This window comes from Nesoenas mayeri (genome assembly GCF_963082525.1).
Source record: "Nesoenas mayeri genome assembly, chromosome: 11".
Taxonomy (NCBI): domain Eukaryota; kingdom Metazoa; phylum Chordata; class Aves; order Columbiformes; family Columbidae; genus Nesoenas; species Nesoenas mayeri.
Genome location: NC_137563.1, coordinates 17,632,679 through 17,701,294, shown reverse-complemented (window position 1 = coordinate 17,701,294; position 68,616 = coordinate 17,632,679). Strand labels below are relative to the sequence as shown.

Genomic DNA, 68,616 nt, shown 5'->3' with positions numbered 1-68,616 from the left:
ACAGACACAGCCATCCTAAGCCACCCCAATGGGGACAGTGCAGAGACCCCCGGCAGCATCCCTCCTGCAGCCCCAGAGTGACACAGCTCGGGGCTGCAGCTGATGGGCAGGTTTAATTGAATGTTTCTCCCTTTACATTTCTCTTTCCAGCAAATAAAACCAGAGTAAGATAAAAATATATGATGCTTAAAGGGGACACTGCCAAGGAATTTTTATTGGTTTTAATCTGCGTTTTACTCTTCATTTGTTTGCAGCACTGTCTCTCTGTGACTGCAAAATAGCACTTTTTGTCCGTTCACCCCCCCGGCTCCAGAGTTTTGCCATGTTTCCAGCTGGCAACTCTTGATCAGATCCCCTTATACCACTGCTGTCCCCTGTGCAAAGAACCGAAGACAGCTCAGCTGCTCCTATGCACACAGATAACTCTGCAAATTGCAACAGGGTGACATGGCTTGTCCCACCCCTGTGATTATCATGGCAAGGCCAAAGGCTTAATATATGTCCCAGTTCTCAGAATTAACAACTAGGAGGAGAATACTAACTTTTGGTTAAAAGTCCCAGTGCTTGGGGGGTCCCAGCTACTTTGCCCCATAAGTTTTTACAGAATGTATTGCTCTCAGCCCCATTGGGACCTCAAAGGTAGAAATCCCAGGCACTGGTTTACCCCTCAGGATAAACTAATGCCAATCTAGAAACATTCTGTAAGTCTCTATAACCTCAGCCTACACCACCAGGACAAGCCCCATTTCCATCCTTCTTGCCCAGCCCCTGCTAATTTCCCCAGCTGCCATGACAAATGACCATGCTGGCAAAGGGACATCTTTCTAATCTGCTCCAAGACAGATGAGTCCTGTTGCAGACACAGAAATCCCCCACTGGGAACAAGGGTGACGAGACAGGGGGGGGTCATTGCATCTTCCTCTGCTTATTTATTCCCACCCACCCTAATAAAGCTTTGGGAGCTTCAAGGTTTGTGTGAAGGAAGAAGAAGAAAAGGGAGTGCAAGGAATTAGGTCCCTGGTCAAGTGTCATCTCCACCATGAGCCTGACTGGAGACCAAGGTGTCACCCATGGGACACTACCCAACAGAAGGATTTGGGGTGCTCTCTCTCTCCCACATCTCTCATTTTAACTGGTCTCCCCCGGGGGAAGCTGCCAGCAATGCCCACAAGGTGGAAGAGCCAGGAGGGCACCTGTGTCAAGAGCAGAGACAGGATGGACCCTAAGGCTGCTTGTCACCCACCCCTGGGAGACAGAGGACAGCTCAGCCCTCACCAGGAGGCTGTCCAAGCTGGAGTGATGTTCTCCATCACCAAGCCACCTGTCCCCTTTTCCCTACAGTGCAGCCCCACATCCCAATGTAAACACACTCATCCCACCCCCCCAGCCACATGTCCCACCTCTAGCCACCACCAGTAGCCAGAAAATACTAGAAGACCAGCCCAGTCAGACCTTCAGACCTAAGCCACCATCTGATTTCCTAGCAAGCTCAAGCAGAGCTGGGCTGGAGCCCCCCTGCTTGCTCAGGAGATGGAGAGCACGGGAGGTACCAGGAGCCCCGGGCTCACAAGGACCCTCCCGGGAGCAGGCTGGGTCTGACAGATCTGTTCCCAAACCCCCTCCCCGTTTCCCAGGGCAGCAGCCAGGCAGCACCGGGGAGCTCCAGGCCCTTCATTCACAAGGAAGACTCCCTCCCAAATCAGCACGGGTGCCAGCGCAGGAGCGGGGGAATCAGCCCCTAGGTTCCCGTTTCTGCTCAGCCCCAGGAGGGAGCACGCCTGGGGCTGGCAGCGGAGCCCTGCCCGTCCCAAAGCCCCTGGAGCGGGACTCCTCCCCGGCGCGGGGTGAGCATCCCCGGCCCGCCGCTGGGGGCTCGCACCCGGCAGCCCCCGATTCCCCCGGCCGGGGCGGCGATCGCGGTGCGCTGGTGCCACCTCCTGGGCAGCCGCCGCTGGCAGCGGCTCCCGGGCCCTGCCCGCGCCCCTTCCCGCACCCCTTCCCGCTACGGAGCGGGGCAGCCCCTGCGGGAGTGGGACAGCACGAATACGGTGCTTGACGTGCTACCCAGTCTAGCCGGGATGCCCCAGCCCTCCTCCCGCACTGGCACCTTCCTCACCTCCCATCCTGCCCTGGAGCTTAGCCTGCTCCCAGCACCAACCAATCCAAACTAGCCCAGGCCAGAGCCTGCCATGCTTTTGGGCTGGTTTGGGGGGGGGCTTTAGGTCTAGTTGGTGTTTTGTGAGAAAAAGCATTTCTTCAAGCTCCCTGAGACCAAGCCTAGGGCCGCCATAGCCCAGTTAGATCCTGAGACCTTGCCGAACACCTAAAGTCAGGCTGAGTAGCCAGCACAGCTCACCACCGCTCCCCTGGATGATCAAAGGCTTGCTGAAGCCCTCCCGGTGCCTGCAGAGGGTTTTCCACTCACACAGCAGGGAACTCACTCCTTGAAAATACAACAGTCAATATTTATCTAGTGTTAAAAGCCAGTTCCTCTATCTGACAAGCCCTGGAGAAGCCGGTGAGCCTGCTGGCTCCAATCACAGCTCAGTTCCTCTTCCAAAACACCCTAAATCCAGGCTAAAAATAAATGGGCTTTATTGATTTCCTTTTTTAAACAAACACTGGGGAGTTATGTGTTCAGTGCTCAAGGAAGAGCAAAGGGTATTAGTCACAGGCAAGTAGAGTCACCGAGCTCTGAACCCCCCAGGGGTGCCAATAAAGGCCACCCCACACCAGCCCCTTCCACAAGACCTGGGGAAAGCAGAAGGAGAGCTGTGGGTCTGGTTATCCTGTGGTCCAGCTCAGCTGAAAGGGCCCAGCACAGAGGTAGCCCCCCAGCACTGCCCAGGGTCACCCCAACAGCTTCCTTTTCAGGGACTTAAAAACCCATCCCTACACAGAGACTGAGCATGATGTGCCCAGGTGAGAACACCCTGAAGTAGCATCAAGTCAACAGAGATGAGATGTTTGCTCACCATGCCGGGGACAGAGCGTGACCCCCATTCTTGTCTTCAGAGGGCAAGTCACTGCAGGCCAGGGGACCCCCGTGTCCTGGGCAACACAGGCAGCTGGGGATGCAGCCCCTCTGCCCATGGGCTGGCAGCTCTGCCAGGGCTGGCAGCTCTGCCAGGGCCGGCAGCAGCAGGCAGCAGCAGCCCAGCACTACAGCCCATCCCTGGTAAAGGAGGGCAAGTGCTGGAGGCACCTGAGTTTAAATGCAGCCCGGGTGGGGAGCAGAGGGTGTAAGTGAGAGCCCAGATGGGACTTGTCAGGGCAATTAGCACTCAGGGCCCTGAAACTGCAAAGAACTGTCTGTCTCCTTAAATTTACAGCACCACAGTTCGCTGCCAGACTAAGACTGTTTAGCTGGTGTTGCAAAGAGACAAAACAGAGACAAAACAAAGACAGAATAAAGGCTCAGGGTGATATGGGGCCATGCTTTTCCCACCTAATGCAGCTGACAGCACCCCCAACTCCCTGCAGCATCCTCTTCCTCCTCAAGCTTGTTCCCTCACCCCAAGACAAGGCAAGCCAGACCTACCAAATAAACCCTTCTCTCTCTACTCCCCTGGGTGAGCCCAGCCACAGAGATATTGCACATCTGCCCAGCTGTTCCAAGCCACAGTCACAAGTTTCACGTCATTTTCTCCCTGAGCAAGTAGAGGTGACCTCTGTCTGCACAGCCCAGCTGAAACAGTACCCAGCTGATGTCCCACTGGGCGCATGGCCAAGGCTGGGGACACGCCACCCCAGGCCAGATCCGCCCGGCACCTCCAGCCAGGGCATTGCTTTGGTCAGGTTGGATCCAAAGCCTTTGCTTTGTTTCCTATTCAAGTCCCTCCAGCACTCAGGAAGGCAGATGCTGAGAAGATAAATCCCAGCAGCATTCATGAATGTGCTCTCTCCTGCCAGCACCGGATGGGATATTCCTTCCAGGCGCTCACGGCGCGCTCCAAGCACGCTTGCTGCTCCCCTCCCTCCATTGGACTTGCTCCCCCGGCTGCAGCCCCCCACAGCCATCGGGAACCCCCATCCTCGCTCCATGGGTGGCTGACCTCCTCTTCTGCCAGCACTGGGTGACAGGATGGAAGCGTGGGGCTGGTGCAAAGCCCAGTCGGGGTACAGGACATTGTGTTGGGGGCGAAAGTCCAGCACAGGAACTGAGCTCTGCTCATTAAAGGGTGCCTGGGGTGTCTCTTCCCCGCAGGTGAATGCCAGTGTCCTGCTGCTCTGAGTCACTCGAGTCTCAAACAGAGCAGGTAGTAGGGTTGGAAGGGCTCTCTGGAGATTTGGCTCATCCTGGGTTATTCACACAGAGGCTGCAGGACACAGCAGACAGCAAAAGGCAGCCCATGAAATAGATGCCACGGACAGCTTTGCCTGTGCCAAGGAGTGCATTGCTGTCCAGGGAAAGAGCTCTCCAGGGAAAGCCCTGCAGGCTCCCGGCTCCACCAGCCCACGCAGGGCTCAGATGCAGCTCAACACTGGGCTCCCACCAGAGACTGGGTGGCCAAGAGGTGCAGGGATGGCAGGGCTCTGGGTCGGGGGCCGTGGCTGTGGCTGTGGAGCCCCTTGGCAGCAGCCCTCCACACCTCCCTCTGCACCGGCTGCCCTGGAAACACATCCTAAATAAAAGCTGGGCTTGGATAAATAAACGCCTCCGGAGGCCAGCGGGCCGGCCAGCACAGAGCGGAGGCGGGGGAGCAGCCCTGCGGCCGGAGGGACGGAGACCGCAGCCACCTCAAACACCAGCCCCTGCGCTGCAGGCGAAGGAAGGAGTTTAAGTTTCCTTGTTTTTCCCCCAAGCCTCCTCAAAGCACCCCCTGGCAGCGCCCCATGGCCACAGCCCCTTGCCCGCTGCATTTCCCTGGGTGGGGACTCACCAAAGGGCAAGAGCAGCTCCCACTGCCTGCAAATGGAGATGGGGCACCCAGGGACTGGCTCCCTGCACTGGCAGTGGGCAAACCCTACCTGAAGCTGCCTTTGCAGGGGACAAGCGAGGGTCCCTCCTCAGCAGTGCCAGCACCTGAGAGGGTTTTGGTGCAGAACCAGGCTGCTAACCCTGTCCGAGCGCCTGGAGAGCAAAGGCACCGCTCCACGCCGGCTCTGCCCCTCCGCAACCCAGCCAGATGTTGGCTGGGAAAGGGAAAAACAAATCCCCGGCTGGCGCCAGGGCCTGGCTGGGGGACAGCAAATGTGCTGGCCAGGCGCAGGGCATGGGGCTGAGCTTGGGGGCTCCGCCAGGGGGTGGCTAGAGCTGGGGACAGGTGTCTGGATAGCATGAGGGGTTTCAACCAGAGGCTGTGGTTTCTTTATTGAAGTGGGAAATAATAATAATAGTAAAACAGTAGTAAAGGTTTTACTCTGTTCTCTCTGTGGCCAGGTTTGTCTCTGATATTTTCCCACCAGCTCCTTCCCAGTCAGTGCCGAGTGACACTGAAGCCAGCGTGGCCAGCAAGTGGTAATCCCCGCTGCCATGGGCGGGTATCCTGCTGCTCGAGTGGGGAAAACCCCATCTGCAGAGGCGGGAGCAGGCTAGCCAGCATCCCTGCTTTGGAGGATGCTCAGGGTGCTTAGAACCATCTTATCCTTGCTCAAGCTGTACTTGCTGCCCTTGCCCGAGGCCGATGCTTCCCTGGCAAACGGTGGCTCATCCCCAGTGACACAGGGGGCAAAGCAAGTGGGGCCAGGAAGCTGGCAGCAAACCCAGAGATGTTTGCTGGTGGTTAGAGGTGGTCCTGGTGCACCCTTCCAGAGACTGGAGTGGGATCCTCCATGCCAAGAGAGGGCTGGACACATTCAGCCTGCCTGTTATCCATGAATAATGACAGAGACAGTGGAGATCAAACATTCCCCAAAGGACCAAGCCCTAATCGCCTCTATCCCTCAATCAGCCCTTAACAAGGCAGAGAGAGGGGGACCAGACAGAAAGCGAAGCAACACAGAGGTCCTCAGTAGACCCTGAGATAAAGAGCAGGAAAGGGAATATTTGGCAAAATTGCATCTGTACAAATCAGCAAGTCTGGATAATATGTAACCCCCAGACTAAATAGAATTAGCTAATGAACTTACTAAGCCCCTGACAATTACTCATAAAAAGTTACTGAGAAAACAGCACATCCCAGGTTTATTTAATGTCTTTATTAATGATCTGAAAGCAAGAGTAAACAACAAATTAATTATGTTTGCAGATGACTGTAAGCTGGAAGGTGTTGTGAATGCTGCCAAAGACAGCAAAGTCACACCAAGGCCCTGAAGAGGTTAGATATAAACCAGCAGGAAATAAGCTGCATGTAATCCATCAGCGAAACACGGCGCAGGGAAAAAAAGAACTTGAAATGTAGACATCCAAGAGGAAAGAGGGGTGTGCTGCACAAAGTCCAAGGGGGAGGCTGGGAGCAGATTTGGAAGGGGATGGAGAGATGGGAGGTGAGCTGCACCCTGAGCAAGGAGAGCCCCGAAACCTGCTGGAGCTGTGTGGGACAAGGAGTGGGGACTGGGCTGGGAAGGATGCTGTGGCTCTGAAAGTTTGGGACCTTGTTCTGAACACGAGTGGCACTGGCTTTGCACCAGGGAAGAAGCTGGGAAGCCCTTTCCCATTACCATGCTAGCACGGTTGGTCCATTATGAATCCCAAGGGCTGAGGATGATCCCAATTGCCTGTAGTCTTGCTGAGAGAGGTGTGAGGTTTGGAGACCCACCTCAGCAGGCAGCAGAGAAGGTGGCAGGGTAGCCAGCAGGCCAGCTCGCTGGAGGAGAAATTTGGGGATGGGTAACATGGCTTTGGGATCAAGACACTTACCTGGGTCTGCTCAGACACCAGGAGCTGGTTGTGCTCCCCAAAAAGTGCCCCATGCTGGGGAGAGCCATGGATGCCCCGCTTTGCACGGAGCAGATGGTGCCTCCGGAGCTGCCCGTTGCACCCGATGTCAGGCTCCTTTCCTTCCCGTCTCCATCGTCGGGCACTCCTCCCTCCCCTCGCCCGGCGGGAACAAGGGCGCTTTGAGCGGCGGGTGGGTGCGGGCAGGCGGGGGCCTCTAGCCCTTTAAGAGAGAAAATTGACTTTGTAATCTGAGCGAATTCCTCCTTTCTGACAGGCGGGATAAGTTACAGGTCCCTCCCTCGTTCCCTTTTATTAAATATAGTAGTAGCAGCAGCCTTGCCTGGAAGCAGGCGCTGGTGGAGGCTGTGTCGTGCCCGGAGCCCGAGCCGCTGCGCCAGCCCGGGGACGCCATGGGTGCTCAAGGTGGCATTGCCACCCTGCTGCTGCTGCTGCTGGCCTGTCAGCCCCAGCCCCTCCGTGCAGGACCCCTGGCTGGAGGTAAGCCCTGTCCCGCCAGCCCACCCCAGGGATGGAGCGGCGAGGAACTCGAGGAGAACGGCTCGGCTTTGGGTGCGGGATGGGCTGGGAGGGATGCGACCCAGCAGGCAGCGCTGCTGGCACCCATGGGTGCAGGCTGTCCGTCCCCAAGCTGGCAGGAGCACGGAGAGGCAGCTGCAGTTTCGGGCAGGGTGTTTGGGCCAGACTGCCCAGCAGGGAAAGCCAAGGGACTGCTCACCCTCTGTGGCTCTTGGGGTGCTGTGTGCCTCGGGTTTGGTTGATGCTTTCCATGGGGGCACATGCAAACCTGATGCTGGCTGGGATGGAGCTCATGTCATGGGCAGCACATGGGAGAAAGGCACCCTCCATGCTCGGATGAAGCCCTGAGCCCTGGGGACGGAGAACAGGCATGTCCCACAGCCCCAATGGGGACAGCCAGCCCTCCCTGCCCATGCTTGGCATTGCCACAGCAGCTGTCTGCTAGGGCAGCCCCTCTCATCCAAGGAGCGGGATTTCAGATGGTACCGGTGGGGAGGAAGGAGCTGAGCAGCGTTTGACAGAGTGTGTGTCACGTCCCAGCTCTGCTCCGTCCGTCTGTCCTGTGCGCAGTGGCTGGATGCGTGGGGCCAGGGGCTCACCTCTCCTGCCAGCACAGCCCCAGAGGTGTGCAAGGTCACCCCGAGGGTGCTGGGACACCAGAGCCTGTCCAGGGCTGAGGGTGTCCCCCAGGATAAGGAGCCACGGTGCCGCAGAAGGGGCTGGCCCCAGGCAGCGGGAGGGACAGGGACACTGGCTGCTGCAGAGGGATGAGCTGGGCAGAGGGGTTATTGCAGGGCATGGGCTGGGCAGGGTGAATTATATCCACTTTTCCCCGGGAAGTGGCCGGGCTTGACCACACAGCTCTTGGCACGCTGTGTCCTGCCTCAGCATCCCCATGGCTGTCCCGCAGTCCTGTCCCACCCTGCACCTCCTTCCTACGCCTTCTGCCTCCTGCTCCCTCCCCTGCTCCAGGTTGCTGGTACCCACATGGTCTGAGCTTTGGCAGGCTCCACAGGGTCTGGATGTGGGTCTCCTGCTCAGACAGGTCTGCACCTTAGCCCAACTCTTCAAGCTGTGCTCGGGGTCTAAACCACCATTTGCACTGAGTCAATGGCACCTGCAGCTCCAGAAGCGGAGGGGATTTTAAAAAGCACTTATTTTTTTCTATAATTCACACCCAAAATAATATAATATCCCACTGAGCAGTTTCTCTTCCCCAAATCTCCTCCCGGGCACTGGGGCTCTGACTGGTGATGGGGCAAGAGCTTGTCTTGTCCAAGCAGTTTGCAGAGGAACTCCTGACTACCTTTGGTCTTTTGCTCTTCAACCATCTTCTGCATCTGAGCCTGCATTGGTGTGAGGAGCAGGACAAGGATGATCCCAGAGCCCATGCCTGTGGCCCTCAGCACCCGCAGGGTCACTGTGGGTCCCTTGTTGTCCCCATCCCCTCCCCAGTGAGCAGTGGCCTCCAGGGACTTGCTCCTCTCCTTCCCTCTGGCCTCCTTCTTTCTTTTTTTTCCATGCACCAAAACATGTGGATGCCTGGCAAAAAGTCCTTTTTGTTAATGAACAAAGTGGTCTTCTTCCTTCCAGCCCCAATCTTTCCATCCTGGGCAGGGATTTTACCACGTGAAGCCATTGCCCATTTGAGCATTCAGGGTGGTACCCAGGGCTGCCCTGGCACTCTTGAGCTCTATCATTGTGAAAGGGCTGGAGCAATCCCAAAAAACAGCACGTGGCTTTCGCCGGCACTTGTCAGCCCCCCAGACTGCCCCCAGGTGACACCACCCGCGGCCAGGACACAGCTCCAGGGATCAATGGGCATCTGCCTGGTGCGGACCCACAGGGCTGGGAAAGGAAAGGGCTTTTACACCATTTTCTGCACCTGGCTGAAACAGACGTGCCAGCAGTGACTCCAGATCTAGGCACTGTCCTCCCACAACCCCCATCCCCTTGGGAGCCCCATCGTCCCAGGAGCATCCGTCCCTTCTGATAGCACCAGTGCCGGTGCCAGGCATTCCCACGGGCTGCTGGCACTGGGACATCCCTCTGTCCCCATCAGGGAGAGCCACACCAGCCACCAGCAGTGTGCTGAGGGACAGACTCATTTTTAGGGGCAAAGCCTGTGCTTTGTGTTGTCTTCCAGCCCAGGTTCAGGGGCCTGGGCATTCTGCCCAGCCTCAAATGGAAAGAGTCACCATGTACATCAACAAATACAAGATCATATCAAAAAGAAAAAACACTCATAAACTTGTCCTCTTGACATCTGAGTGTGAAGCTTTAGTAAACTGTTTTCAGACAGCCCGGCTCCCCTCTGCTTCCCAGGGAGGTCACCCCCACAGGCTGAGCTCCACCATCCCCAAAAACCTCTTGCTGGGGGTTTGTGATGAGGATGGATGGGGTGGAAGAAAGAACTGGATGCATGGGGTCCCTGTAAGCAGTGTTTACTCTGAGCTTCCAGCAAAGGGGTGCCAAAAATGTGACCCCTAAATCTTGGGAGACCTCAAGCAGTGGTGATGGGGCTCTGGGGAGGTGAGTGTCACTGCAGCTTGTCCATGGCTGCCCACAGTCATGGGCAGGGGACAGTGTCTGCTCCAGGGTACCCGATGGGACCCCTCCTGCCTTCTATGGGGTTATTAGGTCCAGGGAGCCACCTCAGCTATTCCTCTCCTCCACTTTTGGAAATCTGACTGATTTATTCAAACTTTCTTTTTTGTGAATGCGCCACATGTTTTGAGGTCATAGCTCCAAGCATCTGGAGAAGTTTCCAGTTGATGGGAAAGTACAGGAAAAAAACTGAAAAGTGGGGAGAATGCAAACTGGTATCGTGGGAATCAGGGAAGGATATTCTCGTCTCACTCTTATATTTAGCATCAGAAGGCTGCGGGCAAATATATAATAAGTGCATTCCTCAAAGATCGCAGGACAGGGTTAAGCTCACCCGGAGGAGCTAACGTCAGGTTGAAGGCTGGACAGTAACAGGACTGGGGAGGCAGTAGCCTAACGCTGCTGCGTGCCTAAATAAAGCTCAAAGCACAGACTGTTCGCAACAGGCGTTGGCTCAGCCCAGGCTCAGCTCCCAGGGGCTGCTCCAGTCCTTTCCAGGTGCCTGGAGGAGCCAGGCTCTGGCTTGTCTCCTTTTTGGGAAGCCAATGTTAGCATCACCCCCCGCCTTCAGCTGGGAAAGCCCTAGAAACTCCCCGGTTCGTGTTTGCAGGCTTGCTGGGTCCTGCCTGGGCATCCCAGGCCATTTCCACATGCCCAGGTCCAAGGTAGGTCCAAGGCAGGTCTGAGACCCCTCAGTCCCAAACCAGGCCTGCCCTGAGCCTGGCACCGGCCTTGCACATTGCCTTGCTGCATGTGGCTGGGATGCCCTGCAGAGATTTTCTGGGGGAAATGTAACAGAAAAACTGCTGTAAGGAGAAATGTGTTATGATCTTTCTCCCTGAGCTGCAGGAGACATGCTTGCATGATGCTCATTTTACTTGTGAAGTTTGCAAACAGACTTGAGAGTTTTTATTCATGTGCCACAAACAGAGAACCAAGCTTTATGCCATTGCAAAGCCATGGGCTGCTTTGCAAAGCAAAGCCCAGAGTCAGGACAATCTTGGATTCTGCAAAGCTGGGCTTAAAACCTGAGAAGCGGGGCTGCTGCAGCTCTTCCCAGTGCTGGCTGGGGTCATGCGGCTTTGCCACCCAGTTTGTCACTCCTTAACGGTCACTCATCCTCAGGACAGACCAAATAGGGCTTCCGAGCATCCTCCTGCCAGCCGCGGTGAGGTGGGGCAGACGATGTTTATGTCCTGTGTCCTGGATCCAAGCGGGTGATAAATTCCCATTTTCCACCCTTCCACGCCGGGTGTGTCGCCTGTGCCAGTTGTGCATCACTCTGTGCAATCCCGGCGGGAGCTGCCCTGCGCCCAACGGCTGCTCTTGGCTGCCTGACAGCCGGACAGACAGACAGTAGCAGCCAGAAAGCATCCCAGGGAAAGGGAGGGTGCTGCTAAAAATTGACAGGAGCAGAGAAAGTCACGGGGCGAACAGCCCGCTTTGGAGGTGGCCGATCCCATCACGTGCCTCCAAGCCAAGGAGAGAGAAAAGTAACGTTCATCCATCACTGTGACTCACTGGCTGTGACTCAGCTCGGGATGGCCCTGTGAATCCCTGCGGCTTCTTTTACCCAAATCTTGGCTTTCTGGTGGTTGTTTTTCCTCCCTGCTATGGACAGGCAGGAGGAAGGTGAGCGAGGGAGGGAGTTTTGGGGCCAGAGCCTCCGGCTGCTTGTGGTGCTGTGCTCAGGGTGTCAATGGATGCTCCCCATCTGTGACCATGCTATGAGCCCCCCCACTGCTCCCCAGTGCGCATGCAGTGAGTGAGGGGGGTCAGGAGGCATTTCCCATTCCCTTTCCCAGCCTCCAGTTGGGCCTCAGCCGGACTTCGAGGTTTCGAGCATCCCATCCCACAGAAATTTCTGGCCCTACTGGGGTCATTTCCTCTGGGAGCCGGGGAGGAGAGAGGGAAGTTTTAGCCCGAGGTAGATGTGGCTGAGAAAAGGCTCCTGTCCTGCCCCACAGCCCTGGGAGGGGATGTATGCGCCGGCTTCCACACCCCCACAGCCCCCCGTGGCCAGCTATACCTTCCCCCGCACTAGAAATAGAGCAGGCATTTATTTTCTCTATAAACATCACCCGCCGCTTGTTTCTCATAGATGGAAAAGCCAAGGGGATGACAGGGGTGGGGAGGGGAACCTCTGAAAACGTGGGAAGGGAGGGAAGTGAAGACAAGAAGCAGCAGCAGAGATTTCAGCTCTAGAGTGGAAACTAAAAATGCTCATTTTCTTCACAGTTCCAACTGCAAGATAGAGAATTTAACATGTTGTCCCCAGATGAGCAAAAAATATCCTCTCTTTCCCCTTCTATGCTGCAAACACCCCTCCCTGCCCATGGTGACACTTTTCTGTGCCCCTCAAGGTTCCCAGCATTGCTGAAAGCCCATCAAGCCATGGCTCCTGTAGTCCCATGGGGTGCAGGGTGCTTGCCCTGCTGCTGTGGCTATGGCCAGATCACCCTGAACTTCACAGGTTAAAAGCTCCTTCCCTGCCACTGGCTGCTGAAATTAAAGCTGGCAGGTAGCTGGGACTGGAGACTTGCTTGGGAACAGGCACCAGCTCTGTCGGGTGGGCAGGGATGGGATTTGGGGATGTGCAGGCGGGATGTGCCGCAGGCTGATCCCCCTGCTCCCGCAGTGCTGGGCGGGCCAGGATTGTCCCCTGGTGTGCCACCACATGCCCTCCTGCAGCTCTGTAAGGCTTTCCCGGGCAGAGTGGGAAGCCGCCGCCGTGGAGCGGGGTAGTGAGAGCTGTGAGAGCGGGGCCGGGATGTGCAGGGTGGAGCTGGAAAACCTACCAGAGAGGGGGAGACGGCCTGGGAGAAAGAAAAAGAAAGAAAGAGAAGGGGAAAAAATAGAACAAAACCCGACTTGGGATGGTTTGGAAACCACGTCCTCTGGGGCTGATATAATATTTCCAGGCCAGCTTCTCCTGGCAGCGGGAGCCTGAGCAAGCCTGAGTCACACTGCAGGGAACAGCACAAAAGCCCCATTGAGCCTCCCGCTTCCCCAAATCCTCCCACATGCTCCCCCCGCTTCTCTTCCCAAGGCAACAACTCCAACCACTGCTTCCAGCTCAGGCTTATTCCTTAAGTCCCTCTGGAGTCGTTTAGCCACAACTCATTACAGGCTCTCCATCCCTGGTCCTGCTTGCACAAGGCTTTGGGATGTTCACCCTGGGGATACCACCCTCGGGTCTTAAGAGCGCTGTGACCTTTGCAAAGGGGATGTGACAGTGCCAGCTCTCTGCTCCTTGCCCTCCCCTCCATGGTTCTGCATCTGGCCGAGCAGGAGAGCGCAGGAAATACCATCAGCTCTAGGGCTGCTTGAATCATCGTAAAACCACGCTGGAGAAGCGAGGGCTGGAGCTCCGGAGCTCCCGCCAAGCCTCCTGGACCCCGCTTTATGGCTGCCAGCTCTAGCAGCTCCTCCACACTGCTTCGTGAGGCTGGGGGAGGCAGGAGCAGGCAGACGTGTTGGGTAGGGGGAAGAGGGCTGGTGGGACACCGGGTGATCCAGCAACCCCCTCCCAGGCAGCACAGAACTAGCAGGGGGCATGTTTTCCCCTGACCCCAAAGTCCGTGGGCTGCAAAAAGGCTTTTTTTTCTCCCAGAGTTGTGGAGCAGGAGTGCAGCTGGCAGGGGAATGGGGAGAGGAACTGAAATCATAAACACAGGCGGAGGTTTTCAAAGCGGCGCAGTGCAGCCAGAGGCAGGGGCCAGCCCTATGGGATGGGGGCGAAGCAGAGTCCCCCAGCACGGGGGCCCCCCTCCCACACCCAAAACAAGGGTGATAGCCTCTTTTGGCAAGTGCTTGGTGGTCACCAGCCCCAGGAAGGGTGATCAGCTGCGGCTTTGCCGGCGGTTTCCCTGGCGCTGCTTTCCAGCAATCTCTGCTGGCCGGCAGTCCTGGAAAGCGGTGGCCCCGGGAGTCCCGCTGCAAGGGAGGGCCAGGTGCAGGGTGGGAGGCGAGAACCGGAGCTCTCCTTCCCATCACCAGGGTTTGAACCGCACGCACAGCCCTGGCTCACAGTGTGGGAGCTACAATTGCCGGCTGGAGTCACAGAGGATAAAACCTAAAACTTGGGGATAAAGAGAAAAATCTGTCCTCTGCACTGGGAGTTATCCCACCTGGGATGGATCTGTGCCAATGCCGCCCCACCCCAGAAACGTTGAGGCTGAACCCCAGGAGCAGGAGAGTGGGGAGAAGGTCCTGCCTGCATGAAGGGGACCACAAGATACCCCCAAGGTCCCCAGTGGGCTCGGATGCCATTGCTGCGACCCAAGACTAGCTCACGTGTGACCTGCCTCCGTTGCACTGGGGTTTCCTCACTGCAGAAACCCGTCTGGGTACTCAGCCCTCCTGCTGCACCCAGGGCCCCGCTCAGGACCCTGAGCACGCCTGAAGGCAGCGGGCCCCCGCATTCCCCCAGCACCTCCTCCTCCCAGCAAAGCCCCAGCCAAACCCGAGGGCCGCTCTGCAGCGGCTGTGTTTGACTTAGCCTGTCTCGCAAGCTGCTCATTTCCTTCCCCAGCCATAAATAAAACCACGCCATAAAAACAAGGGAATGTGTAATATAATGAAGCCTTTCTCAGAAACCCCATCGCATCCCTTCCTCCCCCGTGCAGGGACGGGGGCACAGCCCAGCCCTGCTAACCGCTCGGGATGCAGCTGTTGGGCTGCGGGTACCGTCCGGCATCGCAGAGCCAGACTGGGATTAGAGAGGATGGAACTTGCAACCACCCACAGCAGAGGCAGGAGGGCTGGTCCTGCCCACCCTGCCTGTGCTGGGAGTGGGGACAGGAGCTCACAGACCTACCGCAAGAGGACCAGGAGGGGTTCGAGCTGCTGAGCAGCATCCCCAGGGCTGGGTGGCTGCCCTTGTGTCCCTCTGGAGTTTGCACAGCTGATGGGTGTAGCGCGGCATGGCTGGTGACAGTCTTGCTACCTTATAAAGTCATTAAAATTAAAAGAACAAAAAAAACAACCCCAAACAACTCAGAGGGCCTCGAAACAAGCTCCTGACGCTGTGGAGGAAGAATGCACCCAGCTGGCCATGGGGCATCCCGGCAGCACGAGGCTCAGCGCTGACACAGGGGCGGTTGTTGGCATGGGCTGGCGGGCAGGAAGGATGGCAGCCGGCCGGCTGGGCTGCACCCATGGCCGCACAAGCCCGGGGCTGTTCGGGCAACAAGGAGCCTTCACTCCCAGAGTGTTTTTCCACCATCAGGAAACTGGTGTGGCCGGGGTGGGAAGCGGTTGCAAACACAGGGAGCCTTTCAGGAGGTGCACGTGTGTGTGTGTGTGCATGGGGCTCTACTGGAACCCACTTTGGTAATTAAAGAGCTACTTTAATGAGTTCCAGTCCCCTCCCTGCAAACACACATGGGCCACCGGACCTGGCCCACATGTGCCCCGCACCACAGCCTGAATGAAGCCTTGTTGAGCAGCCAGCCCCTCCCCAGGACCATTTCCCACCTCCCTAGGCAGAGTTTGCTGCAATCCTTCCTCCTTGGCCTCAGCATCCTCCTCCTCCTCCAGCATTACTGTAGTCCCTTGGGGACTTGTTTGTATGCCTCCCCAAAAATGCACCCAGCCATCCCATGGGCAGGGCTGGGGATGGCCCAAGCTGGGATAGGAGCCTGCGGGCAGGGAGGGCATCCATCCTCCAGCTCACATTTCCCCTGCACACCCAGGAGACATCTCCTCACTCCGAAAAACCCTCACAGCCAGTGCTGGTTCACCTTGTGAGCCTTTAGGCTGAGTTTTGCGAGTGCTTTTCCTCGCCTGGGCCAGGACTTGGCTCATCTGTCTCACTACGTGCTGGGGAGGAGGTGGGAGAAGTTTGTGTGCTGAGATGTTAAAACATGGAGAAGAGCCCAAACTAGCCATGCTGAGCCCCAGAGCACCCCAGGACCCCCCAGTCTGGAGCCCCAGGTTGGACAGGGATCCCTTCCCCTCCATGGTGCTGCCCAGCATCAGGCTCTGCTGGACCTGGCTCATTTGGGGACTGTGGTGCCAAAACACTCCCTCAACACCAAAAAAATGGCAATTGGAGAGGCCAAACCTGTCATGTTTTCAACTGGAGGAGCAGAGGGAGAGGGCCAAGGCGTCCTGGACCCGGCGCGTGGCTTGCACAGAGCCCTTGCTTGTTCACGGTCTCCAGGAGGAGCTGAGCACGCCCGGGGCCCTGCTCCCAGCCCCTTGCTCACAGATTTTGGCTCGTCATCTTGTTTTTTTCAATGCTAAGAAGACCCAAAAAACAAAACCCAAATGACACTGCAGCCTATAATCTGCTGGCTGGCTGCTTGGAAACTGTGACGGAGGCCCCTCTCACATCAGCAACACTTTTCCATCAGCCTGACAAGGCAGGGGCTGGGAACATCAATTATTTTTAGCCAGGGTTAGCAAGACGGCTGAGGTGTCTGCCCCCACCCATGGCCAGGACACAGGGACCCATTGCCCTCTGTGATGGGCGAGGAAGGGCCAACTCGGGCATCCCCACCCAGAGATGAGGTTCCACTCAGGGCATGATGTGCCCATGGTATGATCGTGGCACCCTCGGAGCACCTGGGAAAGGTGCTTTTGGATCACAGGAGTGCATCCAAATGGGTTGATCCCAGGATGCTCAGCCGCAGTGAGCCCACAGACATGACTGTGTACCTGGGGGGTTCTTGCCCTCTCCACAGGTGCCCAAATTGAAGCTGCCATCCAAGCCTCCTCCAGGGCAAAACACAACCCCCAAATCCAGCAAGCCATATTTTCTGCATCTTTCGCAACTTAGAGGGCAAGAAAGAGGGGAAAGGGAGGTGAAAAGCTGCAAGTCCCTTGTGAAACAGAAATGCCACAAGTCGAGCAGCAATCGCATCCTGGCTGGGCTGCAGAGCAGAGGAGGAGACAAGCCCTGAAGTAAAGCAGGAATTTGGGAAGACAAACAGCAGTAATTCACACCGCTCTGCCGCCAGAGAAACATCCCAGAGCCAGGCAAGGGTCCCTCCTCCCTTCCCCAGCAAACAGCACCATTCCCCTGGGCATCTGTGCTTTCAGTAACGTTTTATTGGTAGTATTTTATGAAAGAAGAAAAGAAAAGCATCTCTGGCAGCTTTGGGAGAATCGAGGCAGGATGAAGTGTACTGGTTGCAGGAGCTGCTGCTCCTTAGTGCACTGGAAAACAGGCTGGTTGTGCCCAGCTGGCTCCTCCAGCCCCAAAACATAAACCCAGCACCCCTGGGAGACACTGCCCAGCTCCTGGGCTGGCAGGGGAGCTGCTGGAGGGTCCAGCCCCAGCAAAGCTTTTTACCCCATGACAGCAGCCTCTCAGTCCCCATCTGAAGAACACATTTTTGGGATTAGGGGAAGCCACAAAACTGAAATGCAGCAAAATCCTGGTGGGAGCTGGAGCACAGAGCGCCAGGGGCCAGCACATAATGTACATGAGATGTCTCCAGGGACCACAAGATATTGCATCCATGTGTGCACGCCTCACTGGGGCCTGAGCAGAACTATGTGTGGCTGTGCAAGGAGGGAGAGGACAATTCCCTTTTGCAATGTGCCACATCACTTCTGGTCACCGAACACCAGGACAAGGTGGTGCTGAGAGCCCCGGGCAGCACTTGGCACAGCACCCACCACCACTGGCCACCGAGCCAGGCACAGTGGGGCTGGCTGGTTTTGCAATGGCCACTGGAAGGAGGGAGCAGGTTAGGAGAGGACAGAGCCTTTCAAGGTCCTCCAAAGACTAGCAAAGCTCCTCTGAGTCACTGGCTGGGCTGAAGACAACAAGGAAGCCACAGTGCCCCATGCCAAGGGCAGGCACGGGGTCCGGGAAATGAGCAGGCGTCAGGCACGCTGGCAGCCCTGCCCCGGGCTGAGCAAAGGCCTTGGTATTAAAGAAAGGGCCAGATATTTCCATGCTGCCATCCCTTCCCTGCCCAGAGCGGGTGGGGTGACAGAGCTTGCAACGCCCACATTATTCTCCCATACCCCAGGAGAAAGCTGAGGCACTTTCTCTGCTGCCAGGGGCAGGAAGTGATTTTTTGTGGTGGGGCAAGGAAGGGCTCAGATGAGCATCCCCTATGCAGGGCACCACAGAGCTCAGCTCAGAAGAAAATGCAAAAAAACAAAGCAAAGTGTTCCAACTCTTCCCCTGCTACGCAAACCCTCACCTCTAACAACAGGCTCCTTTCAAAACCTCCCTGACTGTGGCTGCTTGTTTTTCCACTGGGTTTTTATGTGCACCATGCCATGAGCAAAGCCTACCTGCCAAAGCAGGGGGAGCCTGCTCAATCCCTGCCTTTTCCCACCCCAGTCAGATCCCAGAAAACTGGGCAGCAGGAAAACACAACCAGGGAAGCAGCTGCAAAAACACACGTGGGTTTTTACACCCAGACCTGCTCTGCAGGAGACTGGGTTCACCCCAACACCTGACCTCCATTCCTGCCACCTCCAAAGCAGAGCAGGGGCTGGGCTGGGCTCCTCAGAGAAGCCACAGTCTCATCTTTGATGCCTCGTGGCACCTCAGACTGACTGTGGGACCCTGAAAGCAAATGTGGATCTGATGGCAAAATGTGCAATATAGGAGTATAGGAGTGCAGTATAGGAGGAAAGCTCCACACAGCAGGCTTTATAGAATGTGACTACATATGGACTGAAGATGCGCATGTTCACCCCCCTCCCAAAGAAAACCCCAAACATATCCTCCCCAAACATTTACAGCTTATGGGTCTTCTGAGTGTTTATGCTTTGCCCTGCCAAGGCAGAGTCAGCTTTACCAGGGGTTTCTCTGGAGCTAACCAGGTTGGGTGGCAGCACATCTCAGGCACAGGCATTTAACATGCGTGCAATGCACACGCATGCATCGAGCCAGCAAAAAAGTGTAAGCACTCTAAAATTAAGCCTTGCCACTCCCTGTGCTTATAATTCTGCCCTCTCTCGCGTATGCCCTGTGACACAGTCTTTCATTTCATGACCACATACCATTGCGCTGAGTCCCTCCAGGCTGATGTATATTGGGTGTTGAACATCTTCCAGCTGCGGCTTCAGGCATTCCGTTTGAGCCGAGGTTTCCATACAGTCTCACATCCACATATGGATAGCAGGCACATGCATTTATTCCTCCAGCACTGATGGAGCAGCCACCTTTAAAGTGAATGTCAGCTATGTTTGGATGATATGGAGAGCTGTTAGGAAGTGGTGTAAAATAGGGAGAGGAGCAGAGTACAGTGTTGGGTGACCCAGTGTCATCCCCAAGGCACTTACACAGCATTTCTCAGTTCAGCAATGACTGGCACCAGCTGAGGGATCCAGCCAAGGCACAACAGCCACTGCTGGAAGAGTACATGTTCCTCTAAAGGGACATGGCTGTGGCAGAAATTAGAAAGGCTCCTTAGGGTAGTAAGGCCAACAGCTCAGTCTGATGACAGGTACTGGAGCATCTGCCCTGGCCAAGTAATGAGGAAGAAGGTTCCTCTAAAATGCTGTGTGGGCAAGGAGAAACACAGCCTGTGCCTCACCCCCAGTCCCTAGAAACCCCACCCTCTAGGAAAAACAGAAAACAGACTGTGCTGGGAGCCTTTCCAGGCTGCTGGGCTCCAGCATGCTGTTATGGGGCAAACGGGGAAGCACTGATGGGCTTGGGAGGCTCCAGATTCACAGCACCCCCACAGACAGGGCTCACAGGTGGGCGTCCTTCCCTGCCTGACCCTCTCCCTTTTCTCCCCAGCCTCTTTCTTCGGGGACGGCTACGTGGAGATGCCGCTGGCGGATTCCTCGCGCACGGTGCGGCTCCAGCTGCGGCTGTACACCAGCCAGGGGAATGGGCTGCTCTTCCTGGCCGCTGGCCAGCCCGACCACCTCCTGCTCCAGCTGCGGGCCAGCAGACTGCAGGTCAGCACGTGGTGTCCCCCCACGGTCCCTGGTCAGGGCTTCAGCCCCTGCAAGGGTAAAGGGGAAGCACCTGGAAGCAGACACAGGAATGGACAGTTGAGCTGCCAAGAGCTCTGCTCAGACAAAATCCCCTCTTGTGGTGACAGTGTTGATGTCCACCATAAAGGAAAAGAGCAGGAAGCACCCAAGCACAGATCCTGCTTCTCCTGCAGCCTGGGCTGGGCCACCAACCACATCCAAACCAAAGTAGGAGAGCAAGCGAACAGCTGGCTGGAGGTCTCCTGCTGCAGACCATATGTCTCAGGGTCCAGCAGCTCACCCTCTATTTAGGCAGGCTCCAGGCTGCTGCCTGTGGGGAGCAGAGCTGCTATTTCCCCTGCCAGCTCCCAGGGCAGGGGCTGGCAGCAGCCCAGGCTACAGGGATGGAGCAGGAGAAGAGGAGCCAGCATCTGGCAGAGCTTCTTCACAGAGGGAAGGGGAAAGCCCAGAGGTGGGGCTGGGGGACCGAGGGATGGAGGAGCCCAGGGAAGTAGCTGTCAGACTGGCGTTTGCTGAGAAAAAGTGAAGGAGAGAAATTCAGAGAGCAGGACGGAGAGGGCATGCTCATGGGGGCATGAGGAAGGAGCACACCCCCCTCTGGGTGAACGGAGTGAATCAGGGACACAAACACTTGCAAGTCTCCAGGGACGGGTCCATGCTTCAGCAGGTATTTATGCTAGATGGGAAAGTATCTCCTGTGCTGCAGAAAGCACCTTGCTCGAGTTGAGTACTGTCCATGTCCTTCCCTGCAGGCCAGGCTGCGGCTGGGCTCGGAGGAGGTGACCCTGTACTCCCCAGAGGACCTGCAGCTCAATAACCTGGCGGTGCACGACGTTGAGCTGCTGGTGGAAGATGGCAGGATGACACTGACCATCGACAGCCACATCAACAGCTCAGTGGACATCCCAGGGCCCGTACGGGAGCTGGACATCCAGTACGGCCTCTATGCTGGTGGGACAGGCAGCCTTGACCTGCCTTACCTTGCTGAGGCCAGCTCACCCTTCAGAGGTTGTCTCCACTTAGTGACATTCAACGGCCTGGATGTCCTCTCCCGTCTGTCCTCGGATGGCAGCTCAAAGATCTTCCACCGGGTTCAGGAAGGGTGCAGCACACAGTTTTCTGCAGATCCTGAGGACCCCTTTGGGTTCCTGGGGCCACACTCCTACATCGCATTTCCTACATGGGATGCGAGTAAAGAAGCAACCATTGAGTTTGTGATAACAACGAGCATCACCCAGGCACCCCTCATCTACCACGCAGGGCTGGAGAATGACTTCTTCTACTTGGAGATCTCCAATGGGCGCCTGAGAGGGTTTGTTGAGAAGGGGAACGGCATCATCGTCCTGCACAACAACGTCTTCATCAGCGATGAGCAACAGCATTATGTCAAAGTCTACACAGACATCCACAAGTTTGAGATACTGATAGATTACTACGCCTCATCCACGTCCAACCGGGGCATCAACAACTACCTGGACCTTCAGGGAAACCTCTTCATTGGAGGCATGAATGAAAAAGCCTTGCAAAGGCTGAGGGAGCACCATCTTGCTTTCATCTCAGTGTGGACCATGACCAACAACTCATTTGTTGGCTGCTTGGAGGACCTGCGGATAAATCAGCAGAGGAGGAGTCTGCAAGACGCGGTGATCACAAAGGACATCACATCAGGCTGTGGAAAGCAGGACCACTACTGGGACTATGACGAGGTGTACGAGCAGGATGAAGCACCCACTTCACCACCTCCAGATGTCTGGTCAGGAGCACCAGGCCTGGTGGTGGAACCATGCCAGCCAGACAACAGCTTCCCGCCGGCCTTCGCCAACATCAGCAGGCTGCTGCACGTCAGCCCCCTCATCGTCTCGGAAGGAGGCATGGCTTATCTGGAGTGGAAACATGCCCAGCCAACGGTGGACTTGAGCCTTGCGAACATCCGCCAGTCCCAAATCCTCTTCAGCATCACCAATGACCCCAGGCACGGCCAGCTGGAGCTGGACATTCCTGGGTCCAGGAGCAGAAGGAAGTTCACCTTATTGGACATTGTGAATCGGAAAGTCAGATATGTTCACGATGGTTCTGAGGGGCCCATGGACCAGCTGATGCTGGAGGTGACAGTGACTGCCCAGCAAGGCGTTCCAGAGTGCTTGCGGCAGGGACAGATGTACCTGCTGCCCATCATGATCAACCCCATCAATGATGCCCCACAAGTGATCTTTCCCCATGGGAATCACATGACAATCCTGAAGCATACACGGAAGCACCTGACCACAGACATCCTGCAAGTCCTAGATGATGACACATCCTGTGATGACCTCGAATTCCAGCTGCATGGTGGCCAGCAGATGGAGGAGGGCTATGTGGAATACGACTTCCACCCTGGAGTGCCCATTGAAGAGTTCTCCTGCAGGGACCTGGAAGCAGGCAATGTGGTCTACGTGCACCAGAGCGGGACAAACTCACAGCTCACCTTGCAGGTGAGCGATGGCACCATCCCAAGCCCCATTGCCACTCTGAGGATCCTCGCCATTGACCCTGACATCCACCTGCACAACAACACTGGCCTCTCCATCTCCCAAGGAGATGCTGCACGCATTACCACAGCCAACCTTTCAGTGGAGACAAATGCTGTGAAACAACGGGTTGCCATCCTCTATGTCCTCAGAGAACCTCTGAGGTATGGTGAGATCCAGAAGCAAGTGAGCATGGGAGGGGAATGGAAAAAAGTCGAGTCCTTCCACCAGCAAGACCTGGAACAAGGGCGCATCCAGTATTTCAGCACAGACCCGGAACACCGGCTAGAAGATGTTGTGGAGAAGCTGACATTTGAAGTCCAAGTGGGGCAGAAGGTCTTACAAGACAACACCTTTCTCATAAGGATTAAAAGATCCACAATTAAGATGAAGACCATGGTCCCCCTCCAGATGAAGAACAGGCGGCACAGAAATATCACCAGTAAGGAGCTGGAGGCAATGTTAGAAGATCCAGATGCTGCCCCGGTCCCCTTCCGCTACTTGGTCATCCAGGCTCCCAAAAAGGGAAACTTGGAGCTGCTTGGCAACAGGCTGACCGAAGGCTTTGGATTTACCCAAGATGACCTGCAAAGAAACCACCTGAGCTACAGTGCAACCATCAGGAATTCTCAGCAAGCCCAGGACACCTTCCAGTTTCGTGTCCATGCCGGTGAGCAGCACTCTCCTGTCTACACCTACACAATCAGCATCGGTGGGGACCCTGATGCTCCAGCCCTGACCAACGTCCTCCTCACCGTGCCAGAAGGCGGGCAGGCAGTCATCTCCAAGGACCACTTGTTTGTGCAGAGCATGAACAGCATGGACTACCTCTACGAAGTGATTGAGGGGCCAGCACACGGCAGGCTGGCCTGGGCTGCGTCCCACGGCTGGGCCTCCAGAGAGGAGATCACGGAGTTCACCAACGATGACATCCTGCACCACCGGCTGCTGTACCAGCATGATGACTCCGAGACGCTAGAGGATGACATTCCCTTCGTAGCCATCAGGCAGGGAGAGGGTAGCGCTGAGCCTGATGCAGAGGAGGTGAGAGGTGTTTTTAGAGTCTCCATCCAACCTGTCAATGACCATGCCCCAGTTCAGGTGGTGAACAAAGTATTCAATGTGGTGCGCAATGGGCAGCACCTGCTGACAACAGATGACATTGCCTTCACCGACAAGGACTCTGGCTTCTCTGACACGCAGCTGGTGCTGGCAAGGAAGGACATTTTGTTTGGCAGCATCGTGTCTGTTGATGACAGAACTCACCAGGTCTATCGGTTCACACAGGATGACTTGAGGAAGAAGAAGATCCTTTTTGTTCATTCAGGGGCTGACCGGGGCTGGATCCAGCTACAGGTCTCAGATGGCCTCCACCAAACCACAGCCCTCCTGGAAGTACAGGCTTCAGACCCCTACATCAAAATAGTCAACAACACCGGTCTGGTCATCCACCAAGGGAGCCAAGGGAACATTGATGCTTCTGTCCTCAGCCTGGAAACCAACATGGACATCAGGTCAGATGAAGAGATACGGTTCCTGATAACAACCCCCCCCAAGTGGGGGACTGTGCTGAGAGGGGAGCAGCCGGTCATGGCCTTCTCTCAGAGGGACCTGCTGGCAGGACAGATCTCCTACCGCCACAATGGGAGCAGGAACAGCCAAGATGAGCTCCAGTTCACTGTAGAAGCAAATGAAGTGGTGGTGGAGGACACACTGGCCATCAGCGTGTTCTTGGACACCCATCCCAGCCCCCTGCGCATAGTCAACCACAAGGAGATCCACGTCTTCCAGGGGGAAGCAGCTGGGATCAAGGAGGAGTACCTACTGGTGAGTATCCCCTTCTCTAGTCATTCCCCGAGCCAGCATTGCTTCCCTGACTACCAAATCTGGACAGCCACTGGTGGGACTCCACTTTACACCCACCTTGCCTGGAGGACAGGACTCCTGCCCAGGTCACGCTCTGCCCAGGGGCAGAAAGGGGGTTCAGGCACGGCCCAGGCAAGAAGGTGACTCTTGCAGCAGATCCCACAGCAAAGCCTTGGGGGATTGCACACCAGTGAGCTGTGGGACAGCATAGACTCGCAGGCACCAGCCCCTCTCTCATGCCTTGTCTCCCCCATGCTCCCAGGTGACTCATGAAGAGATTCCTCCCCAAGACATAGTCTACCTCGTGAGCAGCCCACCAGCTTCTGGCTTCTTGGCAATGCTTCAGCACAGCCGAGACTCGAATGAGCAGCCCAGCCTGGACCCCATCCAGTCTTTCACTCAGGAGGACATCAACAATGACAGAGTCCTCTACCTCCACTCTAAGCCCAAGGAGGAGCGTGACCAGTTTGTTGTGGACATCACAGCCGGCAGTGCGGACCCGCTGGAGGGGGTGGTGGTGAGCCTGGCAGTGCTCCCCATCACCATCCCCCTGGATGTCCGCAACATCACAGTGCCAGGAGGTGGCTCTGCTACCCTCTCCAAGGGCATCCTCAACATCCCCAACACCTACTACGCAGCTCTTGGTGTGGAGTTCAGGGTGCTCGAGCCCCCCCGGTTCGGCACCCTCCTGAACAGCCAGCGGCCTGAGGATGGTGGACTGCACAGCTTCACCTGGAGCCAGGTACAGCAGCCAAGGGCACCCACTTGCCCACCATACTGCTTTCCCAGTGGTTTGGGAAGAGCCCAGGGGTGGGCACTGGGAGCTGGGGAGGGCTGCAGGGCTTCTCTCCCCCTCGGAGATACTTGCCCTCAGAGTGGAGGGGTTTGCCCTGCAGACAGGGCATGCATCGGCCCCCAAGGTGTGTTTAAATGTCCCTGGGGATACAGGGTGAGGGTGTAGGCAGAACACCTACTCTGAGCTCCAGTTCTGCTTCCTTTGGGAATCCTCCTCCTCTCTTCGTGCTGGATTCATCCCACAGGGATGCCCCAGAGCAAGTGATAGGTATCCAGCTTGCTTACTCCTCCCAGGCTGGTGTCCAGGTCCCCTCCCCAGCAGGGCCGGTGGACCTTGTCCTCCCAGGAGGGTCACCCAGCCCCTGCCCCACAGGTGGAGAACCAGCAGATCCAGTACAGGCAGGACGGTCCCCGGGCCCAGGCCGACAGCTTCACCCTCCTGGCCAACGCCTCGGCGATGGAGCGGCAGAGCCAGCCCAGGACCCTCTTCATCACCATCCTGCCCCGCAGCTCCCGGGCGCCCCGGCTGAGGCTCAACGCCGGGCTGCAGGTACGGCCGGGATGCCACGGGGATGGGCGGCCACCTCAGCGGGCCGGGGGGGGCTCCGCTCCAGGACACCCCCGGGCTGGCGAGCCGAGGAATTTGGGCACAGCGGAGCCGGGGCGCAGAGCAGAGGCGGGCGACGGGCTCCAGGGCAGATGGGCGGTTTCCCGGCGGGGTGAGGCTTTGCAAGAGGTGGAGACCGGTGTCCCCTCCTCCTTCCAGCCCGCCCCTCCCCGCTGCCGATGCCAAAACCGGCCGCAAGATGGGAGCATCGTCCCGCCGCTCCGCCCGCTCCCCGGCCGGGCGCTGCCACGGCGGCAGCCGCTGCCCGCAGCAGGCAGGACCCGCACCCCGCTCGGGCACGGGTCTGCCCGCCCCTTCCCAGCTCCCGGGAGAACCCCTGGGAGCACGAAGAGCAGCTTGCCCAGGTTTCATCACCATAGATTGGAAATACGTTGTTAGACAGCCTTCATGTGCCTCACTACACTCAGGTTTCCTGCTCCCACTGCAGCAGTGTGGATTGTGAGAGGTAATTAATGCCCATCTTTGTAAAGTCAGAAAAAAATAAGTCTCACCTGGTGCTGGAAGTCCCACCTTCCTTTTCAGACACCTCCTTGCTCCATTCAGAGCCACTAATGCAAAATTGCAGCAAAGAATTTATGAGACAACATGCCAGAGTGCCAGCCCAGCAGGACCATTCCCCACCACCCCTGGGCTATCCTTACCCATCCCAGGATTTCCCAGGCTAGCAGCAAAGAAAGAAGCTCCTTCTATCAGGGTCATCACACCAGGATCACAACAGGGGCTTTGGGAAGGTGTCTGGGAGCCAGAGCTTTGGAGGAGATGCCCAGGGGAAAGGGTATGGGCTGGGCAGCCACCAGCCAGCCCCAGAGACAGAGGTCAGGGCTGCCCAGGACATTTTGGGGGAGTGCCTGCATCCACAGCCAGCCCTGGCTCTATCCCTGCCCACACTACCCTCAGCTGCACCTCCAGCCCAGGAAGCTTAGCCCCCTCCCAGCAAATCCCTTTTATAGTGCATTATATTATCTGCCCAGTTGTGCCAGCATCCCACCCTCCCAACAGAGAAAGGTTAACCCCTCAGCTCCTGGGCCCATGGCAGCCCCTCTGCCCTGCTCCAGAGGCACAGAAGCGCCAGTCTGCTCACTCAGGACCACCCTATCCAAAAGGGCTGCTCTGGGCTGGCTCTGGCATGGCAGCAGGCAGAGCAGGCAGCTCTGTCCCCAGTGCCACATGTCCTGCCCAGCTACGGGCAGACACACAGAGCCAGGCCTGTGCAAGGGGAGGAGGAGACTCCATCACTGCCTTATTTTTAGCTAGTCCATTAGGCCAGTGATTGCAAAGCACTTAGGGAAGCATGTCCTAGCCTCCCAGCCACTATGCTAAAAAAAATGTTGAAAGAAAAGAAAAAGTACCCAAAATAAACTCCAAGGCAGACGATCCCCCTTGGCCCCAAGAGGGGGAACGACAGCCCCTCCACTGCCTGCAGGAGAGGCTCTGGAGCTGGGAACGGTCCCTGCTCCCAGCAGGAGCAATGCTAAAGCAACACAAGGCTCGAGAGGGGCCCGGCCCTGCTGTGTTTGTCCTCTGGCGAGAGATGACTTCAGCGTTTAAAGGTCAGGCTGGGTCTAGGAGAGAAATTGCACAAAGCTTTTCTCTGCTGCCTGCGCCTGCCAGCTCTGGGGGCAAAGTCCACACAGCGATGGGGAGACAATGGGCAGGGTTCAGACCCCAAAGCAAAACCCCCTGGAAACCACCAGACTTGCCTCAAGCAGCTTTTTGAGTTGCCTCGGAAGAAAGCATGGCCGGGTGCCACCAAGAGAAAGGCTTCCGCTGCTGCACCAAGACACACAGACACACTCCCGGCACTATTTCGTTGCCTCCTTGCATGCTCTCCTGGAGCACAGAGGCGACACAGAGGCTGAGCAAACATAATAAACCAAGTAAGCGAGAGCAGGAACCAGGTGGAAAGCTTTAATAATTCAGAGAGGACAGGGAGTGTGGTGAAGCAGGTCAGCCCTGGCAGTGCAGGTGGTGAGCAAAGCTGCTTGGGCCACCGCGGGTGCCTGTCCCCTGCCCTGGGCTGCCAGTCCCCTCTTGCCTGCAAACACCTCTCTGGGCTTTGCCCACAGTGAGCTTTCCTTGGCATGGAGCCCAGGCTATGATTGCAATCCCAATGGGTGCTGAAGTGACCTGGCTGTGGGTGCTGGGGAGAGCGAGCGGCTCCAAAACCTTGGTGCACGCACAGCAGAGCAGCAGCCCCCGCTGCAAGAGCTTTGGCTCCCGCACTGGCTGTGTGTCCAGCAGTGCTCCCCCATCCCCTCTCTCCAAAGCTGTTTCTGAGCCTGCCTCCTGCCATCCCACAGGGACTGCTGAGGGATTTCATTTCACTGGCGGCACCCACACCCACTCAAGAAATGTTTTGGGATAGGCCAGCTGAAAACAGCAGAAAAGAGCTCATCTAACCCAGCACAGTCAGCTCCTCCAGAGCCTGGGTGTTGTTTTGTGGGTTTGCAGGACGCAGCTGGGCGGACGATGCTGTGGGATCGCCCTACATGAGCTGTGGGAAGGCTCGGTCCATGCACCCCATGTTTTTGGGGCATCCAGAGGATGAAAGGCAGCTCTGGAGAGCATGGGGAGAACCGGTCTGGCAGTGCAGGATTCATCCTTGTGCACTTCCGAGACCAAGATATGGTACAGGATTAGGAGAGGAGAAAATTATTGCCTCCAGCTGGAGAGGGGAGATGCCAGGGCTTTGGGGTGACAGTGTCCCTGGGGGTGGGGTCCACCACTGGCCTGAGGGAAGCAGCTCTGGGAAGCTGCGAGGTGACAGTGAGCTTGGCCACATACTTGTCATTCCTGAAGGGTTTGCTGGGGCGGCTGGTGGCCTCGCTGCAGCCTTGTGAGGGGGCGGTGGGACGGGTGGTTTGCCTGGAGCACGAGTGAGGAGAAACACTCAGCTGGGGAGAGACAGGGCTGCGGTCACCACATCCACAGCAGCAGCTCGGGGAGCAAGTTCAGGGCTTGGCTTGGGTACCTTACAGCAGGCCCTTTGCCTGCAGAGAGCCATGTCAAAAGCACAGCCCCTACCCCATGCCTTCTTCCATTTCCAGTGCTTGGGGAAACTGAGGCACAGAGGGGCTAGCCCTCACCTCTGCCCTCTTGCACGTGCCGGGAAACACGGCAGCAGTGCAGGCGCAGGGTGACGCAAGGCTGGGAAGAGGCCAGATGATGGGACATCACCCAGCGCAGGGACAAGGCACCCTTGTTGGGCTGGGACATGCTCAGGCACCAGCAAAGCATGCTGAACAGGGCTGGGGGCCAGAGCAAACTGGAGAAGAGGGGAGAGGTGCTGGGGGCATTCCAAGGGGATTACAGCCTCTCTCTGTCCCCCAGCTGCGGGAAGGTGCCACAGCTGCCATCGGCCCCCACGTCCTGAGTGCCGAGGACGAGGACTCCTCGGCGGAAGAGGTGACGTACTCCATCCAGCCCCCTGCCAACGGGAAGGTGGTGCTGAGGTCAGCACCCGGCACTGAGGTCCGACGCTTCACTCAAGCCCAGATCAACAACGGCCTCATCTTCTTCGTGCACCAAGGTAGGGCAGGGCTGAGGTGCCCCAGTGTCACCCCCCACCTGAGGGAGGGGACACCACACTGTGCCACCAAGGCAGATACTAACCCCATCGCTCAGCACCCCGGTCCAACCTGTGCCAGGTTAACAGGGGGCTGCAGCCCACCCTGCCCCACGTAAATGCTCAGCTCTGTGCTTTCTGCAGGGCCCCTGGATGGAGGCTTTGCCTTCGACCTGTGGGATGGTGAGAACCTATCTCCTGGGCACTTCTTCCTCATCAGAGCCCACAGAGAGCCCCTCATCAGTCTGGCCAAGAAGCAGAGCCTCACTGTCTGCCCAGGTGGGTACAGGCACGTTCTCCATCCTCCCAGTCTGATGGCAAATGGGACCCTTGGACCCTTCCACCACCCGCTGCCTGAGCACTGCCCATGGCAGAGGCTGTGGGCGGGTGGCAAGGCAATGGGTTAACATCCACACTGGGTGTGTTTTCCAGGTGCCTTGCAGCCCCTCACCAGCCAGAACCTGCAGGCAGTGAGCTCCAGCCCCACAGGTTCCACCGCCCTGTACTACAGCATCGAGCAAGCCCCGCGCCTGGGCAGGCTCAGCACCTCCCGGGGTGAGGAAATCAGGAACTTCACCCAAGCCCAGGTGAGTTTTTGCCTCCCACCCTGCAAGCTCACCCTCAGCGGCAGCCTGGCATAACTCTTGGAGGATGCTGAGCAAACTCAGTCCTTCCCCCGAGCCCCAGTTTCCCCAGTTGCTGAGTGGAAATACCCTGGCAGAGAGACACTGGAAGCTCTCAGTGGGGGCTACCATGCCATGGCTGGTGATAAACCTCATTTCTTACCAAACTCGGGCTTTGCTTCTCCTTCCTACAGCCAAGACAAGAGCTCAGGGTGCACACTTCAGCTCTAACAGAGTCACCAAGGTTCCCCTGGTGCTCCAGTGCCCATCATAGCAGAGATGAGACACATGCGCCTATCTCCCACATGGTCTCACTCACTCCGGGTATTTATTTTACCATTTAGCAGAGCTCATTGAGGGTTGTTTTTTTATCTTTAGGTGGATAGCGGGTTGATTTTCTACCAGCATGAGGTGCCAGGGGAGCCATTCTGGCTGGCCCAAGATGCCATCCACTTCCGCGTGGTCTCTCCTACCACCATCTCCGATTCCTTCATTCTCCTTGTGCTGATCTCCTTTGAGGCCAGGTGTCCCCAGCGCTCCACTCAGCTCTGGAGAAACACAGGTAAAGAAGGAAGAGAGAGCAAGGGACAAACAAGCTCTCCTGAAGTTTGCAAAATTGCCCTGACTTTTGGGTTTTCCCTTTTGCACCCAGGTCTCCAGCTCACAAGGGCTCAACGGGCTGAGATCAGCACCTCAGTGCTGGACGCCTCCAACCTCCTAAGCCAAATCTCTGTCCCTGAGAGGGCTGCACATGATGTTGTCTTCCTGGTGACGGAGCTGCCAGCTCATGGGCAGCTCTTGGTGGCTGGTGTGCCCCTGGAGCGGTCACAGCCACTCTTCCTGCAGTCAGATCTGGCCACAGGACGCCTGGCGTATGCCCATGGTGGTGAGAGCGTCTCTGAAGACCGTTTCAGATTTAAGGCTTGGCTCCAGCCACGGATGCAGCAGTCCATCCATCCTCCTCAGGAAGGGGTGGTCATCTCCGAAGCTTTCAATATAACGGTGACCAGCAGCGGCAGCACCAAGGCACCGCAGGTGGTGAGGCGGCGGGAAGTGCTGCAGGTCCCACCAGGCTCTGTGGTGACCTTGTCCCAGGAGTACCTGGATGTGACAGACTCACCAGGTTCCCCAGAGGAGATGGTGTACAGTGTCCACCAGAGATCCCTCGCTGGCCACCTGGCCAATGCACACAACCCACGGGAGCCCATCAGCCGCTTCACCCAAGCAGATGTCAACGCAGGCCATGTGGTGTTTGTTGCTACCAGGAGCCGTGCCACAGGGTCCTTGGCCATGAGCCTCTCCGATGGCCACCACCCACCCACCTTGACCTCACTGGAAATCGAGGTACTGCCATCAGTGAGCACCGCTGCCAGCCCGGTGCTGCTGGAGGTGCCCCAAGACCTGAACAGAGCCACCATGTCCCACCGTCACCTCCTGGGAGCCTCACAGCGAGGGACAGGCAACACCCTGTACAGGATCACCAGGGACCCAAGGTTTGGCCAAGTGCAGGTCAACCAAAGGCCAGCACGAGGCTTCTCACAGAAGCAGCTGGACCGTGGGGAAGTGACGTTCACCTTCACTGACCTCACCTCTCCTGAGGACAACTTCCAGTTCCTTGCCACGTCGCGGGCAGCCAACAGGACCGGGGTGGTGAATGTGACCGTCCGTGCCTTGGTGAAGGCTCAGCCGGGCAGTGTGTGGCCGAGGGGCACCACGGCTCTCCTGGACACCAGTATTCTTGATGCCAGTGAACTGGCCAATCGCACCAAGAGTGTCCCAATCTTCAAGATCCACAGGGTGCCCCGTGGCAGCCGTCTCGTGAGGGTCTCCAGGGACCCAGGACACCCCACCACCCCGATTGAGACATTCAGCCAGAGCGAGCTGGAGCAGGGGCTGGTTGGGCTGGAGGTGCTGGGTGCTGGGGAGACTGACCAGCGCCTGCAGAGTGACAGCTTTGTCTTCGAGCTGGCAGCTGCTGGTGTGCCACCAGCCCTGGCATCCCTGGGCTACAGCACTGAGCCCTACAACGCCTCGAAAGCCTACAGTGTCACCCTGCTCACAGGCCTCCCAGCACCCCCACCCCAGGGCACGGCACGAAGCCACCCCAACGCCAGCGAGCTGGGAATGGCCCCCACCACCTGGCCCATCCCTGGTGCCACCACCAGCTCCAGCCCCGTAGAGGGGGGCACCTTCCTCAGCTTCATTGAGGCCAACATGTTCAGCATCATCATCCCCATCTGCCTCATCTTCCTCCTGCTGGCTCTCATCCTGCCCCTGCTCTTCTACCTGCACAAGCGCAACAAGACAGGGAAGCACCATGTCCAGGGCATCCCCAACTCCAAGGCCAAGAACGGGGCTGTGCCAGACCAGGAGACCTTCCGGAGGACGGACCCCAACCAAGGCATCCCCCTAACAACTGTCAATGCCCTGGAGGGCAAGGGCACAGGTCCCCCACCCCAGGGCACAGGTCCTGGGGCACCACCGGACCCCGAGCTCCTCCAGTACTGCCAGACTTCCAACCCTCCCTTGAAAAACAACCAGTACTGGGTGTGAAGGGCTCAGGCACAGGGACACGAGGCCACCTGGGGTCCCAGACCCTCCCAGAGCACTGCCGGCTACCTCCTCCTGGCTCTCCTCCTCCCTGGGAGCTGGCATCCCGCAGATGCAGGGGGACCCTGGGGACAGGGGGGCTGCCGGTCCAGCCCACCTGGGAGCCCAAATCTCCAGGTGGCTTTGGGCAGGGGATGGAGGCACTGCATAGGCAAGGGGGAGCTGGCAAAATGCCCGAGCATCCTGAGGGAGTGCTGACTTTGGGTGCCCATTTGGGCCACCCAACAGTGGCCATGGTGCTGGAGGGGACGTGACAGAACTAGTCCCCACTGAGCCATCGGTGGCTCCTCCATGGGGGTGTTTGCCACAGCTCTCCACGGACAAGGGAGGATGAGGAGCGGCTTGTGCTGAGTCAAGCTGGGGATGAAGCTACCCAAATCCCCCAGGGCTAGACAGGCTGAGACACTGGAGCAGAGGCTCGGAAAAAACTCTGTGGCCAATGCCAGGAGAATTTAAGGAGTTCCACCCACTTGGAAAAAAACCCGCCTCGCTCTTTCTCTGCGTGCTTGCTGCGTGTTTCATAAAGCAGATTGCACCGAGCCCCGGGGGGGTTGCACAACAGGTAGATTGCCCTCAGTGGGGGGGGACGGCAGGCGCTCACCTGGGCAGCGTGAAACCGGAGAGGAGAGCGGAGAACCGGAGCCAGCGCGGTTTTCCACTGTATACTCCTCCAGAAGTAAACAGAATAAAGTGCCTTTTCCGAGGTGCATCATGGTTTTCGTAAGCCACCTCCCTCATGTCGCCGCTCCTTGCCAGGCCTCCGTCAAGGCCAGCGAGCTGCCGAGTGACATTTGGAGGTAGTGGACCAAATTCTGGGCTCTTGCTCAAATTTTCCTCAGCCTGTACTCCTAAAAGCTTAAATAGAAGTTATCTGAGGAAGAGCAGAGGAAAAACTGAGCGCTGAGCTCAGGATGAGACCCAACAATAACACCCTGCACTGCTACAGCTGGGAAGCTCATCACAGGGCACGTCCCGCTCTCTCAACACCGATGGGAAGCTGCAACGAGTCCCCAGGGGGATATTTTACAGTTGTAATCCCCACACCCAGGGTAAAACCCATCCCACGATCCACACCAAACCAGCACCCTGGGGTGACCCCACTCCAGGGCTCTGGCAGAGCTGGGATATTTGCTTGCACCATGCCAGCGGTTTTCCTGGCTGCTTTTATGGTGCCAAATATCTGCTGAGTGGTAAATCATACCTGCCCCGCTGGAGCTGGTGGGTGCTGGCACGTCCCACCAAGCAACCAGAGCCACTGGGGTGCAAGCAAGCAGCCCCGTCCCCCCGTCCCGCATGTGCCCCAGTCCCTGCTTCCCCATCCCATTCAAGCACGTTTATTATTCTCTTTGCTAAGTGCACACCCCCCAGCACGGGATGGGGTTTTGTGGAGAAGCTGGTGGCACCCACCGAGGGCCGACCTGGAAGCATCCAACATGTTTTCCTTTCAAATGATTTTCGCCTCGTGCCCAGGGATTAAATAGAAGGAACGTGGCCTATTTTGTGAGGAGCATTGAAAGCAAGGCAGGTTATTTTTAAGGCTTGCGGTTGTATTCCTGCTGCTGGGAAACATCCACTTCCCGAAGTCAGGGGAGGACAGGCAGTAACCTGGAAAACGCCGGCGCAGATCGCGGCTCTGCAGGGCCAAGCTCTGCTGGAGGAGTTTAAACCCCGAACAAAGCCAATGGCTCCTCTGGGGCTGTTGGGGGTTTGCAGCAGGATGGCAGGGGCCGGATCCAGCCCAGCCTGGTGCTGCCCATCTCCAGCCACCCTCCTGCGGAAGGGCTGTGGGTCTGGGGGAGCAGAGTTAAACCACAGCCTAAACAAGCCCTTTGGCTTCCCTGTGCCGGGAGCTGGTGCAGCATTGCTGCCTTGCCTGGAGCCCCACGGGCTTTGCACCCAGCCAGGACATGGCAGTAAAGCTGCCTGCTCACACAGAGGTGTAGACCCTCCCTCATCACCCCAATTTGGGCCAGAACCATTCGGATCTGAGGAGTTTTGGGGGTGACAGGACCTGGGCTGCACCCCTCCATGCCGAGCTGGTTACAAAGCTTGCAAAGGTTCAGGGAAGGTGCTTACAGCTGCTCTGCCAGATGTGCTGTTCCTCTCCCCCACTCAGGCCAGATGTGCACAGCTGTGCCCATGAACTCACATGCCCCGCTCCTGGGGAGCAGCTGCCAGGTCTCCCCCCAACACCTCCCCACCTCCTCCTGCACCTCCAGCTGCTGGTGTTTCCCCGAGTGTCTCACACCTACATCCATCCTCCACCTCCTACCCTCATGTCACTAAGGGAAAATGTGGAGTGGCAGAAAGCAGGGCAGGAGTCAGAAGACACCAAGATATGAAGACAAAAGACAGTGAGGGAGCCACAGTGACTCACAGAGGTGTGACAGGATGGAGACAAGAGACCACACATGTCACCACCTCCTAAATGGTAGGAAAAGGCACCTCAAAAGCAAGGACATCACCAAGTAGAGCCACCCAGAAGGTGTGAGGAGGACTTGATATCTGGTGTCCCTTGTCCACTGTGCCACTTCCAGACACCTCGAGTTGACCACTTGGATAAAAACTTCTCAGTGACTGCTTACCTGGTTACCAGTGCAGTGACATGGGGGCTCACAAGTGGCAAAAATATCTGTGAGTTTCACTTCTATTTTGTTCTTAATTAGAAGTCACTCTTTCCTTCTCTAAGCGCCAGAAGCAGGCAGTTTCTCCTCCCCTGCTGGGAAGCCCCTGCAGCTGGATACCAGGGCAGGATCCATGGGAAGTCCCTGCAGCCCTGCTGGAATTTCAGCCTGGTGCTGGGATTAATGCCCCAATTTGAGCTCAGATCAGCAGAGACAAAGGCATCAGCACCATGGCACAGGTGAGGGAGAAGGCAGCTTCGCTGGTCCAAAACCTCTCCTGGGTTAAAACCAAGACCGGCATCATGTTACCAGCCCTCAGCAGGATCTGGGGACACCAGAGCTGGCAGGTGGGGATGGACGCACAGCAGGAGGAGAGTCTGGCACAGGTCTGGTGACATGGGCCAGTTTCCAGGCACCTATTCAAATGCAAATAAATAATAGGCCAAACAGGTTTCTTTCAGCATCCACCCAGGGCAGATAGGATCAGTTGACTTTGAAACCTTTCCCAGAAGCCTCAGCCATGCAAATGCAGGGGTTCAACAAACCAGAGGCTTTGTCCCCAGCCAGGCTTCAGGCCAGCACGTCCAAGCCCTGCACACAGGACGAGGATCCACACAAGCATCGTGGCCCCAGTCTCCAAACTCCTCCACTGCTGCGGACTACCACAACAGGAGGTCCTTGTCATCACAGGCTGCAGGACCTTGTGACAATGTTGTCCACATTGCTCCTGGAGACAGAGGCACAGCAAGTGCATGAACTCCAAGTTCACACAGGCAGCTCTGCCCTTTTTTTGGGGAGGCCAAGCGTGGTGCCAGGGCTCCCACTTCATTGTCCCCATCTCAACCCTCCGTGGCAGCTCTCAGCAGCCCCAGCAGAGGCTCTGGGTGTTGCTGGGAGCCAAGAGAAACATGCTGTGGTCTCTGCAGGGGGCACAGGTTGTGCTCCTGGATGGCAGGTGATGAGGAGAGGTCTCTAGGAGAGCCTGCCTGGGGAGGCAGGAGGACACCTCTCCCTCCCAAAACAGGTGAAGGACCTGACCAGGGGTGGCCAGGTCCACCTGGGAGCTGACCCACATGGGAAACTGAGCTAGAGCTCAGGCTGGCTGTCGTGGAAGGATTTTTTACATGGCTTTTATTTAGCAGTAATTTGAAATTTACTGAGGTAGATCATAAGTTTAATATAGGATTTCTAATGACTCATAATTGACAGCTGATTAATAAAGTGATTTAAAGCAATTAAATGGAATTGGTTATAATCAAAACAGTGACTTGATTACAGATTTGAAAACGGCAAGGGTCACACTGTACTCAAAGGGCTAAATCAGATCACACACACGTATACAGGCACACAGGTACATGGGTAAAACATACATACAAATGTGTAAGTCACACACACACACGTGCAGTAATCCATGGATATTTTAATATACATGGAGGTACACCTACAGCCAAAGTTTCCCTCCTGAGTTTAGAGAATTACTCTGTTTGTTGAGTCTCAAGAGATCTATATTTGCTCATGGCTTTGTGGAGTCTATTAATCATAAGATGACCCTGGAAGATGTCCCCCCTCCCTGCCTGCCCGATTCTGGCTGGCCATGCCCACAGCCTGCAGAACAGGCTCCACTGGCAGCAAGCTGCAGGCACGTCACCCTGGTGGAACCTCACAGCAAGCCCATGCAGGGACAGTGCTGTCCCCAGGAGCCAGGCATCGCCCCCACTGCCTTGCCCACCTGAGATGGAGCACAGGAATTTAATCTGAAGGGCCAGAGAGGCCCTGGCAGGCAGAGGAAAGGGTGAAGAGCTGAGGAATTGGACACCAGATAGCATCCACAGGCAACTGCTGTGGCTCTCCAGCCAGGCTGCTGATTTAAATCCGAGCCAGATTGAGCCTGGCCTCGCCTTCCACACCCAGCAACTCCGAGTCAGACAGACAATGACAGAGGGACAACCACATCCCGGAGCCCCGGCTCTCCACCCCTCCTGCAAAAACAACACGCCCAGAGACGCAGCTCCCCGGCCGCACAGAACCTACCTCCCCGGCTCAGCGCCTCCGGGGACCGGAGGGAGGTTATCCATGAGGGGAACGGGAAGGGCTGGCAAACCCTGGCTCAGTCCCCCGGCACAGGGGCTGCCATCTCCTCAGAACTGCCCTGGGCTGGGAGCAGGAGGTGGCATTTATAGCCACAGCCAGGGAACCAGGTGCTGCAGGAGCCCGCTCGGGGTCACGCTTCGGAAATATTTGAGAAGTGCAGTGATTAAAAGATCGGAGCTGGCAGTCTGAGCTCTCTCGCTCTGCCCTGGCTTTGCTGCTGCTCCATGCTGGTGCCCTCCCATGTGCATCTGTCTGGTCTTGCTCCTCCAGGCAAGCACACGCTCATCTGCCTCCCCGTGCAGCACGGCTGGGGCTGGATGGGACCATTTCAGGCAACAAAATCCCATTCAGCTCCATGTTCTGCATGTGGAGCCCCGGAGCTGCTGCCAGGCCTGACCAGCAGCCGTGATTCTGCCCTCTGTTTCAGCCGTGATTCTGCTCCGTTTCAGCCGCGACTCTGCTCCACAATTCAGCCGTGACTCTGCTCCACAATTCAGCCGTGACTCTCCAGCGCTTGCTAAGAGGCAGGTCTGATCCTGCCTGGCTGCCCTGCTGGGACCTGCACCCCGCGCTCCCCTTTGCTGTGGGGAGGAGCCAAGTTGGGGTGCTGGGCTGCTTCAGTATCTGATCCCGGATTATGGAGCACTCAGGGCTGGTGAGGTATCCGTGTGGCTGATGAGCCTCTGATCAGCAGCTCCACTTGTCCCTAAAGCACCCTGCACATTCTCATCCTTCATCCTCCAGCTGCTCCCCACAGCTGCTTCTGCACCCCAGAGCGGGTCCTCCCACCCCAGAGCACCCACCCTGAGCCAACCTGGAGGGGATGCATGGCAGGGTGACAGAGGATTGGTGGCTGTGGAGGTGGCTCATCCCACTGAGCTGAGCCTTGCTGCTCCAGGGGGTACATGCGGATGGGCTGGATCTGGGTTGTCCCCACTGCCTGCTGGCCCAGCCCGCACACAAACCCTGGTGTCCCAGGGGTCAGACCAAGGATGCCGGATTTTCTTTCCATGGTGGGGAAAGGCCCAAAGGGAGGGAGGAAGACAAGAGGTCCTGGAAGCCACTGGCCAGAGCAGAGGCAGAGACAGGCCCTCCCCAGGGATGATGCACCAGTTGCTGCTGCCACCTCCCCACCGGCTGTCATTCATGGTGATGCTGTGGCCTTGGCTTTCCCACACAAGAGCAACCTTGGGAAGCAGCAGCAGCCCGAGGAAGTGGACCTGCCCCATGTTCCCAGCATTTCCTCTCAGCCCTGCGCACCCCGGGGGTTTTTTCTTGCCACCACCCTGAGCAGGAGCAGGGAACAGCCTGTGTCCTGGTTAAGGGCAGCAACCGAAACCGCTGGGGAATGGGGAGCACTGCCTGCACCCCCAGAACACCTCCATGCTGCCGCCCCACACCCCAGGGTGCCCACCCAGCAGCTGCTGGGCTTGGAGCAGCAGTGCAGCTGTTTCCATCCTCCGAACTGCAGCAGGATGCTGTCAGTTATGCGATAGGCAGCAGGAGGATGCTTGAGCCCCCTACCCAGCCAAGGCAGACCCCAAAACATCTGCCTGTGGGCAAGGAGGGCCCCAGCCATTTGCTGCCAGGCAGCAGAGGGCAGCGGCAGGAATGTCTATGGGAAGCAGGTTCTCCCAGCTGATAAGTTTGCTGTGCTGAGACAACACTGGGGGTGTGGTCCAGATGTGGGTGTATGGTGGGGCAGGGAGATCTTTGTGGGTGCTGAAGGACTGCAGAGAGCACAGGTTCACCCTTGGGGAAACTGAGGCACAGCCTTCAGAGGGGCTGCACTCAGCCTGCAGGGATCCTGTCCTGTCCCCATCCCTGTGCCAGGATGCTGGAGCAGAGGATGAGCTCCCAGGGTGCTGGGACGTGTCCCTGCCCTGGTAGCACACCTTATGAGCAGAGGCGGCTCTCTGCAGCATTCGGTCTTCACGGAGGGTGTGACCAGCCTGGGTTTGGGACCCAAATCTCTAAGTGTTTATCAGGGTATCTCTGAAGAGGATTAATGCCTTCACCGGGGCTGCACGCACCCTCCTGACACCGCTATCGGCTCTCCCACCCTCCCCGGCCCTTGTCCCCCGCCCCATGTCCAAACTCTCCAAAATCCACTGGTGCCCACAGGTTTCTGGAAAACCCCAGGGACTCATGAAGGGGGATCCCAGGCAGGGCATCCCCGCAGCGAGCCGGGGCCGGGGGAGCCGGGATGGCACAGCTGGGTGCCGGCACGGCTCCGGAGGCTGCTCGCAGTGCTGGAGGCTGGCTGCCCGCCCGGGGACAGCAGTGGCAGGCTCAGACCCAGCGCCATTGTGCTGCTGGGGACCGGGGGGAAGGGACACACAGCCCAAGGGACTGGGCCACGACGGATGGGGCTGCCCGGGTGGTGGGATGCAGGAGGAGACGCGTCCTGCCTGGCTGGAGGCTGTGTGGCGGCTCTGGCTGTATTTCGGCGTGCTCGTCCCCATGGGCTGGGGCCGGGGGGGCTCTAGGAGAACGAAGTGCAGCCCATCGCATTCCCAGCACCGCTGTTATTTTAACAATACCCCGCTGGCCCACATGCCGGGGCTAATTTTAACCCTGGAGTCGGGCCAAGCCGGCCCTAACTTTCCTTGCTGTGATTTATCCCAGCCATTTCCCTTCGAAAACACGGCCCCCGTGCCAGCCCCGCTGTCTCCCCAGGCGGCAGCACGCTGCCCAGGGTCCTGCCCTGCCGAGCGGGGCAACGGGGGGCAGGATGTGCCCCTCGGTGCGTTGTCTGGAGAGCAGGAGGGCAGCTGGTGTGGGTCCCCTCCCGGTGCTCAGCCCCCGCCCACCACAGCACGGGATTTTCGGAAGCTGGCTGGAAGCCGGGGGATGCTCAGAGGCAGAGCCTTCCCCAGCAGTCTGGAGCGGCTCTGTTTTCCACAGACATCTCTGGGAACGAGGTGGGTTTTTTTCTACCAACAATTTTATTGAAAAGGCTGTGGGGCTTTTTCTTTTTTTCCTTTTTTTTCTCCCTTTTCCCAGTCAACAGCCATCCTCAAGAAAGAGATTTCCCTTCACCTCTGTGCATCTATTTAAAAACTGGTAAAAATGCTGCAGAAAGTTTGCGAAAAATGGAAAATATTGAAAATATCTCGTGACAAAAAAAAAAAAATCATTCTCTTCCAAATAAAGATCTTTTTCTTCTCTTTTTCCCATCAGAAAAACTTTTAGTGTGCAAAATGTCGACCGCTTTTGATTTCTTCTCCCAGCGGGCTGGGATGTACCCACCTCTCTGTTCCGGGAGGATGGGTGTTCAAAAAGCTAAAAATCACCGGGCAGATAGTGGCACCGGTACGTTCACGTCTGTCTCTCCTGTGAGCCTCCCTGAGTCCCCACCAGACCCGCAGCAGGGTGGGAGGTCCCCGGGAACAGAGGTGGCACGGCCAGCCCGCGGGCGAGCCCTTCCCCGCAGGACCACAGCCTGCCCACCCGGGAAGCGGGGAGAAAGCCCGAAGGTATTTGGTCACTAGCATCATGAGTTCCCGTTCATTCTCAGCCCGTCACAAGCAGAGTAGGTCTGTGAGGCTGCAGATAGAGAAGTGCATGATTTCGGCAGGGCACAAAGCAGAGGAGTTAGAGGTTGTCGTACATGCGCAATGTCTTCTCCAGCTGCTGGCTGACACGCTGGTAGAAGATGATCTGCTGCTTCAAGTAGGACTGCATCATCCTCTTAAAGTCAGCCACGCGCCGCTCGTGGAAGTGGTTCATCTCGGCTTGCAGGGCAAAGCCCACCACACGGCAGCGCTTGCGGATCCCGTCTGCCTCCTCCTGGTCCATCCTGCCCTCGTCACTCATCCGCTGGCTCTCCTTCACCTTCGCAAAGGCGCCTGCCAAGGCAGGGGGAGGGTGAGAGGCTGACAGACCAGTGTGTCCCTCTGTCCCCTCCCCTGGCACAGGCACCTCCAACCAGCGCCAGTGGCTCCCATCGCCGAGACACCAGCCTGGCCCCTCCAGCCAGAGGTGCAGTCCCCCACGTTAATAAGGGAGGCACCTGCATGTTCCGGGGCTGTCACCTCCCCAGGCCCATCAATCCCCATCCTTCTCATCCAGACAAAGAGCAGGAGCCTTTTCCCTCTAGACTCTGACCACCCCAACTCCTTTTCCGCCCCACCCCTGGGCAATCAGCCTCAGATTTAGCAGGAGCTTTGGGGATCCGGGCTGCTGGAGGGGTGTGACTCAAGGTTTGGGGTGCCAAGCTAACACAGGGCACCGTGTGCTGCCATAGCCAAGGGCCCCAGCCAAACTTGTTTGATGTCACCCCATGGATGGGGGTCAGGAGCAGCCCTGTGAGCCCCCAGCCCAGAGGTGGTGAGTTGGGGTGCGGGAAGGGTTGCGATGCCAGCTGGAGCTTGGCTGGGAAAGCATCTCCCTCTCTCAGAGGCAGCTGATGCTCTGACACCAGTTTTTTCCCTTCTCCTTCCATTTATTTTTACAGCTTGGTTTCGAAAGAATCCTGCCTGGCTCCAGCCCCGCATTCCTCCCCCTCTCATTAGCACAGAGCCTGTTTGCCTGAAAACAGGACCCGGTCCGCAGCTTCCCGGGCTCTTTTCCCTTCTCCCTGCCCCTTGCCGGGAGCGTGGGTCCCGGGGTGACGGTTCTCCTGCTGCGCCAACCCCGCTCCCAGCGGAGAGGAGGAGGAGGAGGAAGCAAAGGTTGGAGGCCAAATCCTGCCTTCCGCTCTGCCCCCGCGGCCTCGCTGCCGGACGGGATCCAGCCCCTCTTCACCCGCTGCCGTAAACAACGCAGGGAGGGAACGCCGAGGAAGCAGCCAGGGCCAGATCGCATCCTCCTCTTCCTCCTTCGCCTTCCCAGCCCCCTCCGGGGATGCAGTGCCATGCACAGACATCCCAAATGCTCCGACATGGATAGCCCTCGTTTCACCCCAGGAAAAACTCCCTATCGCCCAAAATCTGGGGATGCCAGCATGGGTGTCTCCTCCACACTGCGGGCAGTGAGGCCAGGAGTGCGAGGACTTTGGCCCTGCTCCCACACCCAGCTCCTCAGCTGTGTCACACTCCACTGTGGGGTGCCAAGGGACACGGAGCCCTGCCTGCCCGCTGCCCGCCCAGCAAGGGCAGAGCAGTTGCTTCTCACCCCTTCTCCTCCTTTCTGATCCCCCAAAATACCCAGGAGACCTGCAAGCACAAGGGGACAAAGGGGACACGAGGAGCCCCAATGTCCTGGGGCTGCTAAACCCCTCTTGGGGTTCAGCAGTTTGGCCCTGGTTGTGCCCAGAAGGTCCAGCGTGTCCACCCGGAGCCAGCGCTTTGGGAGTCCAAGGCATCACTTGAGACAAAACCTGATCCTGGACCCAACAGCCCCAGCAGCTTCTCCCAGGCTGGGGTGACCAGGGAGCAGTGCCAGCAGGTCCCCAACCTCATCGCCATCACTGCACAGCACTGCATCTCCTCACTGCATCCCCATCCTGCTCCCCATGCTGCTCCCACTCGTGTGGAGCCATCACGCAGGAGAGGTCATCACCAGGGGAGAAGAAGCCACCCTTACCTTTCTGGAGGTGGATGATGTCTGGGAAGTTGGAGAGGAGCCCTTGGTACAAAGAGAGAGTGTCCAGCATGAGGAATAGATCGTTGTTGGGCTGCTCGGCAAACATCTCCCCCACAGTCTCGTATGTCTTGCCCGTGTGGGAGATGGCGTTGTTGAGGGCATCTGAGCTGTAGGGGGGATCCATGTAGAAGGAGTGGCTGATGGCTTGGAAAGCATTGCCCAATTTCTGGAATTCCTTTCGGAAGCCCCCCACATGCTTGCGCACCAGCTCCGAGGCCACGTTGGTCAGCTGCAGGACGCTGTCTTCCATCTTCTTGCTAAAGGCCTTGAAAGTGTCCACGCGGTCCTCCACGTCCTGCAGGTCCTGGTGCTCCGTGGGGATCTGAATGGTGAGGAGGAAGCTGGCGCCCACCATCTCGTCCTTCTCTGCCCGGCGTTTGCCCAGTTTCCACTGCTTCTCGTCACGGCAGCAGAGGAAGTGCTGGAAGCCCTCGTACTGGGAGAGGACGGGGTGGCTGGTCATATGGTCCATCCAGAGGATCAGCCGCCGCTTGCGCTTCTCAATGAAGTCCTCCTCGAAGCGCCCGGTGGCCTGCTTCTCAGGCAGATGGGGCACCGAGATGACCGTGAACTTGTGCAGGAGGCGGTTGTAGAGCCAGTCAAAGTGCTTGTACCGCCGATAGACAGGCGAGTTGATGTTGCTGGGGGTCAGCTTGTAGGAGATGTAGCTTTTAATGCCCTTGAACTTGGTTTGCTTGGTCGGGTCCTCCACAGAGCAGATGAAGGGGTGGGGATTTGCCCTCCATTGAGGACCTTTGGAGCCCATCTCGATGCAGTACACCTCAGCGATCTTGGACATCAGGGGCACGTCGCCCAGGATGAAGGCTTCTACCCCTGAACGGACAAAGCAGGAGAAGCGGTTGAGGTTCCTCCCGACCACACTGCCCCTCTTGGAGGAGCTCATGCTGTCCTGCCTCTCCAGCGCCGGCTTGGGCCGGTAACCAGTGTGCTGGTGGTGGCCATACGCCGTCGGGTACTGCAGGTTGGGCGATGGGTGCCCGTTGGTGCCCGGCGCGCTCCGGGGCTCCTCCACCACCGTGCAAGCATCGTCCCAGTCATCCCAATCATCATCATCATCATCCTCAAAACTGCCCTGGTAGGATATGCTGGGGTTGGGGGTGGCTGTGTAGAAGGAGTCGTGCCTGGGGGAGCCGGCCGGGCTGCTGGAGCAGTCTGTATAGCTGGAGCCCGACCGGGAGCGGAGGATCTCGACGTAGGAAGCAGGGAAGAGGCCGGTCTCCCCGCGGCTGTTTTGGCCCTGTAACCACCCGTCCAGGGAGTTCTCGCTGAATATGACGAGCTCCTCGTTCTCCTGGATGCTGATCTCCTCTTTGTTTTCACTCTGGAAGTTGTAAAGCGCTCTGGCTTTCAACGCCATGGTCCTGGGCGGGGGGACCACGATGTAACACAGTCCTCGCAGCCAAAGTAACCCCCCGGTGATACTGAAACTTGCTCGGCACGGGGGCTGCCCCGCACTGTGGGAAAAGGCTTGGCTGGTTTCTCAGGGAAATAAAAAAAAGATGGAGAAGAAATTCCCTACGAGGTGACGCTGAGGTCTGTATGTCCAAGCAACCCCCCCAGTCCCAGCACTCTGGTTAAAAACAACATTCCCCAGTCAAGCGAGCTGCATTTCCCTCAGTCCTCAGGGATGGAAACTCCAGCCGGCCCAAGAGCTGGGCTCGGCCATGTCCACGCAGGTCTTATCTTGCTGGGACGCGGATCCCGTGGTTTCACTTTCCGGGAGAAAAAGATCCGGCTGCCAGTGAGGAAATAAATCCAAAGTGACTCTTCGCGGGGTTCCTATGGATAAAACACCCCGATTTCCTCCCACCAGCAGCTGCTAATCCGTGGGTGCCGGTAAAGCGCCGAGAACCGACCCCAAACTAGCCCAACCTCCCGGTGATCCCGGCCCGGGGATTTTGCAATTCCTTTCCAGGCCGATTTTCCCGGGATTTGCTGGTTTTGTTGTTGTTGTTGGGTTTTTTTGTTTTGTTTTTGGTTTTATCTCCTGAAGTCCGCGAATCTCACGCAGGACGGAGAGGAAGGGCCCCGCAGGCAGCACCGGGCCGGTACCGGGGGCAGCCCCCGCCGCAGCGGAGCGGGGAGCGGGCGGCAGAGGGAGGGGGAACCGGGGCACCGAGCGCAGCCGCGGCCCGGCCGCGCCTCCCGTCCCCCCGCGGACCCGGCGGGCCGCCCTCACCGCATGGCCGGGCAAGGGTCGGGGGCGCCGCTCTCTCAACTGCCGCCCGGGCTTGGAGCCCCGGGGCCGCCCTCGGTACCGCCCGGTTCCGGTGTCGGCGCCCGCAGCCGCTGCGCGATGTCGGTGCTGCTGCCCGGTGGCGGGGCTGGTGCCGGTGCCGGTGCCGATGCCGGGGCCGGTGGCGGCGCTGGTGGCGGTGCCGATGCTGGTGGCGGTGCCGATGCTGATGTCGGGGCCGGTGTCGGGGCTGCCGCCAGCCCCCCGTGACGCACGGCACCGCCGAGCTGCCCGGCTCGCAGCTCGGGAGCCGCGGGGAGCGGCGCGGCAGGTCGCACGCTGCCCTCTGCAGGCAGCCGGCCTGGGGACACCGATCCCGCCCACGGCCACGGACCGGCCCACGGGGGACAGGGCTCCCGGCACCGGCTGCTGCCGCGTCCCTCACCGGGAATCCTCCGGGGCATCCCTGCCCGGGGTGTCCTCTACATCCCTGCACGGCGTGTCTCCCTCCATCCCTGCCTGCACTGTCCCTTCCATCCCTGCCCGAGGTGTCCCCCGCGTCTCTGCCCGGAATGTCCCCCACGCCCGTGCCTCGAGTGTCGCTTCCCGGTCCCCACCCGACTGCCGACGGGAGGGGAAACTGAGTCACGGCGGGGAGGGGGGCACTGCTTCTGGCCCGTAGGGGCACGGAGCCTCCTCGCCGCCAGGGGGCGCTGCGTGGCGCCCGCGGCACCACCTCTCCCAGCCGGGCGGAAGTACGTCATGACGCGGCGGGCGTGGGGCGCGCGTTGCCATGGAGGAGCTGAGCGCGGCGCTGGCGGCTGGCGTGGCCTTGGCAGCGCCCAACAGCCCCGCGGCCCCGCACCCCCGTCTGGCCGCATACAAGCCCCGCGGCGGCCCGGGCCAGGCTGAGCGCCGCCAGCGACTCCTCCGCCTCCAGAGAGAGTGAGCTCGGCTGGGGCTGGGCAGCGGGAGGCCGGAGCGGGGCGGGGCGGGTGGGCCTGTGCTGGGCCTGCCGGGCGGCGCGGGGCCCGGGGTGTGGGGAGCGGGGCTGGTCTGCCCTGCCTGCCTGCCGCACAGGGCGAGCCGGGCTCCTTCCTCTCCCCAGGAGGCGGCTGGACTACGTGAACCATGCCAGGAGGCTGGCAGAGGACGACTGGGCTGGGCTGGAGAGTGAGGGCGAGGACAAGGAGGGGGAAGATGCGGAGGAAGAAGAGATGGACGTGGACACTGGCAAGAAGCTGCCCAAGCGCTACGCCAATCAGGTGGGGGGCTGCTTGTCTGCCTGGGTGGGGAGTGAGTGTGAACGCGGGGTGGTGGATGTGGAGTGCAGAGCAGGCATTGGGATGGCAGCGCTGGGGCTGACCTGTCCTGCGTGGCTTGGTGCTCAAGAAGGAATTGCGCCTCAGTTCTGCCTCCCAGACACGGTGCTTACCAATGGAGGATGGGTGGAGATGGGTTGCCTGTGTGCTTTGGGAAATTTCAACTCAGCTGGTAGAGTTTGTATCCTGTTGTGCAGCACTTGATTTCCATTTCTGCCCATGTCTGGGACACTGGGAAGGAAGGGAAACCTCGGCTGGTGGGTTTTATTAGCCTTGGCTGCCATATTGGTCCTAAAAGACATAGAACATTTCAGGTGATTATAGCCAGGCAATCTCTGAAGAGGTCAACTTGTTTCTAAGCTCTGCCATGTATTTATAAACAAATAAAGTGCTGGAGTGGGGACCAAGGTATGGGGATGTTCAAGCGAGGGCTATGAGCCCCATGCCGTGGTGTGACGCTTAGTCAGCAGCTGGGAAGCAATAGAAGGACCTGGGGGAGAGTCTGTTATGCAAGTTTGTTGAGGAGAAGGAGGGAGCCCCTTTGGTGCTGCAATGCAGGTTGCCTTTGCAGTATGCAGTGCAGCTCTAGAAGCCAAGTCAAAACCTTCTTGCTGTCAATTTTCCATAACTTTGGGACCATTGCTGCTAACTGCTTTTTTTTTTTCCCCTGTCTGTCTGTCTCTGTAGCTGATGCTGTCTGAATGGCTGGTTGATGTCCCCCTGGATCTGGAACAGGAATGGGTTGTAGTGGTGTGTCCCGTCGGGAAAAGGGCGCTAGTTGTGGCATCCAGGGTAAGCAGCAGCAGTGGTGATGTCTCACCAGCTGGTAAAGGACCTGTACATGTTTCCCAACCAACACAAGACTGGTCTGTGTGTCTTGCTTGACTTCTTTTTCCTCTCCTGTTTCTTCACAGGGCTCAACAGCAGCTTACACCAAGAGTGGATTCTGTGTCAATAGGTTTCCTTCCCTGCTGCCAGGCGGGAACCGGCACAATTCAACGAGCGAGAAAGGTGACAGTCTGAGGAGGTATTTGGGATAGAGAGAAGGGAATAGGCTGCTGCTCCCCGTGTATGCGCCAGCAGACTCAGTGCTGCCCCTGCAGCTCACACGAGCCCCACGGCTGTGCTGGGGGTGGTTTCAGGCCTATTTGCATGTCTCTGGGGGTAACTAGACGTGGACAATCTCAGATACCTTTATATTAGATAAAAACGTATTTTAATTAGCTGCCTGCTTAACTGACACTCTTAAGCCTCAACATCCTCTGTCATCTGACAGCTGTGTGCAGTGTGGTCTTTCTTAATACCTCTTGCAGTTGCTTTCCTGCCCTGAGGAGGCGTTACTGTTTGATAAATGCCACTTTCTGAAACAGGCCCTTGCTTGCTGTGCTTCTGGATGGTACCTTTGTAGCCTTGTTGGACTACTCAGGCTAAAGGCTTTTTGTGGTCGCACCCCCTGTTAGTGGAACAGGGTCCCTCTGCACCTCGCAGCTTTACAACAGGGCAGGCTTAAGGCGGGAGAGATTTCACCTGGCTGTTGCCCATTGGGTTGGGCAGTTTCTGGAGTGTGTCTGGAGCTCGCTGTGTTTGTGTGTGCAGTGTACTGCATCTTGGACTGCATCTACAATGAGGCAGCGCAGACGTACTATATCCTCGATGTGATGTGCTGGAGGGGACACCCCGTTTATGACTGTCAGGTACTGAATCTGCCCCTCCGTGCTGCCCTACCCTCCCTTTTCTGCCCTGATCTGCGAGCTGCTGTGCAGCCAACACTGGGCTTAAGCTCCCATGCAGTAGCCCCCGTGCAGCTTGTGGGCTGCTGGCTGCTGGAATAATGGGGTACATCTTTTAGGGTACATGGGAAAATGGCAGAGTTTGGGGTGTTGGCTGGTTCCGCAGGTGAAGCAGAGTTGGTAAATCTCCTGGGTGAGGGCAGAGGAATGGAGATGCTCGGCGGGTGCCGATCGATGATGCGTGGTGGGTAGTCGCTAAGTCTCTGCCTCCTTTCACAGACTGACTTCAGATTCTTCTGGCTCTTCTCAAAGATCCAAGAGGAGGAAGGGCTGGGAGAGAAAAGCAGGATTAATCCAGTAAGTTCTTTTGTACTGGGAGGAGAAGGAGGGTGGAGGGTAAAGCTCTTCTGTTCAGCAGGCTTCAGCACTTTCTTTCACAAGCGGAAGCTTTCTTCTTTTTTTCTCCCCCCTCACAGATCAGGCTTCAAAGTGTACTTCTGATGAAACGGGATGCTATGTTCAGGGTGTAAATAGAACCACTGAGTATTGTAAATGAGTGTGGGTTTGTGTTGTTTTTTTTTTTCCTCAGCCAAAGTGCTGAGGGAGATCGGGTTGCAGTGTATCAGCTAACTTCCATGCTGTTTTTAGCTTTCCCTTGAAACGGAATGGAAAACTAGTGTGGTTTCTACAAGGGGGAGCATTGGTCGACAGTGGGACTACAATGGGATTTATTCTTGCGGAGTCTTGTGGGCTCGCAAGGCAAGGGGAAAGGCTTGGAAAGCTTTAGCCTTCCCTCCTGCTTAAACTAATGATTCAAATTGTGGGGATGGATGCTGGATTGCCACCTGGAGTCCCTGCTGAGCAAGGTTAAAAACTCTTCCTTTGAAGACTTAGACATGGAGGTCAGACCTAAAACACACAGCAGCTTGGAAAGTGATTTTTGGGGATGAACATAAGAGATTTGGCATCCTGACTTATAGGGCAGGTTTTGCAAAGTGGGACCTGATGGCTGCATGCCCCCCGTGTGTGCTCAGACACAGCGAAGCAGAGCAACTCCTGTGGGTTGAGCAGGTTGATCATGAATATGGATGACCGCTCCTCTGCCAGCAGCAAGAGTGTCTGTATTTGAAGAACATCCTGCTCTGACTCCAACAAGAATATCCAGAAGACAACTACCTAATGAAGGGGGGTCGTTTCAGCTTCCATTTCCTGGGTGGAAAGATTTGCTTGGCTGAGCCAGCAGCCTGGAGCAGACGACTGTCTGCTTTGCATCCTGCACAGAGGTCATCACTTTCTATTTTGGTTAAAAGAGCATCTCAGGGTCAGCTCTCCTGAAAACTCCTCCCTGCAGTCTTAGATGCTTGGAAAAAATGGTATCAGCCTGTGGGAGTTGTGCACTGTGTCTCTGCCATCCGCATCTCTGATTTTTGCGCTGATTTGTGGAGGTTTTCATGCAGGCATACCCAGTTACTCTAGTGGGCTCTGACTGACACTGCAGGACAACTTGATCCTGTCATTTTGTCTCTAGATCTGGGGTTTGCTTACAAATTGCTGTTCTGAATCGCATCAGAGATCTGTCCGTCCATAGTAATCACAGAGACCAGTCGCTATAGATAGAGTAAGAAACTGGGGGTGCCTGTCATGTTCTCTCTGACTTCATCAGCCAGTGGTTGTACCCAGCCCACGGAGTTAATGGCCACCAGGGCACTGCCTTTCAGGAGCTGGTTTAATCCTCTTTTGAGCTTGTTTGTGCAGGAAGGCCAGCAGTTTAATGATGTGGTCCCTGCTTGAGATCTCTCTGGTTACTTTATCTGACGCCTGTCCCTCACCCTTTCCCTCTCATGCTGGATCTTGCACTGGGGGAAACCCTTCTGTCTCAGCTGCCTCCACACCAGTGCTCGATTCGGTGACTTGTTCCACTTTAGGCCATACTGTTGTCTCTACTAATCCTTTCTTACTCTTTCAGTTCAAATTTGTGGGCCTGCAGAACTTCCCCTGCTCCTCAGACAGCCTGCGTGAGGTGCTGGCTATGGACTTCCCCTTTGAGGTGAGAACACGCAGGTGGTGCCTGGACTTCAGCCTTGGAGGGAGTGCTGGGAGAGAGACGGTGCTGGGAGAGAGACGGTGCTGGGAGAGGGGTGCAGCAGGTGTTAGCGATGTGTGCCTGGGGCGTGCAGCTGGGGACAGGTGGCTGTGAGGGGTTCAGATGAGTCTGTCCTCCTGCGACTGCTACTGGATCTTGTGGAGGGGCGAGTGTGAGTTTGGCTTTTTGCTTTGGTACAGAGCCAGCAGCTTCCTGCCTTTGGCTCCTGCTGCTCTCTCTCAGGTGGCCATTCCCCCAGCAAGAGTGGCTGAACAGGGCACCTGCGTTTTCTTCAGCAGCTCTAGAAGTCAGGGCCGTTGTGCTGTTCAGCCCTCTCTGCTGAGAAGGACAGGACCGGCAACTTGATGTGCTGCCCACTTCAGCTCCGTGTGGTTGTGAGCAGCAAGTCAGAGGCCTTTGTGAAATGGCTCAGGCTGCTTTCGGCTGCCCTGGCTGACTTGACACTGAAGCAGAAGAGGCTGGAGGAGGTGGTGGCATTCCAGCACAGCGTCAGTGACAAACATCTGGGAGCCAGAAGCTGCGGCAGTTCCTGCAGAGTGCCCAGTTTCAGCCCGAGGTCAGGAACAGCCTATATAGCAGTTGTTCGTCCCGCTAAGCCAAAAGCCACGTTGATTTGACTGTGCCTCTTGTGCTCTCCCGGCCCAAATTAGGGATTAATGTAAGAGCAGGTTTAAATTTAAGGGACGCTAATTTGGCTGTGAGGGCTGACTTTGCTTGTCAAAGCCAGGACAGTCATTAGAGCCGGAAAGTCCCAGCCTTTTGCTGGTCAGTGCCAGACCCCACTCTGGGGAATGTTAAGAAGACGTCCCAGGTTTCCTCCAGCTAACTTCCTCAATTACAAATGCTTTGTGAAACAGTGATTCCCGTCTTTGCTGCAGAAAGCTTCATTCCTTCCTGAGGCATCTGCTCCCATGAGAAAAGGCTGAGGAGTATTACCCTGCTGTGGTCAGAGCAGAATCATTTGAGCCTGCGAAGGAGACTGTTGTGAAGTGCCATGGGAGGGAGATGGAGTTTCTCAGTATCTCCCTCGTAATCCCGCTGTGATTTGCCCCCTGGTTTCTCTGATACATTGGGATGTGACCCCAACAAGTGAAACGTGGTGTCATTTGCCTCAAAGCAGCCGGTAACCCCACAGAAACTGTGGTGCCGCTTCCAGGAATGAAGGAAACAGTGGGTCTCTTTGATGTGCCGCAAGAGGGAGCCCAAGAAGTCCCCGTAAATAGCTTCCACCAACAGCACGTAATGAAAGAAACTTTGCAGAAGGCAAAATAGAGCTTCGCTGTAGGTAGTGCAGTATCACTGAGGTGTCCTCAGGCCTGGGCCCAGCATCTTGTGAGCCTCATGAGGATCTTGTGCGTGTGGTGGCAACAAGCATGGTCAGTGCTTTCAGATCTGGGTCTTCAGAGTCAATGTGTAAACTTAGAGTTAGGACCTGATCTGCTATATTCAGTGGAAGCTTTTTTTCCGCTGAAATCGGTGGACTTCGGATCCATTGGCTGGCACTGAATTTGAAATGTGTTTTGGAGTGGATCGTAAGAGCTACTACTGTCCTACTCGCAGATTCAAGTAAAACAATGTTCAGGTTTTCACAAAGGCAGGGGGAGCCAAAATCTCAGAGAAACTCCGGTGTGAAGGAATAAACATACTGTTAAGCACCTAAAATCTGAAAAGCGTGGCTGTGAAACATGAAGTCCTGCCAGGCCGGTTTCTCATCACGTTCGGTTGTTTAGGGACAGTGTCAGCCCTTACTCTGATGTGGCTGCTGTCAGCGTGATGACTCAGGGTGGGGACCCAGCCAATGAATTAAATAAACTGGAAGGAATATGGGAGTTGCAGTAACTTAAGAGAAATCAGGGGCAGGAAGAATATGACTTAACTCTCTACCAGGCTGAACTCCTTTGAATTCTCCAGCTTGGGGAAGATCTTTGGAACAATCTGGAAGGCAGAAGCCTTTCCAGGATCTGTTCTTTACCAAAACATTCCTGTGGGTGCTGGAGAATCCCCGTTGCTCATCAAGTGCTCTGCACCCACAGGAATGGGCTGGATGTGGTGCTGGGGTGCTAGAGAATCTGGCTCTTCCCAAGCCTTCCCGCAAGGCAGGGGAGGGAGAAGCTTTGTGCTTTACATATCCAGAGGGTTACACAAGCTCATCACAATGTTTACTGGTCTGGTTTTATGTTTTCCTAGCACAGGAATCTCCCTTTTTCTGGAATTATTTTGCAAGATCTTAACAGTGACTGAAAATTGTGGACAGAGGAGCACAAGCTCTCTCCTTTCTGCCGGAGGTTAGCATCTGTGGAGCAGAGACGGATGGATGCTGCTCTTTGCTCAGCTTGGCTCGCAGTCCAGCGTGGCCGCAGATATCACCTTGATCTGCTTGGTTCCTCCGTGCCTCGCCTCACTGCCAATATAGGTGCCGTTCTGATTTATATATTCTGGGGGCTGTAGGCTCAGGGAGGGGCCTGGGGGCAATTCAGCCTGAAGTGGGCTCTTTTTCTGATCTGCCTGCTCAGCCACTCTTACTTGTAGGCAAATGGCCATTTCGGAGCTTGCGAGGCTGAGCTAAGAGCAGCACCACCTCCAGCGTTAGGCTGGCAGCAGGATCTGACCTTCGGGAAGTGCAGGAAGAGGAGGTGAAAATCCCTTAGCATGGCAGGGAAGCAGGGAAAACATCAGCCAGCTGCAGTATTGCGGAGTGTGGAAATAGTAGCACAAGAGTTCAGGCCTCAACCTTCAAAGTCCTGAGTGCCCTTAACTGTCATTGATTGCTGGAGAAGTTCTCTCTTGGGAAACATGAAGAATTTATTTTGCATAAGCCAGCTGAAAGAGCTGTAGCAGCGTTACGAATCAGGGCTCCTTGGCGTCACGCGCTCTGACTAATTACTCTCCAAATGTATTATTTAAAATAACCTTAATCCAGTAAAGTGGCCTTTCTGTGTGCTGCCTTATTCAGAAACCTGATGACTTTTCTGCAGAACAAGATCATAGCAACCAGAGGAAAAGTGCTGGTCTGTGCCGACATCAGGCTGAAATCATTTGCCTTTGATAATTTAAAGGCATCCGGCAGTTGCTGGGCTTGTGCTGATCTTTCAGGTCAGGAGCTCTGCAGGTTTCTTCTTTCCCTTCCGCTATTTATTGCACTGCTTGAGGGGAAAAATGATCCAGCTGGTGGTTTTGGCTTGTAAATGGAGAGCGGTGCTGTCGTCTGGCACTGTCATCCACCTGCAAAAGCCTGCGGCTCTGGCCTTTCATTCACTCTCTCTCCTCTTTACAGGTCGATGGACTTCTCTTCTATCACAAGCAAACCCACTACACCCCCGGCAGCACCCCGCTGGTGGGCTGGCTCCGGCCCTACATGGTACCCGAAATCCTCGGGCTTGCCGTGCCTGCCACTGTGCTCACTGCAAAACCAGACTATGCTGGGCGTCAGCTCCAGCAGATCATTGAGAGCAAGAAAAGTAAAAAACTGGCAGCAGAAAAGGGTCAGCTGAGCAGCGTGGTGGCTGCAAGGAATGGACATTACGAGCTGGAACACTTGTCTACCCCTCAGCCAGCAAACTCTCTGGAGGGCCAGGATGAAGCAGTGAGCCAGATGGAGAATTAGGCTGGTGGGACAGACTGGTTGGGTAAGGAGAAAGCAAAAGGTTCCCCGCTGCTCACTGTCACTCGCGCTTCTGGAGAGGGGCAAAGGTAATGATAGGATGGTTTCATTTAAAGGGCACAAAAGTGGAATATGTTGTTCCAAGTGCAACTGGACTTTTTTTTTTGGTCGCCAGGGCTTTTGTGAGGCCCTAACAGGATCGTCTGGTTCTTTGCTGAGCCAGTCTCGCGTTGGGAAACAAAATTATCTGTCCCCACACTGCAGGGTTCCCGGTTCGCCTCCTGACCCTGCTTCTGTTAAAGCCTCTGGCAAAGCTCCAGCATAGGAACAGGGCTCAGGCCCCCGACGTGCAGCTGCTGCTCGGAACCCTGGCCCCTACGGCAGCTACGGCCCTGGAAATCAGGGCATTTCAGCCTTTGATCCAGCTGTTTGCTCAGGCCTTCTCAATGAAGAGTTTTGTGGTCAAGCTCCTTCTGGTAGCAAAAAGTTTGCAGCAGGCTGCTGTAAATCCAAAGGCTGAGCTTTCTACACCCACGTGTTACTGAGAAAAACTAAATTTCCTTGCATCGCAGCAGGCCGTGCCTCCGAGCACAGCTTTGTGCAGCGTGAGCCTGTGCTGGAGGCTTTTCTCAGTAGGGGGAGGAAGGAATGGTTTCGCTCTGAAAAACGCTAGCATTGATTGTGCCAAATAAAAGGTTTCTCAGAAAGACAAATTCTTGAGCGTCTTCCTGCTACCTAAGGGTGGATGCGTGCTGTGCCTCCCAAATAGGGATTGAAAAACTGGTTACAGCACTAACTGGAGCGGAGGAAATGCTTGTGCGGGTTTGATTCTCTTCTGCACACTGAGGTGCTTCGCTCCCTCCCCACCGCTGCCCCTTTTATCCCAGCCCAAGCCTGCTTTGCGAGCACCAGCTGCTGCTTTTCCCCAGTTTTAGCAGGGACGAAAGGATTGTACTCACCATCCCCAGGTTGTTTTGCAGAGGGAGATTAAAAGGCTAGAGTGGGGCTGCTCTCGCCACGGAGGGGGCAGATGAAACATCAGGCTACATGCAGTGTGGAGACATCTGTCTGTGAAAATGCCCCCAGAGGAGGGCCTGGGCCCAGGAGGAGAACCTGAGAGGGGGGGTGGCTGCCTGCAGATAGCGGGGACACTTGTATCCTGCCCTCACACCTCCCATTTTTTCCCAGAAAAACACTTGTTTCTGTGCCAAGCATGCGGGCTGTGTGTGATCATCTGTCTGTGCAGCCGCTATTGATACCAGCAGGCAGCGGGAACTGGCCTAACTGGGGCTGGGGCTGGAGCTGGAGCTGGAGCTGGCTGTGGGAGGGGGCTGGTCTGGGCTCCCCCTCCCCGGGAGGGGGAAACAGCACCCCTGCTCCACAACACTTGCATGCGGCCAAGCGTGCCTCAAGGCTTTTTTAAACGGCTGCTTACTCTATTAGTATTTTTATTTTTTTAGCATATGAAGCAACTGGCCCCGGGTAAGAGGATAAACACCTGGGCTGCCTTGTCCTCCCTGTCCCTCGAAGGCTCAGGGCTGCTCTGGCTGGCAAAGGGCCGCAGGGAGAGCCCGGGGCCAGGAGACCGCATCCAGCCTCTTATCAGCATAGTTTTCCTTCCGTCAGGCAATTAAACCCGGAGGTGGGCATCTGGATAGAAGATTTGTGCATCCCTCAGGGCAGAGAAAGCTGCGGCTCAGGTTACTGCCTCCCTGCTGCCCTCCAGCAGCCTTCCAAGGTCCTCCAGCCCCGGGAAGGGAGTGGGCAGGAGAGAAAATGCAGCTGAAGAGGAGCTGCCTTCGGCTGCGTCCTCTGGTCGAGGAGAGCGAGGGGGAAGCAACCGGAGCTTTCCGCCGGCTCCAGATCATGCCGCATAGTTTCCCTTTTAAAAGCATGAGCTGAGCTGGAGAAATAAATATTTGTGTTATAATTCCTGTTGGAAACCAAAGGCCGTGTTTGGAGAGAGGGTGTTAAACGGAAGTAACCGGGGCCAACGCAGTTTGTTGCTGTGACTGTTTTATTTGCTGGGTGTGATCCCGCTCCCAGCTGTTCCCTGCCCAGCTCCCAACTGGAACAGGCGGCACAGTCGGTGGTGACTGAGAATGGGTCATCCCCCCGGGGCTTAAACTTAGTCTGGGACAGGAGCTCAACCTGTAGATGTGGCCTGGAAGCTCTGGAGGAAAGACAGACAGCCCGTGAACCTGCATCCAGCTCAGGGCTCAGCTTCTTCCCTCTGTCCTTCCTTCCATTTTCTCCGAGTTAGGTGCAAAGGCTTTGGCTGTGGGCATGTTGCCAACACAGTCCTCCGCTCAACAAAATGTCCCCCTGTCCCAGGGCCTGGCTTTTTGGTAAGGCTGCTCCCCGGGGTCCCTGCTCCTTCCCAGCAGCCCCTCCAGAGGAGCATCGTGACTTTCCATCCAGGTGCTGACACCTGCACCCAGCGCTCTGGGGATCGCAGAGGAGGGAGAGCAAAGAAACGGCTGGGAACGCCGGCTGCCGGTCCGGGCTGCCCGCAGGGGAAGCCTGGAGTACCGGGAAGGGAGGATGGCGCTGCCGGGAAGGCCGGCGAGTGAGGCTGCAGCAGCGGGGCACTCCGGAGAGCTGATCCCTGGGGTCGCTGCTCGCAGGGCTTGAGGGGTACAGCACATATTCAGAATTAACAAAAGACTGATTTTGGGCCGCGGGGAGCTTTGCTCGGCGGTGGGCTCACACAAATACACAGCACAGCCTTTGGGTTTCTCCGAGGTCCCTGTAAGCCTGGCTGCGAAGGTGTCCCAGGCGGGAGGGCAGAGCACGGGGGGTTCCAGACGCCCCTTTCCAGCTCTGCCCCTTGCTCGCCTCCCCGCTGCCCGTCTCTCCGCCGCAGGCAGCGCGGGGGATCAGGCAGGGCTGCAGCCGGAGCTGGGGGATCCCGGGAACGCGCCGCCGGCAGAGCCAGCCCGGGGCGGGGAGGGGCCGGGCCGGGTTCGGCGGCTCCATCCCGGCAGCTGCCGCCCCCCGCCGGGCCGGGCTTCCTGTCCCCCGCCTCCCCCTGGCCGCCCGCCCGCCGGGCCGGCCCGGCCCAGCCGCGGGAGGGGAGGGGGCTGCGGGCGCTTCCTGCCGCCGCCCCCGCCGGGGCAGAGCGGAGCGGGGCGGGAGCTCAGCCCGGCCCAGCCCAGCCGAGCCGCGCTTTCCCGGGGCCAGCCAAACTTCCCGGGGGGCTGCGAGATAGAGATATATTTTTTTTCTTTAATTTATTTTAAATTTTCCGGTACTCTCGGCGGGGACCCCGGGCCGGAGCCGCCCTCGCCGAGCCTGCGGCGACCGGGAGGGGCCCGTGCCCGCAGCGCCGCCGGCCCCCGGGGATGGGCTCCGGCGGAGCGCCTGCCGCTTAGCCCGGCCCGGCGGGGCCAGCGGGGCCGCGCAGCATGGCCGCGGAGCTCAGCGCCGAGGAGGAGCAGGTAGGTCCCGCGGCTCCCCCTCCCCGCAGCCGGGCCGGGCTGGGCAGCACCCCGTGCGCTGTCCCCCCTCCCCATTACTTATGTCCCCCATTTGCAGCGCTGTTTTTTTCCCAGCGAGGCGGTTCTCCCCGAGGAAAGCCCAATCTGCAACCCCCTCCCCCCAAACCAGCACAGCCCCCAGCCCGCACAGCTCCCCATCTCCATAGGGCTGCTCGCACGGTGCGCACCCCAAAGGCCTTTGCCGGGCCTGTGCCGTGGGTGTCAGGGCGAGCAGGGATGCCGCAGCGTGGCGTTGGGGTCGTGCCCCCCCAGAGTGGCGTGTCCCCCCCGTTGCCAGCGGCCTCTCCTGCCGGGCCTCCCCGCCGTGGGCAGGCTGGCGTGGGGATGCGTGTGCACGCGCTTCCCACGCCCCAGGCCTCCCGTGACGTCCCGGCTTCCTCCGCCGGCCTTGCGTCACCGCGGGAGGATGTTGCTGGGCTCGGGAGCGGGGCGATAACCCAGCTGGGGCGCATGGGGTGGCGAGAGCAGCCTCTGGCTCTCCCCTCCTTCATCCTGGTCCCCGGGGATGCCCACCCGGCTCTGCATCCGCACCCTGAGCCACGTCTGCCAGGCTCCCCGCTGCATGGGAACATGGAGCCGGGGAGCTGGGACCAGAGGCTGCCTCCAGTCCGGGATCCCCCCTGCCCCACGGCGACGCTCAGGCTGTCTGAGGGCACAGCACCACATCCGCCGCCTTGCTGGCCTTGGGGGCTGCAGTGCGAAGGCGAAAGGGGCCAGGTGGTCAGTTTTCTGTTTGGTTGTTGGCTTTTCTTTTTCAAAACATCCTTTATTCCTACGGACGGTTTTAGGAGGGTGGGTACAGAGACCTTGGGTTCCCAAACCTCCCGTGTCCCCCGCAGCGAGTGCTCACCCAGAGCTGGAAGGGTCTCCCACGGCCCGTGCTGGTGCTCGGGAAGTGCAGCTCTCACGAGCTCTCTCCTCCACCACACCTCCCTGTTATCAGCACTGCTCTGGTACTGCCGTCTCCAGGGTAATAAAATCTCAAGGAGTGGGGTTGTTCATGCCTCATGTCCCCGCAGGTGCCTGTGATTTGCATTTCCCATGTCAAAGAGGGGGCAGAGCTTCCAGCAAAGGGGGCTTTAGAAGACCCTGCTCCAGCAGGGAGGCTTGGTTAGCAGCGTGTTCCAGGAGAGGGATCTAAGGTGTTTGGTTTGTGCGTGAATATCAGAGGGAGAAGATGAGGAGACACTTGCAGTAATGTTCCAGGTTTGGATCTTCAGACTGGGGTGGGAAAGGCTGCCCTCAGTGGCTTGGGAGTCAAATGGTGGAAAGTTTCTCTCTTTTCATGAGTAAGTGCTGGTTGGGGCTGGGACATCCCCTTCCTGTCACCCCCTTGTCCTCCTTGGGACCATCAGGATTTCTTCCATTTGCTCCGCTCTCGCCCATTACTGACAGCTGGGGGGGAATTCACCCCTCTCCTTTCCCTGCCAGCCTCGGGATGTCTGCTGCTCCGCGGGACCCCCACAGTTGCCTCCCCAGCCTGTCCCAGAGGGACCAAACCAATTTTCCGTGGGGGTTTTCAGCCCAGCCACAATTTTCACGGGACTTATTTCTGTCCCCGGGTTTAAGGAGGAGGCTGAGTTTGCTGCCTGGGGGAGGAGGGCTCAAAGAGCCCCTGTGTTGCTGCGGTGGTGGCTTTGTCACCACCCTGCCCTGGCGCAGCGAAGCAGGGACTTCGATGACGCCAGCGCTCCAAAGACCAGCATTGTTCAAAGCGCCCTGCCGCAGACCATTTTGCTGCCGTCACTTGCAGAAATGGGTCTTTTTTCTGCAAATCTTCCCTCTCTGTTTGCCGGGAGTGATGTCCTTGTGGCTCTGGGTTATGGGCTCTGCAAAGCCAGTGCTGCTTCTCAGGGGTCTGCCCCGTTGCAGAAAAAAAAGCCAGCGTCCCTTGTGATGAGTGCTGGAAATGGGATCATGTGAAGTGCGATGGCTTAGATGCTGAGGAAGGAGACCTGAACCACCCCTTGCATCCTCTCCCTACCGCCGCTGTGCCCCTTGGGGTGTTCCTCCCATCATCCCAAGGTGTCCTTCCCATCATCCCAGGGCATGTTTCCCATCTCAAGTCCATCCAGGGGCAGCAGGAGCGTGCCTGGTGCTTGCCTGCATCCCCGTGCCACCCTGTCCTTGCTGGGGAAGGAGCATCTCTGCTGTTATTTTGCGTTTGCTTCTCCAGCCCAGCCCCAGCATTTGGGCAGCCGGGGGCCCCGGCTGGTGGCAGATCCAGCCCAATTCTGTGAGTTCCCTCCTGACCATTCTGCGGGGCTCTGGTACCCAGCTAGGGAGCTTCTGGCTGTGGTGTGCTGGAGTCTGTGCTGGCCCTTGGCGGCTGGCAGTAGCCCAGTGACCCGGTACTCCTTCCAAAAATGCCTTCTGTGATGCCAGACAGGCTGCGGAGACCCCTCGGAGGAGCTGAGCTCCTTCGGCTCGTCCCGTGAGAGGCGCTCGCTGCCGCCGCCAAGCCTTGTGCCCCCGATAAACCCTGGCCCTTCCCTTCCTCCGGTCGGAAGTCATTAACGCCAACGAGCTTTTCTGGCTGAATAGCTCCTGGTAACTCCTCCATGACATCCAACACCGCCGCCTGCCCACGCTCCCTGCTCTGGGAGCCAGCCTTCGGCGCTCACTGTCCCTCCTCCTCCTCACGCTCTCATCACCATCCTCCACTCTTGTGAGGATGGAAATTACTCCCGTTTGAGGTGTCTGGGTGGGAGTGGGGCATGTCAGGGACATCCCCCATCCTGCCCGCATCCTTTGACTGGGAGGCTGGGCCGTGCTGCCCCACGTCCCTTGGGGCTCCTGCGTGGGACAGGGGGTCACTGCAGCAGAAAGAAAAACTGCTTCGCTTTGCATGGGACCCTCCTGGACTGAGCCCTTCTCCTCTGATCCTCTGCGGCCGTGTGAAACTAGCCTGACTGGGTGAGCTGGTCTGTGTCCGGTAGCACATTGGAGCGTCAGCTCTCGGTGCCGGTCCTGCTCGTTACCTGTGTCCTCATGGCTGGGTTCACCGCTCACGGCGGAGCTGCGGCCCTGGGAAGCTGCTGCCAGGCTGCCGTGTCTGAGTGGGAGTTTGCCACCTGTGAAATCCTCCTTTTGCTCCCCCTCTCCCTTCCGTGAGTCTCCCTCAGCCCTAAGGCCATTTTTCCAATGCCAGCTCTCCTACCACTTGCTCCCTCCCCACTGCCCTTACCCTTTCCCAGTACCTCACACACAACTCGCTGCTTCACCCGAGGAGCTGCAGGGTTTGCCAAGCGCTGCTCAGCCCTGCCCCTGCCCTGAGGAACACGTGGCTGCCACCATGAGCAGGGATGCTCCTCGGGCACTCCTCCTCCCACCCCATCTCACTACATGTCCCTCGTCTCTCCCGCAGGCGACCAAGCAGTTCCTGGAGGAGATCAACAAGTGGACGGGCCAGTACAATGTGTCCCCGCTCTCCTGGAATGTGGCCGTCAAGTTCCTCATGGCCCGCAAGTTCGACGTCCTGCGGGCCATCGAGCTCTTCCACTCCTACCGGGTAAGGAGCGAGCGAGGCCGGGTCAGCCTGGTCGAGGCTTTCTGTGCTGCGAGAGATCTCTGGTCCAAGCACAACCCTCCCTCTGCTTTTTTTCCCTTTTTCCCACTACCTTATGTGTTTGATCCAGATGGAAAATCCTTTTTCAGCCAAGGCAAGTCACCATGGAGATGTTGCCGACCCCAGTTCCCTCCCCTCTGCTGAGAGTGGGGTGTGTACCTGCAGAGCATCCCCCCGTTTATAACAGATATATAGATATAGATATATATAGATATATATATATAGAGATATATATATATATACACACACACCTTTCTCATCTTGGTTTTGCAAAGCTGCTCTTCTTCCCATGCTGGAAAATAGTGCTGTGGAGCAGAGGTTTCCCTGGCAGGGGCTTCCCACAGAGGGCTGGGTGCCCCACGGGGACATGATGGGGCCGGGGTGCCCATGGTGACACCGGCTCCCTGCCCACAGGAGACGCGGCTGAAGGAGGGAATTGTGAAGCTGAAGCCGCATGAGGAGCCGCTGCGCTCGGAGCTGCTCAGCGGCAAGTTCACCATCCTGGTAGGTGATGGTGAACCCAAATTACCCCAACCTGGTGGCTTATCCCAGCTCCACTCCACACGGGCACCCTCGGGTGCTGCGGGGACCCGACCTTGTTTCCTCACCAGAGCGTGCGGGACCCCTCGGGAGCCTCCATCGCCCTCTTCACGGCCAAGCTGCACCACCCCAGCAAGAGCGTGCAGCACGTGGTGCTCCAGGCGCTCTTCTACCTGCTGGACCGTGCGGTGGAGAGGTGAGCGGGGACACCGTGACCGATGGTGGCAGGTCCGTGGGGAGCCCCGTCTCTCCCAGGGGCAAGGGGAGGTGCCGCTGCATGCGGAGGTTTTGATTAAGTTGCTCCCAAAGGCTTTGCGGGGAAAAGAGGTGCCGTCGCTGCTGTGAATGTGAATCCCTGAAGGTGCAATTGTGGCTGCAGCTGTCTGCGAGCCTCCTGTCTCTAGTTAGGGGAGAGAAGGGGTCACAGCTCCCCATGGTGTGAAATTCCCTGTCTTCCGCCTCTGTGAACTCCAGCCAGTCATCCTCATGGAGGCATTCACCAAGGAAAACAAATCCCCTGAGCCAGGCTTTTTGCAGCCAGGACTCGGTTTAGCAAAGCCCCCAATTCCTGCAGGAGACAGCCCTGCCGCCGGCGAGACGCAACGTGAGCCCTGCCAAAAATATAAACCTGGGACATCCCATTCATCCTGGGCTCTTTCCATTTCTGAACTTACCCATCACAGGCGGTGCAGCTGAGACAGGCTTAAGACACGAGCCAGGCTTAAATAAGGGTTGTAGGAAGAGGTGGTGGAGCAGCTGGGAAATGCAGAAGCGAGCTTTGGGTCTGTGAGTCCTTCTGGAAGCACAGAAGGGGATTTTTTGGGGTCAGCAGGCTGAGGATGAGGTCAGCATGGGGCAGGGGCTGAGCAGTTGGATGTTGCAGGGCTGATGTTGCTCTTTGCCTTCTCTCAGCTTTGAAACCCAGAGGAACGGGCTGGTGTTCATCTACGACATGGCAGGGTCGCAGTACACCAACTTCGAACTGGACCTCAGCAAGAAGATCCTCAACCTGCTGAAGGTAATGGCCAGGGGTGACCTGGTGTCTGGGGATGTCACACGGGCCACTCACTCATCAAGTACATGAAGTCCTGTGGTTTTGGCATAAATTTTCGTGGCTGCCCGCGTCTCGGCTGAGGATCAGCGGCTGCAGCCCTGCAGGACCTCGGGAGGGCGCTGGGAGCTGCGGTGTCCCGCGGGTCGGGGATCAGCTGTCCCTGCACTGGATTCCTCTCACAGCTGCTGGCAGCGCTGCTGGGAAAACAGATGCAAATTATTTTTCAATCGTGCTGGCATTTTGTGCCTCCTCCCTTCTCTGGAAAAAAAAAGAAATAACAGTAAATATTGGCCGGGTGTCTTCTCTGCACAATCCCAGCTCTCGGGTATCACCTCTCCCACGCGGAGCCAAACCCTCTGCCTGCCTATTTCCAAGGAAATAGTTTGTTTCCATATCAGACCATAAAAATGTGCAGGGCTGTGGGCTGCCGGCTGTGTGCAAGGCGTGCTTCGATGTGGCGTTGCCACCTCACGGTCCCTTTGGTCGTCACCTCTGCTGGGACATGTCCCCCGCCCGGCAGCGTGGGTCTGACCCCCTCCTACCTGCAGGGCGCCTTCCCAGCTCGGCTCAAGAAGGTTTTCATCGTGGGAGCGCCCATGTGGTTCCGCGTGCCCTACTCCATCATCAGCCTGCTGCTCAAGGAGAAGCTGCGGGAGCGGGTGAGCGGGGACCCCTGGGCGCGGAGGGCTGAGCCTGTTTTCCTTTTGGGACAGGGTGGTGCTTGTGTCCCCCGGCCACATCCGCTGGAAGCTGTTGATCCCAAATCGGTGGGAAACGGAGGCTTTCTCAGCCTCTTTAGCTGGGGCCAACCTGTTTCGGTATTTTCAGCAAATATCTTGAGCCCCTTTTGAAATCACCTATGGTTTCTTCCTCTGCGGTGAGGCTGCCAGCAGCAGCAGAAAGCGGAGGCCATGATAAATGATTAAAAGGAAAGGAAACCTCAGCTGAGCACGTAGGAGAAAAGGGAAACTTAAATACCTGCATTCAGGCCGTATCTGGCAAAGCCAAAAATACTTGAAAGAGTATGCTCAGCATCAACCGTGCTGCTGATAGAGCCCGTTTCCAGCCCAGTGCCTCCCTGAGCTGGACTTTGCCCCTCTGTCTTTGGGAGGAGCTCAGATCTGCTTGCGAATTCAGAGCTGGATGTCTGTGTGTGGTATATGGGGGGCCAGCCCCTGCCCCACTGCTGACGTTCCCCTGAGTACCCTCCCAGGGCAGGGGAGGAATGGGAAGCCCCTGGTGCTGTTGGGAGAAAACCTGGGGCTCCATCAGGATCATGCCAGACTTGGCATCCCTGTCTGTGTCCCCAGCAGTCCCTCTCCATCCTTCTGGGAGTCACCCCTGCTCCTCCTCTTCCTCCCGCAGGTGCAGATGGTGAAGATGTCAGAGCTGAAGGAGCACCTGCCCCGGGAGTGTCTGCCCGAGTACCTCGGGGGGTCCCTCAAGCTGGACCCTCTGAGCTGGAACTGCCGGTTCCTGCCCCAGCAGAACGGGCACCCCGACCCCCTGGACGAGCTCATCCTGGTGCCGTTGGTGGCTCCCAAAGATAATGGCTCTGTCCACGTCCCCGGGCCCAAGTCCCTCACCCTCCAGGAGCTGCTGGATCACGTCAGCCGCAAGCAGAAGCGGGGCATCTACGAAGAGTACGAAGATATTCGGCGCAGGAGCCCGGCCGGCACCTTCGTCTGCTCTTTGTGAGTTTTGGGGAAGGAGCTGGCTGCGGGCCAGCGTGGGGATCCCCTCTCTTATTCCAAAAACGCTGGGTCCTCCCTCTCTCTGCACTTCTGCTGCTCAGTGGTGGCCTCTTTGGGGTGCAGTGCTTTGGGTTGGCAGGAGGGAGCTGCATAGGGGACAGCAGGGACAAGGACCTGGCCGGGACTCTGCTTCCTGAGGCTTTGGCCAGGCGATGGCAGCAGAGCCCAGGCTCCAGGCGCCAGAGTCTTGTGCGGAGGGAGGGATGCTGCCTTTCCCTTCCCGCCTGGAAAACATCCCTGCTTCCCTTTCTCGCCTGCCTTGCCTCCCAGGGCACCCTACAACCAGGAGAAGAACCGGTATGGGGATGTGCCCTGCCTGGACCAAACCCGAGTCAAGCTGGCCAAGCCGTACAGCCGCCCAGAGGTGAGCCAGCCCGGGATAGACACTTGGGGTCCCACCTGGAGCCATCCCAGCCATGGGGCTCCCGAGGGCTCATGCTGTCCTGCTTTTCCCTCCCCAGCTGACCGACTACATCAACGCGAGCTTCATGGATGGCTACAAGCAGAGGAACGCATACATCGGGACCCAGGGTATGGCCCTGAGCTGCTGAGGGGTCGTTTGGCTGCTGATGCACGTGTGGGCTCCACCTCCCTGCCCAGCAGCAGCCAGGGGCTGCGGAGGGGGAGGCACTGCCTGGCAAGTCCTTCCTGTCTCTGGGTGGATTTACTCCTCTCTGAGTGGATTTACTTACTCCCCTCCTGGTACCCAGCTGAGAGAGAGCAGATTTTTTCCTGGAAGAGGGCAAGTGGGTCTGTCCTCCTTCAGCTCCCTCCCACAAACGGGGTCCTGAGCAGACCCCCGCTAGCAGCAGCAGTGGCAGCCCCCGGCTTTGCCCCACAAGCATCTGCCCGAGGGCGAAGCAGCACAGAGCAGAGAGGAGGGATCAGGTTTTTGGCTGATGCACGGGCTGTTCCCACAGGGCCTCTGGAAAACACCTACGGTGACTTCTGGCGCATGGTATGGGAGCAAAACATCCTGGTGATCGTGATGACGACCCGGTGAGTGCCCTGGGCAGGGCACTGCCCTATTTTTCTTTGCAAAATGTTGGCTGAGCAGCGCTGTGCTCTCTGCAGTGGCCCTGCAGCCACAGTGCCAACCAGAGCCCTGCAGGGTGGGGACATAACATCAGGGATGGGCCAGGGGACATGGGGCATGGTCTTAGCAAGGTGAGGAGGACATCACCAGCTTGTCCTTCTGCTCCCAGGCTGGAGGAGGGAGGCAGGAGAAAGTGTGGCCAGTACTGGCCCCTGGAGAAGGATTTCCAGGTGTGCTTCGGGGCCCTGACCATCACCAACCTGGGCATGGAGAACCTCAACCATTACAAGAAAACCATCCTGGAGATCCACAGCTCAGAGGTGTGTGGCCACAGGGGAGGCACAGGGGTGCCAGAGGTTCTCTGTGGCGAGGGGCAGGGGAGGGGAGAGGGTCTAACCCCTCTGCTTTCCCCACAGACCAGGGAGCGGCGGCTGGTGTCCCATTTCCAGTACCTGAGCTGGCCAGACTATGGCGTCCCCTCCTCCGCTGCCACCCTCATTGACTTCTTGGGGGCCGTGAAGCAGCAGCAGAGGGTGGCAGTCAGCGCCCTGGGACCTCGTTTCAGGGGTCACCCGGGGGGACCCCCAATTGTGGTGCACTGCAGTGCTGGCATTGGCAGGACAGGTAAGGGGTGACCCCATTGCTTGGGTGGATGTTTTTGGGGTGAGGGGGCAAGTCCAGCCTCCCCGTGGGGCATTTCCATCCCAGGTACCCATGGCTGACTGGGGCTGCATGTCCCCAGGAGTTGCTGGGGAAGCTGGGGTGTCTCTGCCTTGCCTGTGGTCTTGTGCAGCGGGGCAAGCAAGGGGCAGTGATGGCTCTTGGGTGGCTGACAGCATCCCCGTCGTTGTCCCCAAGGTACCTTCTGTGCGCTGGACATCTGCCTGTCCCAGCTGCAGGACGTGGGCACACTGAACATCTACCAGACAGTGCTGCGCATGCGGACCCAGCGCGCCTTCAGCATCCAGACCCCCGAGCAGTATTACTTCTGTTACACCGCCATCCTCGAGCACGCCCAGCGCCAGGGCCTCCTGCTCCCCAACCACAGCCGCGCCGCCCAGGAGAGGAGCTCACCGGGACACTGAGACCCGCCACCTCCCCACGGAACCCGCTTCCCGTCCTCCCGGGGCCCGCCGGGACGCGGCAGAGCTGTCGGGGCAGCGGTGCTGGAGCAGGCAGCTGCCCGTCCTCGGCCATCAGCACCGCCATGGAACTGTGCCTTATTCAAACCAAACAGTGGTGGAGGACGTGGTGGGAAGGGGCTCTCGCTCCTCTCTGCAGTATTTCTGTTGGGGGTTCAGTTGTTCGGGGAGGTGGTTTTTCTTCTTTTCGAGCTGTGTTGTTGTTTGTTTGTTTTTAATTTTTTTGTTGTTGTTGGGACCATCTAAAGTGTATCTAGAGAATGGGCTTTGCAAAGCCCAAGTTAAATGTATTTCCAGTCCTGGCCTGGGGTTAGGAAGAGGCACCTACTTCAGTCTTACCTGCCACTACGTCTGTGTGTCCGTACGTATGTGTGTATGTGATATATCCTCACTGTGCCCAACCACGGCTATTATATAGATACATATATACAAGCACCCGCTTTAGCAGCTCCTGTGGGTCCCTGCTCTCCTTCGTCTCACTGCTGTGATCCCTGGAGTGATGAGGTTGGTCATGGCTCTGTCTTGTCTTCACCCCCACCCCCTTTTTGTCTCCTGTCCTGCCCCTAGTGGGCAGCCCTGAGACCCGGTACCCGCTGCTGTGCCCATCCCACAGGATGCTCGGCCGCATCTCCTCCTTGTCTCATCTTCCCAATCCTCGTCTCTTGCTGGGAGAGGGGCAGCTCTGATCCCGGGGGGAGGATCTCTGGAGGATTTTGGTTGGGGGGTGAGGGGCTCACCAGTATCCCCTGCTCCTTGGGGCGCAGCCACGGGAGTCACTAGGTACGAGATGACAGGGACGGGGACCAACCAGTTGTCTGGCTTTCCTGAGCTGGCAGTGGGGACCTGGCTCTGCGGTGAGTCACGGGCTGCAAAGGCGCTGAGGAAAAAGCCAAAACCCTCGGGAGGTGCTGAGCTGACCTCGGGGAGCAGCACCCACTGGGACACCACCCCGGTCCGACACCACCCCAGCCTCCCCCTGTGCTGCCTGGGGAGCCGGGACACACGGTGCCTGGGCCCCCATGACTTTATACTGTAATAAGCTCTTTGAATGTGTATATTCTTATTTTTTTATAATCTGTGGGGGTGTTTTGGTTTTTTGTTTATTTCTGTTTTGGGTGGGGTTTTTTTGTATTTAACATTAACTTGATCCAAGCCAGAGCCAGAAGTATTTGTAAATGTTCCTATTTTGCTCTTGTTCAGAGAAACATTTTTTGTTATTACTTTTGGGGGTTTTGTTTTGTTTTTATTTGTATCAACATATATAAATATACTACCAGTGACCGGTCCTCTTAGCTCTTGTGGTGGAGTTGGTCAGGGGCAGGAGTTCAGGGCTTTGCCTACCCACAGTCCCCATCCTTGCGGGGACACTGACCTGCCACAGCCCCCCCAGCACTTTGGAGACAGAGGGATGGAAGCGGAGATTAAAGGAATGGAGTTGTTGAGCACTTCTGGTGTTATTTCCATGGCAGGTACTAAAAAAACAGCATTAAAAACCAACCAACCAAACACATTGAAACATGTTTTCCTTTTCAACTCTCCTTCTGAGAAGATCAGTCTTTCAGTGGTTTTGGGCTTTAAACGTGAGGTTTGGGGATTTTTAACTCGTCTGGTGGCTTTTCACAGACAAATGACAGCAGAAGATGGGGCAGAGGATTTTTTTAGCTGCCTCCACCCCTTGGGGAGGATTACCCTGGAGAAAACTGAGCTTAGGTGAAGCGGAGAGGGAGGGAGATCACTTGGTGCTGGCTCTGAATGGGAACTGCTGCATACGCTGCTCTCCTGGACCTCTGCAGTTCCCCAGAGGAGGGACGACAATCCCATCTGTGCTGTAGGTGGAGGAAAGCGAAAACATGGGAAACATGAAAAAAAACCCAAACACTCATCCTTCTCCACCCATCATTTCCAGGGCTGCCAGTACAGAGAAACCCCCAACGCAGCAATGTCATTCCTGCACCCCCCGTCTCCTCTGTCTTTCTGGGTCTCCCGGCTGCGCGCTCACCACCTCGCTAAGGACTTTGAGCGCTTGTAATTTGCCCAGCGCACGCCGAGCGCTGGGAGCCTGGAAGCAGCCTGGCTCTGCAGCGTTTCATTCCCAGCCCTCCTGCGTTTCCGCTCCCAGGTTCCTGGGCTGGGGCTCGATCCCCGGCGCGGCACAGCAGCCGGGCGGGCCCACACAGCCCCAGCCAGACCCCTTTCAGCAGCCGGGCTGAGCCGCAGGCCCCGGGTGGCGGCAGAGCCCGCGCTGGGCCTGCACGTCCTGGCAGTGCCGGGGCTGCTCC

At 57.5% G+C, this 68,616-nt stretch overlaps 4 protein-coding genes across 4 annotated transcripts; 3 read left to right on the top strand and 1 right to left on the bottom strand.

Annotated features, from left to right (window-relative positions):
• Positions 1 to 7,233: 7,233 nt before the first annotated feature.
• On the top strand, positions 7,234 to 32,428 carry CSPG4 (chondroitin sulfate proteoglycan 4; the record flags this gene model as incomplete). The annotated part of the gene is made up of 10 exons (XM_080351248.1): positions 7,234 to 7,321; positions 19,689 to 19,852; positions 20,644 to 24,225; positions 24,527 to 25,006; positions 25,433 to 25,609; positions 29,018 to 29,216; positions 29,397 to 29,531; positions 29,685 to 29,839; positions 30,254 to 30,437; positions 30,528 to 32,428. 10 exons carry the CDS (start codon positions 7,234 to 7,236, stop codon positions 32,426 to 32,428), a joined length of 7,065 nt encoding a protein of 2,354 aa, XP_080207374.1.
• Positions 32,429 to 40,797: 8,369 nt separating this feature from the next.
• SNX33 (sorting nexin 33) lies at positions 40,798 to 44,167 on the bottom strand (the record flags this gene model as incomplete). The annotated part of the gene is made up of 2 exons (XM_080351147.1): positions 40,798 to 41,051; positions 42,730 to 44,167. 2 exons carry the CDS (start codon positions 44,165 to 44,167, stop codon positions 40,798 to 40,800), a joined length of 1,692 nt encoding a protein of 563 aa, XP_080207273.1.
• A 1,569-nt stretch (positions 44,168 to 45,736) lies between these two features.
• On the top strand, positions 45,737 to 54,423 carry SNUPN (snurportin 1). Its single transcript, XM_080350984.1, is given in 9 exon segments — positions 45,737 to 45,757; positions 45,759 to 45,931; positions 46,095 to 46,251; positions 46,996 to 47,100; positions 47,223 to 47,319; positions 47,905 to 48,002; positions 48,318 to 48,395; positions 50,005 to 50,085; positions 53,417 to 54,423. Coding segments are annotated over 9 exon segments (1,128 nt in total). The 5' UTR covers positions 45,737 to 45,748; the 3' UTR covers positions 53,747 to 54,423.
• Positions 54,424 to 56,717: 2,294 nt separating this feature from the next.
• On the top strand, positions 56,718 to 67,731 carry PTPN9 (protein tyrosine phosphatase non-receptor type 9). The gene is made up of 13 exons (XM_080350985.1): positions 56,718 to 57,183; positions 60,611 to 60,754; positions 61,226 to 61,315; positions 61,423 to 61,547; positions 62,264 to 62,369; positions 62,954 to 63,064; positions 63,771 to 64,099; positions 64,430 to 64,523; positions 64,621 to 64,690; positions 65,080 to 65,158; positions 65,365 to 65,515; positions 65,612 to 65,819; positions 66,054 to 67,731. Exons 1-13 carry the CDS (start codon positions 57,151 to 57,153, stop codon positions 66,278 to 66,280), a joined length of 1,767 nt encoding a protein of 588 aa, XP_080207111.1. The 5' UTR covers positions 56,718 to 57,150; the 3' UTR covers positions 66,281 to 67,731.
• The last annotated feature ends 885 nt before the right edge of the window (positions 67,732 to 68,616 follow it).

Coding starts and splice junctions, on each gene's coding strand:
- PTPN9 (XM_080350985.1), top strand. CDS start 57,151: ATGGCCGCGGAGCTCAGCGCCGAGGAGGAGCAG. Junction 64,100..64,429: donor GGCACCTTCGTCTGCTCTTT/GTGAGTTTTGGG, acceptor CTTGCCTCCCAG/GGCACCCTACAACCAGGAGA. Junction 64,524..64,620: donor AGCCGTACAGCCGCCCAGAG/GTGAGCCAGCCC, acceptor TTCCCTCCCCAG/CTGACCGACTACATCAACGC.